Source organism: Amphibalanus amphitrite, unplaced genomic scaffold, assembly GCF_019059575.1.
Source record: "Amphibalanus amphitrite isolate SeventyFive unplaced genomic scaffold, NRLGWU_Aamphi_draft 000748F_arrow, whole genome shotgun sequence".
NCBI classification, from domain to species: domain Eukaryota; kingdom Metazoa; phylum Arthropoda; class Thecostraca; order Balanomorpha; family Balanidae; genus Amphibalanus; species Amphibalanus amphitrite.
In genome coordinates this window covers 233804-304853 of record NW_024882242.1, presented here as the reverse complement: position 1 = coordinate 304853, position 71050 = coordinate 233804, and the positions used below count along the sequence as shown (strand labels likewise).

General features: G+C 52.0%; 2 protein-coding genes across 11 annotated transcripts in view; one reads left to right on the top strand and one right to left on the bottom strand.

Moving 5' to 3' along the window:
• Window positions 1–8913, bottom strand: part of LOC122365561 (carboxypeptidase M-like) — a 38488-nt gene extending 29575 nt beyond the window's left edge. For 3 of the 5 annotated variants that reach the window (XM_043336873.1, XM_043336876.1, XM_043336875.1), the window contains exon 1: window positions 7300–8095. In XM_043336873.1, coding sequence (XP_043192808.1) covers window positions 7300–7322 — 23 coding nt within the window. In that variant the 5' untranslated portion in view covers window positions 7323–8095. Of the gene's footprint in view, window positions 1–94; window positions 249–7299 lie in introns of those variants that run through there. The other 2 variants (XM_043336877.1, XM_043336874.1) reach the window with 2 other exon arrangements.
• A 4880-nt stretch (window positions 8914–13793) lies between these two features.
• LOC122365560 (transcriptional activator protein Pur-beta-B-like) lies at window positions 13794–65768 on the top strand. Of its 6 annotated transcripts, XM_043336866.1 has the most exons (7): window positions 37532–37742; window positions 37988–38066; window positions 39555–39728; window positions 52858–52973; window positions 58008–58229; window positions 63604–63831; window positions 64455–65768. In XM_043336866.1, the coding sequence occupies exons 1-7, from the start codon at window positions 37722–37724 to the stop codon at window positions 64659–64661; spliced, it is 1047 nt and encodes a 348-aa protein (XP_043192801.1). In that variant the 5' UTR covers window positions 37532–37721; the 3' UTR covers window positions 64662–65768. The 6 variants fall into 6 exon arrangements, with proteins under 6 accessions (XP_043192803.1, XP_043192805.1, XP_043192804.1 ...); XM_043336868.1 differs by lacking the exons at window positions 37532–37742; window positions 37988–38066 and adding an exon at window positions 13794–14155; XM_043336870.1 differs by lacking the exons at window positions 37532–37742; window positions 37988–38066; window positions 39555–39728 and adding an exon at window positions 13794–14155.
• Window positions 65769–71050: the final 5282 nt, after the last annotated feature.

The following is a 71050-nucleotide window of genomic DNA, read 5'->3' as shown; positions in this document are numbered from 1 at the left end:
AGATTGAACAACCTCGTCTGACCGGCTCGCACGCACACAACCAGTTGAGTGGCACGCGTGGCCCGCATAGCACAACACCCAGCCACATACCTACCTGTATCGAAGTCGACACTAGCACGACACACCCTCCTCTCGCCGTCGGTGTGAGTCTCGTCGGTGCGTACCACTCGTGACGCCGGGACCGGTTCTGCGCGTGACGCTGTGTGACGCTGACTGGTGGCACCGTTGGAGACGGACGCAGGAGAAACCCTGGCCAGCCGCGGCTGCCCGGAGGCGGCCGAGCGGCGGCGCTAACGGTGCGGCCACTGGCCCGCGCGCCTCGGCGCCGCCACGCGCCGCGGCTGCGGTCCGCTGCCTCAGCCTCCCCAGATACAGCCGAAACTTGCCGCCGAATATGGCCGGATAAGTCAGGCGAATCGACCCTTTTCGGGGTTTTACCGGGGCATTATAGATGCCGTTCAGACCAGCCTTCTCGCGGGGATGTTAGAAGAATTAGGGGAGAGTGGGGTGGGTTGTATCAGTTTTTACTCCGAGACCCATAACCTCGTAACTATCCGTGATAAACTCATTATTTCCATACTATCTCCTTCCTTGATTCTTCTGCTTTTTTGTGCCAAGTAACTTTTCCGCTACCTCTACTAGTTTTTCTTCTACAGTCTGCCGAATAGAACAATGTTTTTGATACAACCTGCCCCATGGCTTGGGTGAGTTGTATCACATGGTGGGGTAATTTGTATCACTAGGTATTTCACGTTTCAGGGAGTGTGCTTGCTACTGGTTTTGAGCATAACAACAACATTAAATGGGGTTGATACAATGTATATGCTCAAAGGCTTCACTTTTATTCGACCAAACTTAGGTCAATGCAATCCGAACGAAACATCGAAACGAACGAAACATCAACAGACTTGACGCAAAAGTGGCCCGTTAAGAGCAAAGAAGCCAACACATTGTGCCAAAATGGAACGAGTATTGACTAGCTACCTACAAACGCGAGCCAGGGCTTAGCTTTCGCGATCAAAAGCAACATACCCATACATACATACATGTTACAACATACCCCACCCGGCTCTGATACAACATGTACCTCGCCGCCATCTTGGAAAAACATCCTCGTGCTCAAAAACAGCGGACAGCTGGAGAAATCCATTTTCACTCACGCAGCCTTAGAACCTACCCTCACCACCGCTACGGAGATCTTTCAAATTCGTGCACATCTAAATGTCCAAAACACACATTTTCTTGCAACTCATTTTTTTAGAATGACATTAAAAAAACATAAAATCGGCTCTCACCTCGAGACTCGTCCACCCAGCCACACGACAGAACAGGGAAAGATGGCGCCCGGAAAACCTCGTCGGCTGGTCGTGTCACGAGCGCCATCAATTGGATAAGTTTCGCACAATTCGCCCTGATACAACTTGGACATGATACAACTCTCCCCGCTCTCCCCTACACAATGCAAATCACTTGGAATTCCTGCCAAGCTCTCGTTGTCATATAGTTCTAGCTCCCCTTTCAGCTTCATGGCTCTTTCTCTTTTTTGTATTCTTTCTACGCCATCTTTCTACGGCCGTCATTATGTAGCGTGGCCAATAATGAACACCCACTAGGGTTTGAAGCCCCGTAGTGAGTGAAGAATCAGGCGAAAAGGTGCAACAAGTCCCATTCTTGTTATGCATACTAGCTCACAGCAGTTCGCTGGCAGTGAATTCAGTTCGCACAAAAAAGTTGAGCATGACACGCTCAGCGGACGCGTAATTCTGTGAAAGATCAGCATATATGACGCATACTTTAGGGTGCCGTATACAAGCGTGCGTGCATCTATGCAAGTTGTAAGCACAGATGGCACAATTTCGGCGATTTTCACGCCAAAGCTACTTTCTTCCGGAGGGAAATGGCTACTGTCACGTTCCAATTCCCCTTGGCCTTGTACGAGTATCTTAAGGAGATTTAAAAACTTTCCAAAGGCCACATTCTTCGTAACATACGGAGCAGCCAGTCTGACAACGGGAACAAAACATAGACCACGCGTTTTCGCTATCGCACAGTTCATCATCGCTGCCTATTACCGGTTAAGAAGCCGACCGTCTCGAGTAGCCTGTTATCTGCGCTCGTTACACGTTATCTCACAATCGACAACCTTGTTCAACAAACGTGCTAAAAGGTGGACGATTCATTGCGATCTGCACCGATCAGCCAGATTTGTCCAGCAGCATGGACAGATGGTGTGAAGTGATCAACAGCCGCACCACGATGATGAGACGAGATGATCTCACACCGGATACTGCAGGGTGTATCACACCAGGTGATCCACGGATTATTTCTCGGACGATGACCGGCTTATGTAGTTACGCAGGACGGAGCAATGCGGTCGCACGTTTCACATTGACGCCAGGGCGTGTTCAGGTGGTAACGATGGCCATGCACTGATGGCTAAACCCTGATAGAAGGAAGTTGACTTTGCTGTTGTTTCATTTAATTGTGTGCCTAAAGTGCTAAGACATTTGGCACGATTATTAAGGAAACAGAAGTCGAGTTCACGTAGACCAATTCATAAAAGCTATTTCGTCTACTTAGACGACTTTGATATAAAAGTGGAAAAGATGGTTCAATTTATTTCTTCCTTGCTACTTAATGCCTACGAATCGTGCAATACCTACGTAAGAAGTGAATCGTTCTGCAGAATGACTCAACGGTTGTCAGTTTAACAGGTCAACCGTCAAGGCAATAGACGGAAGCTTTTATTTTGAAAAAGAGCCAATTGCAGGGAATATAGCCGCACGAATTATAAAAATCAAACCACAGAATGGGTTTCCATAGATTCAGACGACGTTCTTGCAAGTTGCACAATACACACCCACGTCCATAAGGAAAATAGCCGGCTGTGCGTCCTCAATTGACGAAGACTGGACCGGCTGACCACTGACCAATCATGACAAAGCATGATCATCAGAAAATGATGTTGAAACGAAGACAATACGACCCGGATATACTTAAACGGATGACGCAACGCACAGTCCACAGACTACCCTCAGGTGAAAGGGAGAGACGATGCCCTGTTTAGGCGAATCACCGATGAGCTGCTGCGACCAGGCGATCGATGACGAAGCAGAGGTTCTAGATATTCCCGCCAGGTAGCACTAAGGACACAAACGATATTTGAGCGCAGACACTGCTCTTTAGGTCTTGAGACCATTTCAGGGACGGGTTGTTGAATGATGGAATAAGATACTGTAGACATTGAGCTGAGTCGACTACCAATGGTCAGGTAAGTAATTGAGTTGACTTGGAAGGTCAGCGGTTTACCGAGACCTTAAAATCGGGTAGGTACCAAAATCGGGTAAAATCGGGTGAGTGCAACACACCCGATTCTTTTCGAAGCTCTCGCTCAAGTACAAGGGCCAGCCCAAGAGAGGGGTGTACGAGCTGTCGAAAGAGAAAATGGATAATACCGGCGAGGGTCAAAACACCATATACGAGTACATGGCCGTTTTCTGGATCGTCATGTTCAACCATGGAACATCTGAAGTCAGGGGCGGATCCAGCCGATCCGTTTGGGGAGGGCAAAAGTTTAGCCGACCATCGGCGACCCCGACCCACCACCGCGCCAGTGACCAAGTTACATCACAACACCAGTTACACTATCTTACCGTAAGATGGTGTAAAATGTCTTATGTTAACCCGTGCCAGCCGCGCTGGGGCTCCTGGATTTTCACGCCCCTGGGGGATGTTTGAACACCCATATCCCTTCTAACTCGGCTCCTGGACCACGTACGTGTAGCAACACGCGGTAGGCGGCGTTTGAAAGAGTGTCAAACATAATGACCAAATTACCCCAGTCACTTTTAAGGTCAGGTCAGATGTCAGATCACCAGAGCCCATCAAAGGCCAAATCCCGATAATATTTAGGTCCAGTTTCGACAATTTTGAAGAACTGGCGCATAACTCGGAAACGAATAGAGCTAGAGCGCCCCAGAAAAGCTAATTTGATAGCACTGTTACTGCTCTTTCTGGATAATTCGCTCAGATTGGACCTAAGATCAACGGTTTAGCCTCCAGGGGAACCTGCCATAACATATACTATTTTTACGGGAACGGATTTTCTGCGATAACTTTGGAATCAAACCTTGTGCGATCTTACTTTTACCGGCATCGTGTTCCTCTCGCAAAGACGCGTCGAATGAGTTATAATTTGATCTTAGACATTTGGTCAAGTCATGACCATGGAAAAGGTCGTGTTGCATATCAGTCGATCCGTATCGTAAAGCTGAACACATCTAAGGTGTTTCTATTGCTCTAGAATGCCTCCAGCAGAAGTTATTAGCGAATTGCTGCAAACTATTGCATATCTTTCGTGACCTGAGATGAGCTCAGGGACATAAGGAGGGGTCACGGGTGCTATTTTCCGGTTCACTGTGTGCTGTTTAGGTTGTACCTCGGTATTGTTAAGAGTGACGTTTCTTATAAATTTAGCACGAATGTTTGAAAGGGCGGATTGACGGGAGCCGGAGCCTACGCTAAGCAGAGCTTGTTGCGTAGAGCCCGACTCCTACCGTCCGATCGCGTAATTCCGGGTGACAGGAGAATTTAGTTGAACGTTTAACAATGCCAATGTTTAACGTGCCCTTCAAAGCCGGACACGGCCTGTCCCACTCCTGACTTTGACTGGCTGCGGCTGCTCCCACCAACCTCAGACCATCCCCGTCGGGAGTCTCAAATATCGAGCGCCGGAGCGACTCAAACCCGGGCTCTCACTCCCGGGAGTCCATTGCTTTACCAACTGAGCTACCGGACAGGAGGTTTGCCCCAAAAAAGGTGCCTTTCAATTTTCTCTTATTGACTTATAGTGGACAGGTCGCAAAAATGACCTAGCCCTAGGTCATCGATATACAAATCATGTGACTAACATTTTGTACATAGGTACTGTTACCCTTATTAACTGCTGAAAGTTTCAAAGCGATCCGTCACTCGGTTTAGCTATGGCAAGCATTGGAAATGTTTTTAGGTTATGTCACTTGACGTGCAGCTATAGACTTCGTGACCTTGAGAGACCTTGGTCTGACATTTTCAGAACATATGCAAAAAATAGGTATAAAGTGGCGGCTAGGCACGTCGCCGTTTTTTTACGCGGAACGCTCCGCAGCAATGAGGCTCCCAACAAATGACAAAACTGTGGATTGCTTAGGTAATTTCGAATATAGGGTGGTGGGCGTCTTACCCGACTGGGCATCTTGCCCCGTGTTACCCCACACCATGGCCATTGGCCACACTGCATATGCTTATTGCTTATGCATGCATTCAGTTCAGGGGGTTAATCTAATATCAGCATATCGATTATCGACCCAAAATATCAGCAGCAAGTGGTCAGCTCCTTCCTTCGGAATGGCCGTCACGGCTTTTCGTCCATATAGGCATCGACGCCGTATTAGATTTGCTCATCGCTACATGCTTTGGGAGGGGCAAAAAGATAGTCTTGCCCACACGATTTGGCTTTGGGGAGGGCAAATGCCCATTTTGCCCTCCCCTGGATCCGCCACTGTCTGAAGTCGAATAAAGTACTAGCCAGCGAGACAAAAATAGGTTCGCGTGCAGCAGCTAAGCTCACATAATGCCAGCACGCAATGTTTCTAATAAAAATAAGAGACTCATCCACGTGGAAGTAGAACCAAAAGAACACGATGACGTAAGCACGTCAATTATTATTGTAGTATTTCCGTCACATCCATCAGCCGTTTTCGTGGAAGGTCTAACGAAGACAAATCCGTGGAATGTATGCAGTCAGCCGTAATGCAACCACTAATTATGAAAATCTTAGATATGTGAAGCCGGCGTTGTACTCAGGAAGTCAGGACTAGTACCAATCGAGACCAGAATAACTCCTGATATGCCGGATAGGTGTCGGACCTGCCCGTCATAGTACCGACAACCTTACACCGGAGGGAGCCAAGACCTTTTCTCTGGGAGGTTATTGGGAGACATTCGTCCCGTTTGCCGGGCTGGGTGCAAATCAGTGCCCTTGCGACACCTTCCCAGTCCCGTACGGTGGCTGTCCGTTTCTCAGACACTTACAGACTGGTGATTAGATCACACAACCGCGTCAACTGGGTGACGAAATGTTGGCTCATGCTATCATAGAGCCAAAACAATCACAACTACACCACGGAGACCCAGCAGCCAGCGGTGCTCGGTTGTGGATTGTGGAAGGCTGCCAAGCTCACACTTGAAGCTAGCTGACCGGCGCTCGAGGACATAGCGTGCTTTATCACAGGCTCGTGGGTAGGTGACAGCGTGCTAAGTGATGTCAAACAAAAACACCCCACGAGCCGCGACTATAACAATACAAATTACACAAAGGAGCCGTGCCATCAACACGATTTCAGACCATCAGCTAGCATAATATATAATGTTTCAGGCTTTTCCAGTTCAGCGTTACGATGTCGGAAATATTATGTAAAATAAAGCCCAGCGTTTATTCCCCGCATATTTTTAGAGACGCGTTAAGCGTTCAGTCCTTCAGTGTCCACTGACCACCGCTCAGTGGATTTTACATTTTGGCCGGTCCCAGTTTAGCAAAGTTCCACTTATATCGATTCACGTGGAGCAAGGTCAATTCAAAAGACGCTTAGGCGTTGCAAAGTTCCACCCACCCATCGATCACTCACCCTGGAAACTACTGCCGTTAACGACACAGTAGTTTCCATGCCGCTTTGTTTTATATGGACGAAATTCATATCCAGTTATTACACCAGACATCTACGAGTTGTCCGGTTTTTCTGAAGGCATACAATGAAATTTGTGAAATTCCGACGCGTAACGTAAAACGGCGGTAAACGTTAGGGAAGGGCGGAACGCCACAATATCTATTTTTCATTTCTATGTAGAGAACTGTGTTACTAGACAATAGACATATCGCATGCATGTTATCACGTCACTTATTGTTGAAAGCATGTAATTACGTTATTTTCCAGTGAAGATAGCACATAAGCACTGACCAAATTTAGGGCAAAATATCTTTGAGTCTGAAAATTTTCATACAAGCTCAATATTAAATTTACGACAAATCCAGTATGTATACCAATTTTCCAAACAGCAGTCTACGGAATAAAAGCCCGGCTTCATTTTCCACGGACCAACACCGTACCATCAAGCAGCGCTACCGCTTAGATCGACTGTGGGGAAATGGGGAACGAATGGATCACAAACCAAATGAGTCACAATCTCAACACATCTGAGAAAACACGACAGACTCAGACACATACCACCAAGCAGCCCATCCACCCTCAGCGGGTGACCCACCTTGGTTTTTGTTTGGAGTCCATCTTGGTCTCGGGGCTGGTCCTGTAGGTGCCGATCGCTCAGACGACGGCCGGACAGACGTGAACTGATTCACACGCCAGTCGATACGGCACGCTGACGCCGGTGGTCGTACGTGACGTGACGTCCCGTCACTATTGATGTGGTGTGACGATCCTCACGTCTTATTCCTCCTCACTAAGGATCGTCCACGAGTGGTGCCGGACCGCCTGTATCGAGTGGGCCCCGCCGCGCTGCACTGACTCGGGGCCTCTAGCCTAGTACAATCTTTCCTCCAGCTGCAGGCGGCGGGGGCCAATCTGAGCTGCGCAGAGCAGGGGCCAGCCGGATGGACGAGTTTCCGGCTTTCTGCCGCGCCGTTACTGCAGCCGCCGCGCCGGTTTGGGAAGTTCCACCGGTAACCGCAGGTCGAGTCCGGTGTGTTTGACCTATACACCGAGCGGACGCGTTATCTGCGACACGGTCAGACGGCGCGGTCACCGAGTGTCGTCCGAGAGCCGGTCTGTTGCTGCACTGCACTGTCTCACAGGTTACACTCGCTGTACCCCACTTATAGTCGTTACGCCGTGCGGTAAGATAACACTGTCACCGATGACAAACCGCCGCAAACCACAGTTGATTCAGACTAGAGCTGTCACAGTTCTCCCTCAGCTGCCACCCACAGAAGCTGAGTTCCGTTTCTGAAACACGGAGTCTGACAAAGCACTACTCACAATCAGTTCCGATCAGTTGTTATCGTCATCCCACGCGTGGACATCACCACACCGTCCTCTCCACTGCACTGACTCACACTGCGGTCCGTGTCCGTCTCCACCTCGGTCTCATCAGTGTCACATGTCCCTGCCGTCCGCCAGCGACTGTCACCGAGCTGGCACGGCGCGCGGAGCTCCGTCCGCCCCTCCCCCGTCGACGACGCATCGCAGGCTGCACGCCGCACCCTGGAGCCAATCTGGTTAGGTGCCAGGGGTTCAGCCAGCGGCGATACCAATCTCATCGAGCCGACAGCGGGCGGGCCGGCCAGCCCGCAGCGCTGTCAGCTTTCCAGAGGCTGCCGCGGCGACGGTCTGTCCATCGGTGACGACGGGGGAGGGGGGGGGGGTAACGTTGAATACGAGACGGACGGGACAGGACGCAAGTTCACTGCTGCTCCGATAACGCAACAATGGCGGCGGAGAAGCCGGATGGGGAGGGGACCGTAGGGGGAGGGTCACCGCAATGCGGTCTGACCGTGCGTTCGTGACCTTGGCTCGTCTGCAGTTTGCGTCAGCCGCAGCAGCCGCCAGAGGAAACGCACGAACGCCGGATGTCGGTCGCAGATGAAGAGCGAGGCTCGCTCCAGCTCCGCGCGGAGGCGGCGCACGGCCGGCGCCCACTGCGGCTGGCCGTCGCCGGCCGCCGACTGCAGCAGCGTCTCCAGCATGGTCAGAGTGTAGTGGGAGTTCTCCAGGACGGCGGCCGTGTCGGCGCCGGCCGGCGGCAGGCCCAGCAGCGCGCGCCGGTGCTCCTGCTGCAGGTGGGCGGCGGCCGCGGCCAGCCGGTCGGTCAGCAGGACCAGCAGCGGCGCGGCCAGCAGCGGCACGGCGCCCAGCGTCAGCAGCAGCCGGCTCTGCTGCAGCTGCGCCGTCTGCCGGCTCAGGTCGCGCGGGGACAGCACCGACTCCAGCAGGCGCTCCAGCAGGCCGAGCGCCGTCGGCTGGGCGGCCGTCAGCAGACGGGGCCGGGCAGCCAGCACGCGACAGGCCACCTGCAGGCCGTGGTGCAGCGACAGCCAGACGGCATCAGCACCGTCGGCGGCGGCAGCTACGTGACGCAGCACCGTGTCCAGCGCCGTGTCGAGCTCGGCGTCGGTCGGCGGCGGCTGCCGGCCGGACGCCGCCCGCTGCAGCCGCGTCACCGACTGCAGAAACTGGAGCGAGGCGCACCCACTCGGCGACACCGGGGGCTCCGGAGGGGCCGGTGCGGGCGCGTCACCGCTGAGTTTTGACGAGTCGTCGATTTCAGAGGTGTTCTCGTCAACTGCCTCTGATAGTGAGGTGTTTATGGAAGCATCGTCATTGAGCCTCTTTTGTGAAGCACCGTTGTCGTCTGTGCAGACGCGTCCTAGCTTCAGTTGTGAATTATCCGAAGTGACTAGCGTTCCACCTCTCTTTGAGAGAGAGTTAACACCTCTCTTTTCCGGAGAGTCACCATCGTCGACGTCTTCTCCGACCGGGAGGGGCGTGTGGATTGCGTCCAAACGAGGAGACTTTGAATTAGTGCAGCCGAACAGCTCCCGCTCGACTGAAAAAAACCGCCGCGACGTCCGCAAATGGATCGGCGTTGGCAGCTATCTTGCTCCGGAGAAGTTCGACATAATCTTGAGTCGAAACGCCGGCAGGGCGCAGTCTTATTATCGATATGGCGAGTGCAAATTTTGTGCATGCCATCACCTCTGCGAGTTTTATTTACAGCTTGAACTCCCTTTAGGCCTCGGAAGTGGCCGATTAAGTACCTATATTCTGTAGAGAATGGTTTCATTTCAATCTGAAACAAACGACATCACATCAAGCTAGACTGAGACAACCTTGTCTTGACCGTAAGAATTTTGGTCTTGACCATTGCGCAGCCAAAAGGACGAACACTCAATTACCTACCACTGTGCATTAACCTTGATATTTACGATATTTACAAGTCCTATTTATTTGTGCAGTTTTTAATAATTTCAGGAAATCTACAACACAATATCAATCAAATTTCAACGGTGAGTAGGCCCGCTTAGTTCAACGGAGTTCTAGAGCCTTGAGACGAGTTCAACTTGTGATTGTGTTGTTCTTTTTCCCCATACCTAAGATTCTTACAGATTGAGATACCTTTTCCCGTTTCCCGTTAATTTAGCGCCTTGCTTTTTCCGTTGTATATACCCTGCCAAGGCCCTAAATACCCTAAATTGCTCTACCTTCCCTGCTAAATACATACCAGGGGGGTTCGCTCCCGTGCCTTCAGCATTACGAAAAATGGCAACAGCCCGTGAGCAGCATCAGCGCTCACGCACATGTTCAAGGAAAATAACATGTAATTAGCTGCTGACGACGGCCCTCTCCACCAATCAGAGCTCGGTAACTCGAGCGCTGATTGGCTGGTAGCAAACGCGTCATATGTGGGTCTCATTTTTTGCTATCAGTGAACGCGTTATTTAATACACAGTGGCCTATGGAGAATGGCCCGCGGAATTGAAGGTCAGTGTTTTATTGCTTCGTACATGCGAATGGGAGTATTTGAGTGGCAGTTGACACCATTTTCGAAATCTACAGTGAATTTCTGATCGACTCATGTATATATTTTTATGAATTTGACAGTATTAGTGCTACATAGTCGGTGTTTTATGTTGGTGTTGTTTCTCTCGACCTTTGTCTTGGACTTTAATCATATCTTTTCTCGAAAGTGCTTGCCATAACCAGGTCTAAACTGTATCTGTATAAAGGGAATATGTGTTGAATATGAGGGGAAAGTAGTCATGACCATTCTGCCTATCAAACTGCCAGAAGGTGTGCTTGTAAGGTGATTGAAACTGCAGTACGGGTTGCAGATGTGGGTTTGACATTAGCATTGTTGTTGTAACCCCACTTGCTCTAATAAAATGGCAACATGGGGTTATGTACACACTATTGCACAGCCTGGTATCAAGCTGGTTGATATGTGGAGGATAATGAAAGCATAAAAGAATAGGAGCGTTGCGTCTTGTGACTTATGTCAAGTCATTTTAAATCAAATGATTGTGATTGTAACTTTTACTTCAATTATTATTGCAAGTTTTGACCTTTGTAATCATCAATTTTTATGTATACCAATTTCATATGCCTGTGTAATGTCTGTGCGGCTTTGTGCAGTGTGTGTGTCTTGAAACAAACCAATTTATTTTGTACCTTTTTGTACTTCAACAAATGTATGTCAAAGGACAAAAATGTCATGTCTATTATCATTGACACTACTACAGCTAACTTTGCCTGTATTCCTATCTTTCAGAGGCATTCAATTCAATCTGCTTTCCAGTGCAGTACCAAGGAGGCTGCAACTGAAACTCGCACAAAGGCAATCAAGTGTCACTTCATCAGCCTACAGTAACAGCCCATCTGTAATCAAGATATGGATGAAGGGGCATAGAAGAACAACCAGTTCAAACATGAAAAGATTGTATTTTGTTTTGGAAGCTATTTCTTAGCATAACAGAACAGTACACTTGCTGCTTTTTATGTTTGCCCTGTGTGCAGTTTTGAATAATTTTAACCATGAGATGCTTTTGTCAACTTTTCTCTTTACATAAGCTTCCTTTGTCATGCATGTGTAATTTTGAGTTAACATGCATGATGTATGGACATTTCCCTTGGCTCCATAGAAGTTAAAACTACTTGCAAGCTTTGGTTATGGACATTGGTGCTATATATGATGCTTCAAATGTGTCCAGTAGTTGATGAAGGGAGAAGAGGAGTAGCACAGCTGATAGCTATTACCAAAAGTATGTGCTTGTCTGCACTTCGGGCTGTTTTACTTCCTTGAGTTAAAAAACCCTCATCTTTTGTTTCTTTCCTGTGTGCCCATTGTTTCCATGGTGCTATACATAAACGACAAGTTTGAAGTTGGTACCCAAGTGAGCAAAATGTGTATTATTTCAGTCCGTCTTGAATCATTCGTCTTGAATTATATCCCTAACTGACATCCTGTTATTTGTCCTGCAATGTCTGTGCCTGTGTCCGCCCTTACCTCCGGCTCCAGCCTCCAACCAGCCCTGCTGAGCTCTGTCGCCGGCGCGGTGTGTCGCAACGTGCTGTTTCTCCACTCCAGCCGACAGCTGCTAGGAATCGTCCTGTGCCATGCGCCATGCGACACAGCAATTGTAAGCTGCAGGTCACATTCGGACTGATTGGCTCCGCGTATGTGCATCCGGCCGGGAGCTAGTCGATATCAGGGACGTGGGTCGGACTGTTGTGGCGGCGTGCACTGTGCTGGTTGAAGTTGTATTTCTGTTAGTGAAAAGCATTAATACATAACCGTGGCCGCAGCCCAATGTTATTGTGGATTTCAGAGGGAGTGGCCAGTCAGGAGGGCCCCATGTGGGTATGGATCCAGTGTCCAGTGGGATTGGGCATTGGCTAAGATTTCCGGCGATTGATAAACGCTTCTATGATAGTAAACCTATTGAGTTATGAGGGGAGGTCACGTGACGGACCTGACCTTACTAAACTCTTGTGAAAACACGACACATACGAACGGTAAGAAACCGACAACTCTTCTTTCTGCCAAGTGTCATCTTTATGTGAAGGATTTCTTGGCACTGAGTGTTCAGAAATTGCGTTGTTTTTGGACTGTGCAGAGGCTCACGAGCGACAACATAGGTCAACAACCTGACCTACCATAAATATGCGACTTGTACCATAAGATCCAGCTTGATCAAAAGATAGGACATGTCAAATTTCATCTCTTTATCTCAAAAGAATTTTGAGCTATCGTAAAAACCGCCAGTGTGGCACCATATCGCCTCCGCGCGCGGTCGGAAGGTAAAAGTTCGCCGGCTCTAACTAAACAAATAGTCGTCGTATCGCAAATTCATTGACGGCGCTCGAAGCGTCGTTCAATTTACTTTCGAAACATATCCTAACATTACCGTTTAACTGCCCCGCGCAATCACCAACAAGCAAAAGTTCCGCGCATCCCTCCTCATACAGTGTTAGCGGCGGCCGGCCGCCGGCCGCTGACCCACATTCGCGTCATCAGGGAATGCCGCAACTAATTTATTGTTTCCAACTTTTTTCCCGGAGCGTTCTACCTGGTTTATATAGCCTTGATACATACTCTGCCTTTTCCGCTGCGCTTATTTTGTCTCAACGCGCTGTTCATGTCAAGGCCACTAATTTAAAGGACGTACTATACTACTGGGACGCAGAGGCGGATCCAGCTCAGAGTTTTTTTTTGGGGGGGGGCAAACCATAACAATCTATCGATTTTTTCCACGCCTCGTCCATAGGCGCTATGTTAAAATCATGCCGTTTGGGAGGAGCAAATGCTCATTTTGCCCCCCCCCCTCTGGATCCGCCACTGCTGGGACGCACTGCTAATGCAAATTGCACGCAAATTGGTCGAGGTGGTGTCTGGCGTAACTGGCTCCATAAAAAGCAAAAGAAATAATGAGTTAAAAAGTTGAACCATTCTGCCTGGTAGAATATTCCAAAAAAAGTAGACAAAAACGTTAAAAATGAGCTAACAAGGAGAACCATGCCATGTTCCAGAGCTGACGTGGTTGCACTGTTGAGTGTTGCAAGGTTTTCTCAAAATGACATGTTTTTTTAAGCATGCTTGGTAGTTAGAAATATTGTCAAAATGGCTCATAGTTGAAGCCGAAATTCGCGCGCACCACATCAATAAGGCAGCAATACAATTTAGTAGCAACTTCTACTTCAGCTTGGTTTGCAGAAATAAGACAAAAGCGACGAAAGTAGCGCACCAAACAAGCAAGAGACCGCCCACTTTCAGGAAAGCATTGACGGGAATGGGAGCTGATTAATTGCGTCCAGAATTTGCATATTAATTTTTCCACTGCCATTTTAGCCTATATAAAACAAATAACCTTAAATCAAACGGGTTCGGAGAAGAAGAATCTCCTAAACTTTGTGATATTAGTAATGTGATAGGAAGACGAAGAGTTTCTGAGTGGTTACCTACATGTTGATGTGATTATCAGAACCTAAACTGAAACTGCTCCTGGTTAAACATTTTCAAAACTGCTTCTACCTGTGAAGAGGAGAACACAAAATCTACAAGATGATTTCTCCCTCTGACAATGGCAGCAGTGAGGACCACGAGAATGGTAAGTCCAATTACCAATACGAATGAGCTAGTCGTCTTGCGGGCTTTTGGTGTGTGCTGTTGAACCATAAGAATAATGATAACTTAAACTTTTGAGTTCTGACTGTGAAAGGCTCAGACATAATTGTATTGCTTTTTCAAATTGTTCAACTTTTTTAGTACCTAGAAGTTATCTTTGCGGAACTCAAACTGAGTGGCGAGTGCTCCTGTCACCTATGCCTGTAAGTTGTAATTGGATGGGAACTTCAACCAACTTCGATTGTGACCAGTGAGGTGAAGATCAAGATGAGGTAGGTACCTACCATTACAAGTAATCTTTGATGAAGGAACTTGCTTTTTTGTTACCTTTCCAAATGTCACAGCTGTACCACATTCAACATTGCTATGGCATGTTAGCTCATCCTTAACATAAATTAATCAAATACATAAGAGGGGTGAATTATGTTATTAACAGAGTGTAGGTTATACCTAAGTATTTGATTATTGAGATAAAATCCACATGGTCTGGTGAGAACACTCATTGCTGGCAATTCCTAGAATAATCCATTGAATGTGAACAAAACAGATTGGCAATGTAGGTGCAAAGGGGGCACAAAAATCATGAGAATCAGCATTAGACAATATAGAAATTTGATTTGCAGATGTCCAATCCTCAGTACTGATGCGCTTTTAGTTTTAAGATGTTAAAGTTGATGATCTAAGATCAAAGATGAGATAGTTCTGTTCTGGTTAGTCTCATAAAGTCATAGCTAAGATGTGCAGAGAAAAGATACTAGGATCAATGAAAATCATGACTGATATTACTGGGCTCATGTTTTATAGTATTGAAATATGTATTTATCTTACTCAAGCTTTCTAGACTCTTGGAAAGAGTTAAGAAAAATACAATGAACTTTTGGTCTAATTTTAAGCAAATAGTTCTCAGCCAGAACTGGTGCTGCCTAGCTTCCCCTAATAAGGTAGGTAGGTAACAGCATTACAATATCTTTTATGGTAATTTAACCTAAAGGGATTGAAACTTCATTTCTGACACACCACACACTTTAAAATATTATTTTGACACATGTGTAACCTTCAATACAACCCATTCATATGTTCAACTAAATTTGTTCTTTTAGGAATAATTAAATGATTTGTTGGGCAAAATTAACACCAATGAATCCTACAATTGATGTAGCCTAATTTAGCTTCAACAGCAAACTACCAGTCTCAAGATATTTGAGAGGATTAATTCACTATTTAATAGGTCAACTCAAACATGGTCAGCAATTTCACAGTCTGTGGGTAATGTGCTATTAATATTAAGCATTTCTATCTTAAGAACTTCCTGAGCTGGTGATGCCTAAATAAACCAAACTAATGCTTACCTGACACATATGCATACATGTTGACATTTTTTATAAGTAGTTGCTTTTACAAATTCACATATGCAATTTACATTGAACATGATTGATACATTTTTTTATTAACAAATTGTTTATTTTCAACCTTCCTTATTGGACCAAGCCAGATTAAATATTTTTTTCTGACATAATAAGTTATTTTTTTTTCTTAGTAACCAGTTTTTCACTAAAAATAGTGTCAACCCACGGTGCAGAAACACACAATTACATGCAAAATGTCATTTGCTCTTTCAATGAATCTATTTCAAATAATTTGATCGAACAAAGTGGTCGAGGCAAAGCTTATGATGACCAGAACTCGCAGCCAAAGAGTGTCTCCACGGTCCGATTAAGGAAGTCCGGGTTATTACGAGCGAGCGAGCGCAGCGAGCGAAGCGAGTCTTTTCAATATAACGGAAAAATCTCAGTATGAGCGGCCCGGCCCGGCCCGGCCTGTGCCTAACGCTTTTGAGAGGCTTATATCTCAGCAACCGCTGGACCGATTGGCCTGCGGTCTTTTTTTTGCTGGGTAGCCCCATCCCTTCTACCCCGTAATAGACTACTTTTTATACATCTCAGTGACCGTCGTGGCACGTGCCACGTGAAAAGTCAAGGGTGTTCAAGCTGTTTTGCGAAAGTAGTGATTTTGAGAGGCTCATATCTCAGCAGCCGCTTGGGCGATTGACTTGCGGTAATTTTTATAGGGTAGCAGCATCCCTTCTTCCAAAAATAGGATACTCTCGATGCATGTGGGTCACCCCCAGTGCACGTGCAAAATACAACAATAAGAGGTGTCAAATTTGTTCCCATTTTGATAACTCGATAATTACTGGGGCGATTTCGCTGAAACTTGGCATGCAGGTGGGCACCCACCAGGCAATGCATTCCTATGTGTTGCGGTTAAGGTGCTACTGCACGTGCGCACGTGCAGGGGGCGCTTCCAGATCTCGAGAACGGCTGGGCCGATTGCGCTCAAATTTGGTACACGGTTGGGGACTAGTTAGTAGGGTGCAGTGAAAAAGTCAGTTTGGACCCCGTTTGCACGTGCGCACGTGCAGAATGCCGCTTCCAGATCTCAGGAACGGCTGGGCCGATTGCGTTCAAATTTGGTACACCGCTAGCGACCGGTTAGAAGGGTGCTTTGCGCAAGCCCGTTGGAAGTACCCTCTCGCCCTTCCGCACGCGCAGCCTGCAGGGCTCACTATCTCGCTCGCTCGTTCTTCGCCCAAAAGGCGTTTTACTGGTCTGGAGAATTTGCCATTGGGGGACCAAAGTTGATCATTTTCATAAAACTTGACATGAACCGTTCGCCGGCTTTTCTTTGCCGCCCCACTCGCCGAGCATGATCCTTCAGCCGGCTGATGACCCGCGGCTGCCCAACTTGTCCTTCAGCCAGGCGCGAGCTGCCGCGGTGGTGGGGACGGTCACACCGTCCCTCTGAAAGCACAGAGGTCTGACACCTTGTATTTTTCGTCAAGGAGTCTCATATACGCCTGCCTGTCCACGTCCATTCTGGTTGATGGGAAACCAGTGGAGCATCAACTGTCCTTTCACGAGAGCCGCCCAGCACATGAATTTCTTGTTGTCCTGCTCTCGACAGGCGACTCTGGTGCCTGGGCCAACTGGTGATTAGTATCGCTCGTTTTGCTTGTTGGAGCTTTGCTTGAAAGGTAACCATCTTCATCAGTCCAGCTGGCATGTCTTCAAGGTAATTTGGCTGGTTCAGAAGCCACTGGCTGAAAGTAACTGTCAAAGCGGTGTGTGGCAGAAGGGAGCCATGATGGCTCCCTTCTGCCACACACCGCTTTGACAGTTACTTTCAGCCAGTGGCTTCTGAACCAGCCAAATTACCTTGAAGACATGCCAGCTGGACTGAGCCATGGTATGGCTCCCACGGCCAGCACATCTTTTGTGGGTGAGGTGCTGCCACCTCGCGGTGCTGCCGGGTACTAAAGCTTGGTCTTTTGGGATGGAGCCACTGTCTCACAGCTTTTATTTCAGCTTGCATTGGTCGAAGTTTCAGTGCAGTGCCAGTTATCCATCAGAAACTCTGAACTCGAAACATATCATACTGATAAAATAGGTAGACTCGGAAGGTCAGGATAAAATACACAAGGAGCTTTTGCATGGTCTTTCATATTCAAGTCAATATCCAAATCCATCAACTATCCGTTCTCACACACCCATCCATCGACCGTTAGATTGAGAACTGGGAATTTTACGTACATACAAGGAAGGGATGGTGTAATGGGTCTGTTTTGTCTTGATGATTATTGAAATATCAAACATCTAACCAATGTTGTCAAGCCTTTATGTAGGTCTTCTTTAAGGCGCTCAGCCCCGATTTGTCACCAGGGTGTCGGCGCGCCCTAAAGCCCCAATAAACAAACAAAGGTTACCCGACCAGACCAATACCTCCCCCTAATTCCTATCATCCTTCCGGCTCTGAGATGGTCTTACGAGTATTAGACCGAATGAGCCTAACCTAACAAAACAAACAAAATTCAAGTCACATCACAAAGAGTTGGGCACCTGTGCCTGATTGTTTGTCACACCTTGTTCCGCCTTCCCCTTACTGCTGAAGGGGCGTACTGGTGTCTCTTATGTCGTGTTTGATGCAAAAAAAAAAAAAAATCATTCATGCCCGTTAAGTAATTCCGAGTGTGAATACCTAGGTACTTCCAGGTGCCTGTTGAGGCGGCTCGGTGCGGTTTTTATCGGCAATTATTCCCAATTGCCGCCACTCAGATGGATCATGGAGAGGTCCTTTATATGTTTGGTGTGTATGTGCGTGCTAACGTGCTAACGAGAAGCCATTGACCTTTTGTCAATGGCGATTCATGAATGATGCTAAGCATTCACAAGCGCCAGCTTTACGTGCAACAATCATCAATCCTTTTGTCCCTTATTTCTGCTAAATTGTCTGAAAGCTCCTTCACTGTGTTTTCCATTCATCTGAAGAGATTTTTCACTGGGCTTACCTGGTAATCGCCATGTGAGTAATCGCTGCTTTTTCTGACACTCGCCACTCACAAAACATTCAAGTATTAATTGGGGAAAGTCTTATTTGATTACGTATACCAAGAATATGGTCTGATTGTTGTTATTTGAGTTCACCTCAACCTAAGCCTACATTATACGCAAGAAAACGCACCGGGATCCTATTTAAGGAGTCCCCAGCACAGATGGAGTGAACTCCTCATATGTATATCTAAATTAAACATGATCCACATCCACAAACATTAAGCATTTTATTTGTGTCATTGTTCAACATGCTAGACTCTTTATCCTCGAACTAATGAGCTCAGGTCAGTGTCTCGGCCGCCCTATTTTCATTCATTTTTGTTGAATGAAGCAATCACATACCAAAGCAGCAGTTGTCTTTCTTTGAAGCTGCACGAAATTTAGATATCTTTATTTGGAGATGGTTTGCCCAGTCTTTGTCAGCTTACTCGGACGGTAAGCTCAGTCGGCTGTGAGCTGTGTTTCATCACCGCCCGGTCGGTCGGAGCCGCTCATAATAGCTGTGCAGACTGGTTACCGGTGACGCGCCGCCGAGGTGGTTTTCTGGTTGGCTGCCTGTCTGGAGGGGCGCGTCGCCCACGCTCCGTACTGGTGAGGTCAGGGTGCTGATGGGCACTGACGGTCCACTGTCCTCCAGACAACCGGCGGCGGGCCGGCGACGGTAAATTTAGCGGGCGAGCAGACGGTCTAGTTCGGATCTCTCAGTTCACGGGAACTGGGGAGCTCCTGATGACTCGGAAGGCTCAGTCCTTGTATGGTGTTTCTTTGTGACGCTCCGGATAGCTGAGCCCTTAGGGGGCTCCTGACGGCTCGGATAGCTCATCCCACGCGGTGCTGTGGGTCTGACAATTCGGATAGCTCAATCCACAGATAGATCTTGACGCGTGGCCTGGTCTGAATGTCTTTGACCTGTGTCCACCTTGTGTTGCTGACCGAGGGCGAGTGGCACCCCGGCCCACGACGCCAGTATCGGTGTGTTTAGCAGCAACCTCAGCGCTCAGCAAGATGTCTGCAGGAAGATACTACGCTGAATCTCATTTCATCTACTGATGGAATTAAATATATTTTTACGCGGGTACTTGATAAACGGTGTGTTGCATTGCAACATCCCCGTATGTAGGTACAATGCAATGCATGAACTTATTAATGCACGCAAATAAGAAATGCCCGTTGCTGTCAGCTCAGGGAATCGTTGTGATTAGAGGGCCTCGTGTATCTTCGCTATCTGGTCACTGCAATTAAGCCACGTGTCTGGTCAGTGTGTCCAAAGTGTGTCTGCCCACGAACGGCGTCCGCTCCCCATACATACCACTAGCCGGGGGTGAAAGCTCTCCCTCACTCTCTCTCTCTCTCTCTCTCTCTCTCTCTCTCTCTCTCTCTCTCTCTCTCTCTCTCTCTCTCTCTCTCTCTCTCTCTCCCTCTCCCTCTCCCTCTCCCTCTCCCTCTCCCTCTCCCTCTCCCTCTTTCTCCCCCTCTCCCTCCTCCCCCAAGCGCACGCGTCCCTCACCTGTCCATAAAGCCGAGCGAGGGTCCAAGCAGCTCGCACCAGCCAGCCGAGCGGCTCGGCGACCCTCCCTGGTTCTCGTACTCACTCTCCTTGGACCCGACCCGCTCCGGCGGCTCGAGCAGCTCCACCGGGCGTCATGGCCGCCCCCTCCCCCCCAGCCAGGAGGGGGGGGGGACACTATCACCTGTGGGACGGCGTGTCCTTCGGCCGATAGCGTCGACCATCAGTCCGGCGCCGCCCTGCCCACCTCGCCCGCTAAATATAGACTGCACTCCATAAATCGTGGCGACTAGCAATGAAAACACTAATATAAATACGCTTCGGCCCCGTTACAGAGCGGGTTGTGCTGTTGCACTGTTGGAGCGCACAGTGGGCTGAAGTTTTGATGTTATCACTGTTAGGAGGTCGTTGGTGTGGGGTGGGAAGAAGACACGTGGCTTGAAGGAACTGGGCTTGACTCGTTCCTCATAGATATGTGATCCAGTTCGTGAACTGTAACGTTATTTATTCCTGTTATTTGTCCTGTCTGGGTTGTAGCATTGTTATTGAAAGCTGTCTAGATCCCTGAAGGTCACTTCTTGGTAAATTGCCACTACATTCCACAGCGAATGACATCAGACGTTTTTCGGTGAAATCTGTTTGATAGCTTAAAGTTATTTCTGTTGTATTGGTCACTGGGGCATTCCTGAACAATGAGTAGGTACGTGGAAGTCTATTAAATCCTACATGCAGCCCATCACTTTCTTTAATACTGCTACAATATCATTCTCAGAGGCCTGTTTCACTAACAAATGAAGTTTGCAATTACAAAGAAAACACTTGAGTTTTTAGTGAAACAGACATCTGATGAGATTTATATAGTTATCACGTGCATATTTTGCAGGGGTGCAGAGTCGATGGGTTTTCGGTGACTTCAACTCCGATTCCAACTTTGGCTTCCAAAAATCAACTCCGACTCCGGGCAGAACTGTCGACTCCGACGTACTCCGACTTCTACTCCGTAGTCCTGGCAGGCCTGCCAAGTCGATGTATAGAGTGCGGCAGAAGTTTTGATATTTTACGAATTGTTTCTTTCCTTCAGTAAAAATAATGCAACAGATTCATTCCCCATGAACCTGGACACAGCGTGAGACACGAACAGGTATGCTGGGCACACAGTTCTGCAGGGTATAAGGGCTGATGTCTGCCCACGCCCTCTTGAGCGCCTTTTGGAGTTGTCCGGTGTCGCTGGGAGATTCAGTCCTGTCAAGCTCTTGCTACACCATTACCCAGATCAATTTGATAGGATTTGGTCAGAACTATTCCCCAGCTATGTGTCCGCCCAGATATCGGACAGATGCTCCTGACGCCACCTCTGAGTTCTGGAAGACCGATGAGCAGGAGCACCGTCCTGCATGAAATGCTGTCTGAAGTTCGGGTCACCATGCGCCGCTTCAGAATGGAGGCGGTGGTGGCCGTCCTATTGATGGCAGGGAAGCAGGCTTTCTTCAGTTCTCCATATAGTAGTCGGCATCGACCACCATTTTCAGCGGGACCACGTCCAACTAGCCCAGGTCCTAATGGGACGTCGTGCGCCATACCATACCATCAGACGTGGCGAGGAATTAGCATGGGAATCTTACGGAACCTGAGCGGTGTTTCAGTCCATACTCGCTCTTTCTGGCGTGTTGGTTGGTAAAACAGGTGAAACGGCGACTCGTCGCTAAAGAGGACCCGTTTCTACTCCGGTTCCACTCTTCCGCACTCCGGGTTTTGCCTGTCTTACAAAGTGTAAGGCTCTGCACTAGCTGATTTTCCGTTGATTTTGACCCTTCGCCTGATGTGCGGGAATGGTTGGTCCAAGTGAGTCCTTTCAGTACCGACGGAACACCGTATCACTTTTGACTTAGCCCTCTAGCCAGCTTTTTTCGCAGAGTGTTCAGATATCCCAGGTGCTTTCTTCTTGACGATCTTGGGGACGGTTGAGATGCAGGAGGGTCGCCTTGCGTTCTGGTCTATCTTTGACGCTCCTCGCATCCTGAAACTTCTTCCACCAGCGCTTGGTGGTGAGAACTGCGACTCCGAAGTGTCAGGCAACGTACTTCTGTGTGTTGCCACTTGCCAGCCTAGTGCAAGCTAATAGCGCGACTACGAACCTGTAACTTGTGAAGTTAAACCTCCATCTCTAAGCCGTGGTTCATGCGCCAATCACTGGGTGAACAATGACCCAGGCTAGTCACCTTTTGGGTGAAGTTCAGCTGTTCAGCTAATTCCCGCCCCAGGGAAGGATGCAAGAACATAAGGACGTTCTCAGCAGCACGATATTTGGGATTATGTTGGAAATATTCCAAGTTATATCGGATAGACGGAAGATTTCAAAACCTTTGCCGCACGCTATATTTTTGACGACTCCGACTCCAACTCAGACTCTGAGTTCCAAAGTCGACTTTGAATCCGACTCCGCAGCCTTGATCATGTGTATCTAATATTCTATGTTTTGTTGTCCTGGGATTTATATTTGAGTCTTAACAATATTCCATGGAATTATCAACTATGTCAGGTATGTTCCATAGAATGCAGAAGGCTGTCTATTCGGTGGAATAGAAACTCCACGTAAGTCTGAAAAGCTTAGTTCGGTACCTTTCAATGGCCGAAAAAACTCCTACTGTAGAACTTTTGGACAGCTTGCATCGTTCATAACCTACCAGGGGCGATCTTAATCGTCAGCTAATATATTAGGGGATGCTTGGATTCAGGATGGTAGCAAAAGTAGTCATATACATACATAGGTATTACAGGGAACGTATGTACTTACCTAAACAATGAACAATAAGCATTTCTTTCGACTAATATTGTGAGTTCCCGAAAAAAAAAACAGACGAATTTATATCTCACTTTTTTGAAAACCATAAATTCCAGAAATATAAAAGTCACCAAGCGATAGTATATTCAATGTTATTTTGTGGTGTTGTGCTCACGTCGGTGTTGCATGCCGTCCGTCCAGCACATTTTCCACAAGGTTGCCAAAACGCTCCAGACACGGGGACGCATGTTGCCTCACTTATATATGCCACCGTCGTGCGCCCCGAATCGCATACTAGGCTTATTATCAAACTCATTGATCATTTTCCCATTTATCCGGTACACTTGAAGCTTGAGATATCCCCAAATTAAGAAATCTGGGCGTGACGTCTGGATACACCTTCAGCTGGGCGTTGCTTGTCTCGGTCTGAACCTCCTTTTTCTGAAACCAAACCAAATCTCGTGTCCTCCCAGTAGATGAAAAATAAAAACGGTTGTTTTTTTTCTTCGAGAACTCCCGGGTACCGAGGTAAAAATACTAAAAACCGAATATTTCAACGTCTTCAGTCTTTATCGCTGTGTCGAGTTAAGAGTTAAAGCCAACTCTTCTTACACTCATTGCAAGTGGTTATCACCTCTTTCCATATGAAAACTGCCGCGATTCCTAACTGGCATCAGAACGTTGCCCCTGCAAGACACGGGGCGTTACACCTACAGTGAGCATCAGCCACCACATGGTTTATATCTTCATATCTTTTTTAGGGTTTTACCTCCAGCTTACTCAGAGCTACTACAGCCTCTGTTGAACACAGCAATTACATCTATGATAGCATTGTATTTGCAACGGATTCAGTGAGGAAAGATACGTGCGCGCTGCGCAGTCAGAGACCACAGTTGCTCTGTCATATGGGGCTTTGAAGGACGCATCTCAATGGTGCATCTCAGGTCCCGAATTTCAGAGGACTGGACGAAACGCCTGAAGTGCGATTTTTATAGAATGCGTTTTATATATCTGCAGCAGTTGGCTTTGCCCGACTTTTGGAAGATGTTAATATAAAAATCACTTATTTTGCTTTATGCACAATCACAGAGGAAATGATCAAACGTCGTCGCTCATGACGGGCAACTGCCGCTTTTCCCTCTACTGTCCGTAGACCATTGCACTGAGTATCCAACATTCATACATGATGATATGAGAGCATCAGAGTGGGCCTTTCATCTGGGATAACTGCACAATGCAAAACATTTGCAGGGCCTCACTCCCCACCCCCAGGAGGGGATAGACCGTGGCGCGTGCTGTAAAGCCGTTAATTGTGTTCTTTTTATTATTTACCTATCAATGAATGATTCAGGACATAAAATTAAAAAGAGACATTAAACAGGTCAACCTGAGATGCTTGCAAACGCTTGTGCGTGCATCTTAGCAGTATGCAAAATTGGCCTTTGGCTAATTTGCCGCGTGCGTGTGCGCTGATGCCAAACATACATGCGCTTATATTCTCTCCCATGTTTTCGGCCTTCGTCTGATGCCTGAAGGTGTTAAGCGTTCAGCTGCCAGCCCAGCACGGTCTTTTCGGACGTCTCCTCACGGTCTGCGCCCCGACGGCCGTGCTGTTCGGTCGTCGGCGGGGGGCGGGGGGCGGTCGGTCGGCCAGCCGCTCATGGCCCAGCCCGTGGCGCCCCCTGTCGGCCGCCACCTCGGTCGCCGCCGCCGCTGCCGCCGGCTGGCCTGAGTGTGGAGCCATCGGCCGGGCCGCGTGGAGTGAGGGTGTTGGGGCATGAGAGGCGCGCGCGTGTGAGGCGGCGACATGTGTGGCGTGACACTGGCGCTCTGAGAGGACCCGGGAACGAGTGAGAACCAGCCAGCCAGGAGGAGAGACTCGGTGCAGCCATGTACCAGCCGCTGGGACCGCCGGACGCCCTATCGGGACCGTCCATGGGCGAACACTTCTATGAAGGTAGGCGACTGGGGGCGCTGTTGCCAGGTGATGCCATTTGCGACCCTCGGAGGGTGGGCGGCGGCGGCTGGCTTTCGCCGGCCTGTCTGAGGGTTTCCGTGTGTGTGGCGGCCTGACCTGACCGGCGCAGTGCTGGTGCTCTGGGCCGCCGGTCGGTCGGCCCACCGAGCCGCCCTCTGTCATGAACAGCCGGGCGGCCGGCGCGGCGTCGAGCTGTCGGGCCGGCCGCGCCGCCGCCGCCGCCGCCGCCGCCGCCAGCCGGCCGGCTGAAGGTCACCGGTCGCCGCGGCCGGCCGACCGCTCCGAGCGGCGGTAGCTCGGAGCGGTGGCCGGCTCACGCACAGACCGACCACGGCGGGTCCGCGGCCCGACCGACCCGACCCGACCGCCCGACCGCCGGGCGGGCCGCACTGCTGCCGCAGCCTCCGCCGCTACATGGCGCTTGGCGAGACATGCGCAGTCTCCTCCCGGCCTGCCAACGCCATTGATTTAGTGCTATTTTTGAGAGCCGAAACGGGCGGCGCCGGCCGCCGAGCCGCCGTGGCCTTGCGTACCCGTTCGGCTGATCACGTGGTGTGCGCATGACCGGCTATCGTCCTCCAGTTCGGCTCCCTGAGACCTGTTTATTTTCATTGCCTCCAGGCGTGTTGTGTTTGTGTTGTTCTTTTACAGGTGCATTCCATTCCAGTTGGCACGATTTGAGCTATTTATTTGCTTGCTGAAAGTGGAGCTGCTACAATTTTTGGTTACTCCGTACTCGTTTTCATGTCATCACAGGATTTCAACGTGTGCACTGCGCAGTGCTTCTTCTTCTTACAGTGCGTTTCATCTGACAACACTGCGCCCCTCGGCTGGGGATCGCAAATCTCAGTACGGGTTTTGACTTCGATTCCGCGGTATGGTAACGCTTGTTGTGCCTCATTTGTTTCAGTTTTAACTATTTGTCTCAAGTTTCTAGGCACCTGGAATGGATTCTACGCGTGGGCTACGTTGTTTCTGGCTGTCGGTCTTAGACTTTTGCTTCTGGTGCTTAGGCACGACTTTTCTCATCGCGTGGGCTATGTTGAACCTGTCTTTCTCGAACTTGTGGGCTGTGGCTAGGTATGACAACTAACTATTCCATGCAAAGTGTATGGAGGTTGGCGCATACCTTCACATGGTCGTGTTGTCACGTCGGACGCATTTAATTAGTAGAATCTGGTCTCAAGGTGAGCCTCTAAGCAAGTCGCCTCACACGTGCATCATGGCTGTCTAGTGTGTATTCGATCGATTCGAGGTATGCATGGCTGAAGTAACATGTGTTTGTCATGCATCAATATTAATGGCCTGTTGTGAGAAGTTACATCATTTTTCATTGGAACGAGTGACCTTGTCCATTTCATCAGCCTGTCGCTTAAGCTGCATCAGCCATTTTGGGAAGTGTCTATTGCTTTGATGCGGGTCCTGATGCGCATTGCGCACTCGAGGCGCAAATGCTCTTGGGCTTGGTGGCTACGCGCAGATCAAGATGGATAGCAAGTTAGGTGCTACTGAGCATGAGCACGAGGACAGCTGGCACAGCTGGCGTCCATTGACGAAGGGCTCCTTCCGATGGCCTATACCCTTGGGGATCCTCTTTGGATCAACCTTTCGCCTCATTGCTTAAACTCCAACGCGGTCGAATGATCCTCTGAATTTTGGGGTGGTTGTCTGCGTTTGTTCGTGTCTGATTCTTGTTCAGATAGGTGATGTCGCCATTCTGGGCTCATCGGTCAAGGTGTTGCTGATGAAGTTGTTCGAATGGCGTTGGACGATTCTATCGTCCTGACCTGAGAATAACCACCTGGGCAATCCTTCCGAGAGATCGCAGTCAGTCCTTCCCGGCCTTTGCAGCTGTCTGAACCACAGCGCTGAACAGCGGCTCTGCGGGTTACGACTAGCCACTTCCGCAACGACTGCCGTCTAGACTGTTAGAGTGGAATCTTTGCCGATTGACCTTTGGGTTATGCAACGGGCCATTGTACCGTTGTCTGAACGATGCGGACACAGGAAGTCGAAAATGAGTCACTAAAGTCGAGTTATGGGGATTGGGGAATGTTTGTGTTGTTTTAGGAGTTGAAGGTTGATGCGAGCTTTCTGTGATTGCTGTCCGCTGAGGCAGCTTATTGGAGGCGTTCTGAATGCTAACATCACCTTGGCAGTTGTGGTAGTTGCCTTTTGCATTCCATGCCTTTTACATTCGTCACTCATGCGTGATGGTGGGATGACGGCGAACTTTTGTCGCTCAGTTGAAATCAGAGCCTTCATAAATTACTACAGTCTTCGCATAAATTGGTTATCAACGGTTGAAGTTTGCTTCTAAGTTTAATTGGTGGATTCAATATGTTGATTCAAAGTGATGGCTGTAATTAATACCTATTTTACACGTATTGGAGGAGCCTTGGGGTTGAGTGATGAATAATTGCTACTGGGCTAAATATTGCTTGAATCCAATTTAAGTTGGTAGGACAAAATGGAAAGTTCGTGACACGGTGCGCGGGTCAATGCTGGGACTCTGACCCGACTGAATAGATCACGGCCGCGGGGACCGCCGCGCCGCTCGTTGAGGACAATCAGCACCGGACTGCTGCCGCCGCGCTGGTCAGTGGTCACCCGTGGACCCCCGACCCAGCTACGTGACCTGTCAGGGCGGTTATGGCGGCTGTGAGGGTCCTTGGGTGTGATGATATGATGGACGCGCTCCCGCATTTGTTCCCATATAGACCGCCTGGGCTGGACTAGTGGCTGTTGTGATGCGCCGCCGGTGCTGTAGCCTTCAGGGGCTGGCTAATCTGCAGCGGTAACCAGACATGAGACGCTCTGAATGCTGGGGCGTGCTTCTTCATAATCAGCGATTGTTTCCATTGGACCGGGACCGTTATCAGCGGCATCGCCATACCAGTCACTGATCAGTGATCGTGCAAGCCCAGTGGTTGTAAATGCGGGGTGATTTTCCTGAACTATCGCTAATGACAACCTAAACGACATAAGCGTTATGCATGGATCAAACTTCAAATATAGCTGTGGTAGTCCGTATGCCGCTGCTCTCTGTCAATAATTAGGATAGTGTTGTGACTTATGTTCGTATAAGATGGATTCTTTCATGGAAATATTTTCAGCTACCGAGTTACGTCGAAGTCATCATGGACAGAATTCACAGACGGTATTGTACAGCTTTCTTCTCGTGTAAGGCAAATACACAATACAAAGGCTGCAGCTGCACCGCGACATTCTGGCATGCCTATCTGAGCCGCCGGCACGCGGAGGTCGGAAACTGGGCGCACTGCGACCTTGGCCTCGGGGCGTTTGGCTGGCTGTGGTGGCGTTCGTATTGCCGACCTTTCCACCTCGGCCGGTTAGGTGAGATCGCTAACGGGATAGCTGACTGCGGAGAGCGGCGGCGCGGTATGAACTGAGACAATGCGAGTCACGGCTAACAGAGAGACAAGCCGTGGTGTTCTGGTGGATGCCGTGTGCTTATTTCAGACACTCCTTTCTGTGCGAAACATGATCCTAATGCAGCCGGGCTGTCTGTGTCCGGCTGTCTGTGTTCTCACTGCTGGTATCTCCCGTCGTGGCCGCCTGCTCAGGCGTAGGCCGTGGCTGGTGAGAATCCGCGGTGCGTGCTACTGAGAAGGTCTTACCGGTGTGAAACGGGCGAATGACTGCCGGCGGCTGTGCCCCATGCTCGGGTCAACTGACTGGTCAACTGCAACTGTCAGTCGTGCGATGAATCTGAATGGCTCAGTAGCTTGCAAGCTATAAACCATCGGCATGTATGGATTGGGGCTGGGGAATGCCAGTATCCTCTGTCCGATACTGAACTTACCGTCGCCGCCTGGTGCGCATTGCGCACTGTCATCGAGCGTCGCTGTCATTGACGCTGTCACAGTCACTATGATGGCTGTCAAAGGTGGCATACCACCAACCCCGACCATTCGAGTGCCGACTTTGCGTGGGCGCCGCGGATTCAATGATACAATTAGGGCGCCCTAAAATTCAATCATAATCGCCCCCTCGCCTACCTGATCGCCTCACCTCGCTTGTCTCGTAGTCATCCGGCCCCGCCTTTGGGCATACCCGGCTCAACAACAACAATGCCATACCCGGTGGCAGCCGCTTCGCCGGCTCCGTCCTAGCGGTCTGACCCCGGCGCTGCCCCGGAGTTTCATACGCGCGGCCTTGCGCGCTGTTTTGCCGGTCGGCAAAAACGACAGAATAGTTTTTGTGCAGCGCGCGAGTACGGTCCGATGGTGAATGGTGTCCGGGAGTGTGGCTGTTGGTGCCGGCGCGAGGGTCTCTCGTTCTGACCGCCCGCTGGGTGGGGGCGGAGCGGGGGCGGTTTTGGGTGTGATTAGTGTTTGTTGTTCTTACCGCACTGTAACTAACTACTGTACTTGCTGCGCCCGCTGGGTGTGTGCAGAAATTAGCCGGATGGTGGATTACTGATCAATCGACCCGGGTCTGACCTTGATTTGTCTGCCGTGTTGTGCCGCGCAGTCCATTGTCTTGGACGCGGAGTCTGGAGGTCTGGGCGAGCTGTCTGGCGGCCGGACAGGACAGATTCGCTGCCTGGTTAGGACAGGTGCGCTGTCTGGCGGCCGGTGGCCCGCTGGGCCGGGTATCGAGCCGCCGTTTGTCGGTCGATGGCTGGCGGGCGGGTCGGCGGCGCGGCCGGACGGTCGTCTGTCTGGCACCCCCGCCCCCGCCCCCGCCCCCGGCCCGGCGGCGCTCCGAGCCGGACGGGGGCCGCCTCCTGCGCCGCGCGCCGCGCTGGCCTGCCTCCGTGCCGCCGCCGCGGCAGCCCTGACCTAGAAATGGTGGGGCTGCCCGGCCGGCCGGCTGCGGCGGCTCCGTCCGCCACCGGCCGCCGCTTGTTGGTGCCGAGCAGGCAGGCAGGCCTAATACGAGCACAGATAGGCCTACCCAGGCCTACCGAAGGGCAGGCAGTGCTACCGGTGTGGGCAGAGAGGACGGATAGGAGAGCGGGCCAGGACGGACCCGACTGATGCAACTGCAGCGCGTGCATGACAGCCACCTCGTACAGAGCCAGCACAAAGTGCGCTATACTCTAAAGCCATGGAGAAACGGGACAGCGCAGCCTGAATGGAAAGGGCGACATAAGGCAGACAGTTTCAAAAGGGCTCTGGGACAGCACCGGCCACGCGGTGCTGTTCATTTGATTTTTTTTTATAGAAAGTTGTCAGAACTACCACAGTATCAGATAACGCATACGAACAAAACTGGTGGTTGTAAAAACAGTGACGTTTGAAGTAGGTAGCTACCTGAGTCGATGAAGTCTTTTTTAGGCTTTTTATTGCTTCAATTGGGTCAAAAGTGCAGCTTAGATCGTATGTTAGCGTATCGAACGTCAGCGGATGATCCAGACCATCAAAAGTAAGTAAGCTGATGAGCTTAGCAAAGCAAATTCCACAATATGAATTTGGAGCCATGTTTCCGCGTCCCTTCTTCCGACTGAGGTGACAAGTATAATGCTAGGGGTCAACTTCCCCAGTTAATGCTAGTCGCAAAGCATTTCAGTGGACAACTCCGGCTGCGCCCGCCCCTCTTATCCTTTCCACTCCGCCGGTGGCCGTTGCTCACCATATCGCTTCTCGTCCAGCCCCGCCCAGTGAAAATTCCTCTGTGCTTTGTATTTTCGGTCTTTCTTTCTTTCGGTCCTGTTGGATCTTTGTTGCATGGTACAAACGCGCAAATTGAAGGTGAAGATTCGCTGTTGTTTTGTCGAGTGTGAAGCGGGAGTGGGTCCATCGCCGTCCTTATCGGATCCATTGACAGACTTCCCGCGCCCACATTTTGCGGACTCCAGAAAGAGCCGCCAAGATTACGGCCATTGCAGCGAGAAGATAATCACGATGAGGTGACGGGATATGTTTGATGCCACGAAAAGGCGCTTAGCTGTCCATCGCACGTTTGTATCTACTATCCACGGATCATGAATTAAATGACAAAGCTCCGGCCAGGTGTGCCAAGCCGGCACCCCCCCCGGTTTTGGTGACACCTGTTGGTGTTTTTCGCCCGGTGTGCGGTGTGTTGGCGGGTGCTCTGACCGTGCTGGCTCAGCTCGCTCGGCGGGGTACGGTACTGTTTGTGCCGTCCGCCGCTGCGCTGCAGAGGCTCGTCCTTTGTGCCGCCACGGCCGCGCGCTGGGCCAGCCCGCCGCGCCGGCCGGAGCGAGCCGCCAGCCGGCGCGGCGCGCGCGACCTCGCCGTGTCATGGCGGCCGGCGCGGCGCAGCCGGCGGATAGCCTCGGAGCCGGCCGGTTGCTGGGCGGCCTGTCTGGCGGCCGGCGCGGCTGCCGCAGCGGACGGCGCACGTGCGGAGACACGCCACCTGCCCGCGAGCGCTCCGACCGACTGCATATAGCCGCGGCGCGCGCATCGGCACGGGCAACACCGACGGTCAACTGTCCGCGAAATTCTGCCCGGCCTCTGCGTTCTTTGGGCAGCGAAAAATGCCAAATCCGGCCTGTCAACTCGAGTACCGCTGCCAAACTCTTCAGACGCATGTTGTGGGCGCGAGCACATGAACAGCGTTTGTGGTGCTTGCGCCGGGCTGTCGGGTTTGGTGCGTCGGCAGATAGCACTGTGATAGCGTGGTTGCGGGAATCTGTATCGGCCCAGGACACTGGGAACGGAGTCAGGTGTGCCGCCGCACTGCCGCCGCCGGCGGCGCTGGGTCCGTGGCCGGCGGGCACGCATGGCGGAACGTCTCTTTGTCTGGGCCGGTACGGTCGGCCTGCTGACTGCCAGATGGACCTGACAGTCGGGGGTTAAAGTTCACCAAATGCATATACAAATGTCTGATGTAGCCCGTCAGTGCAGTAGTGAGCAGCCGCCCCCGCCATCGCCGCCGTCGCCGCGGCCCGCACGCACGACGGGAAAGTGTTGGCCTCGGTCGGCTGGCGGGCGGCGGCCGCCCTAGCAACAGACCCGCCGCCGGCCGACCTTGCAGTCCGCTCGGACGGCGCGGCGGCGGCGGCGGTGGCGGCGGCCCATGGCCCGGCCGGGTCGGCGACCGGCCCGTCTGACGGCCGCCGCCGCCGCCGCCGCCGCCGCCCGGCTCTGGTCGATATGCGCCGCCGCTGATCTGGGCCGCCGCCGCCGCCGCCGCCGCCGGCCGGTCATGCACGCCGCCGACCGGTAGTTGTCCGGTCGGCCGCCAGGTGGCAGTGAGAGCACGCAGGGCCAGCTGGCGGCTGTCGGACCATGGGCGGATGGCGGGGGGCGGGGACGGACCGCGGTGGGCGGGCAGCCAGCCAGCCTGCTCTTGACCGTGATTTAGAGTGCCAATGTTTTGTAGGCATCGGCTTTGGAGCACCTGCCTATGAACTGCCAATTTTGGCGGAACCACTCGGTAGTTTGGTTGGATGGCGATGCAAAAAAGGTGTCCAGGCCATTTGAGAGTGTCATTTTACCGTGTGCGTTGATGTCCTTTCCCCCTTGTCTATGGGATGTCCCGTTTGAGTACCTACTGTAGGTGTCATTTGCGAACGTCTTTATTCTTGGATTGTATTTGTGAAGGAAATGTTGTCGACTTTCTGAGATAACTTATCCGCTACCGCTACCAGTCACCACCTCCCTCGATTGCTTAAAATGGTGAAAGCTTGTTCATGAAATTGGAGTAAAACCAGACTTATTGGACACCTTCCAGGGGCTCCGTTACGAATTCAGGGTCGAGGGGGGGGGCGACCTAAAAATGCACATCGCTGTACAGTGTCTTAAAAGTACCGCGCAAAGTACCAGGTCAATTGGTTCGGTGACTTTCAAATTATAGCAGATTCTTCCTCGGTCAGGCTTGATGGATCCACCGTCACTTTACGCGGTACTATTAAGACAGACTGTACATTAGTTGGCGTCACGAAGGTCAAATTATTGGGGATCCGAACCCCCGCGACCCCCCGATGGCGGAGTCCCTGACACTTTCTATATTTAGCAATGCATTACTCCTTTCTATATTCAGAATTTGATGTTTCCTGAGCTTCGCTTGTCATGCATTGTTTTTCGGCAAGATGGTCGGTCTTGTAATTCGGTCAACTTGCATCAGATTGAGCCTACGCGATACGAAGGAAATATCTTCGTTTGGAAAATAGCCGCTTGTGCAGTTTTTGATTTACCGTTTCGTTTGTTGCTAGAATTGGCAGACGACAAGATCGCCTTGCTGCTATTGACTTAGACCTTAGTAGCGAGCTGGCGCACATTTTCCGCCTACAACCCTAAAAATAGGCACAGGTGTGCGGCTTTGACCATGTCCCTCAGAATCGGTGTATGGTTGTGAAAGAACCAACTCTTGAAGGACAGCCCTAATTCCAGACACTGCCGATTCGTGGCAAGACTGTCGCGGCACGGTCTGTTACTACTCTGAGTCTCTGACCGTCCGATCTGCTTGATATCTAGCATAGGGTGTCCCAGAAAAGAAAAATAAAAAGATAAAGGTAACTTCTCATGAGACCGACAGGGGTGAACACCTCAGGTAGTTGAGGTGGGCCTCGTTTGATGATCGCGATGTGGCGGACCCCGGGCGGACCGACTGACCCCTCGCCCCCCTCAGACAGTTCGGACACCGCCGGCAGACTCGGCGGCGCAGTAGCCCGCTGCTGATGTCGCCGGCCGCGCCGGCCGGTGACCTTGGCTTTCGGCACTCTGTTGCCAATGGCCGCGGACCCGGCCCGGGTCTGGTCGTATACCCCAGCCAAACAACAGACAGAGAGGCTGTTTCCGGGGCATGATCCTGTGCATGTTTTGAATGCGTGTTTTACCGTACCTTTCGTTTTATGTATGCGGTTGACACTGGATAATTTAACCTCGCTTGCCGTGGATGCTCCAGGAATATGTAGTACAATACAATACAATTAAGTCATATGCAGCTGGCCAGGGGCCCCGATCTAGACCTTGCCGTACCTGACCTGATCTGGATCGAGCTGGCTGACGGACCTGGACTGGTCTGGGCCAAACTGTCACGGACCGACCGGCAGGCCCGTCTTGGTCCTGTCGGGTCTGGTCCGAATCTTGCTGCCTGTCTACTAACAGACGTGTGCTCTGGGCGGCCGTCGCTCCTGGTTTGGTCTGGTCCGGGCGGGCCGGCCGGCGGACCTGGTCTGGTCGGGACCGGACTGTCTGGCCGGCCGGTGGACCGGCACAGCTCCAGACGGCGTGGCCTTGGGCGGCTGCCGCAGCTCAGCGGCGCTGCCGCGGCTCTGTCCCGCTAGCAGGGCTAGGCGGCTCTGTGCTGGTGGCAGGCCTAGGCGGCTCTGTGCTGGTGGCAGGGGGCTGGGCCAGCCCTCTGTGCCTGTGGCAATGGGTGGCCAGCCTTCTGTGTAGTTTGTGCCGGTGGCTGGCGCCGCCGCGGCTAGCTATGCCTCTTCCACGGCTCGGATGGTGAGGCTGTGGCTCCTTACGGGTGGTAGAGGGCGGCCAGCCCTGTGTGCTAGTAACTTAGCTGGGAGTGGACAAGTCTCTGTTCAGTTGACTGGCGCTGCCGCGGCTCTGAGCCGGTAGCATAATGTGGCCGTTCCTCTATGCCGGTGGCAGGGCTCTGTGCTGGTAACATGGCTTGACCAGCCTCTCAGCTTTGTACTGGCGGCAGCGGGCGGCCAACCCTTGCTCCGGTGTCAAGCCCTGGTCACTGGTCAGCCCTCTGCGCGGCGATGGCAGCGGAAGGCCGAGCGTATGTTTTCGTGACAGGTACGGCCAGCTTTATGCACTGGTAACATGTCTCAACTAGCCCCTCTGTACCGGCGCCATGGTTCCTCCAGTCCCTCGACCCTCCATAATGGTAGACTGGCTCGGCCAGCCCCTCTGTGTCTGTGGAAGGACTCGCCTAGCCCTCTCCTCTCTACCACTGAGAGCAGGCGACCAGCCCCTCTGTATCAGTGGAAGGGCTCGCCCACTGCCCAGCGCTTTGTGATAGGCAGCGAGCGGCCAGCTCTCAACGCAGTGCCGATGGCAGCGCGTGATGCTGCGTACCGAAGGCAATACGCACTTTTGTGAATGTATGCAGCCGTACTCGCAGCAATAGTGACATGGAAGTAATGAATTGCGCTTCAGTAATTACTCATTTCAGTCATAATTATGTGTTAGTTATCATCATTTTCGGTGGTGGATCATACGCTCCACTTGATCGGCCGATGGCGGGTATTTTGGACAGATGGAGTGAATACTAATGCTGCTCCTAAACCCTGATGAGGATTCATTTTTAGTTGATACATGTTTCATAGCGCTTCCCATTTTGGCTGAACTGGGATGACACGATTGGATGCTATACCCGGATTTGATTATATTTAGAACATCTGTACGAGCTTGGCTGAAGCTGGATTGTTCCGCTGAATTGGATCAGGTAAAACTGCGGCTTCCGGCTGTTGCAATATGGATGAATGTTTACACAATGCAAGCATGCCTTGAACCGCGGCACTGTACTTTGTACTGTTCTGTGAAGTTTAGAAATATTTAACCTGTCTCATGCGCTAACTTGGGGTTGGGGGAATTCATCAGTAGGTATAGTTTTTGACCGTTGGGTTTTTACTTTGGTAGGTATTTGGTCTTCCTTAAGTTATTTTCCGATGGTTTCGAAATTGTGTTGAAGCGATCGGTTTTTGTTTTACCGTTGAGCCGTACAGTGTGCTGTTTTATTTAAAGTTAAACCTAGAACGCCTGGGGGGGGGGGGTTGTATCAACCCCCCCCCCCTGAGGTTTTTTCGAAGTGCACGCTAAACGGCTTGTCGTAGCGGGCTGAAATTTTCAATACCCTCTGGGGCAACCTTTGCGCATCTTTTGCCGAAAAAAAATTGATCGGGTCATGTCAGGTCACGGAGTTATGACGTCATAAGAGGTACAGCCTCCGGCCGGATTTTCACAAACTGAGTGCCAACGCCCGAGGTTTCCTGCCGGTGGTACGGACATCGGCTGATGGATCGTGATGAAACTTCCCATGCATGTTGGGGCAAGTATTGGCTATCATATGGTATAAGAAATTTGACCGGGTCAGGTCAGGTCACGGAGCTATGACGTCACAAGAGGAACAGCGTCCGGTACTATTTTTGAAAAGCGCCCGAACCACTATTTTGCTAATTCTTGTCACCTCAATGGGAATATGCAGCAACATTAGCTTCTATAGGGAGCAAATGGACCTCCCAAATCAAAAACTACAATCAGATTTCAAAAATTTAAATTTTGATTTTTCGAATTTCTGCCGCCGACTGTGACCTTGCCGACTTCCGGCGCTCCCAACGCGCCATTTTTAGAGCTAGGGAAACGAAATACATACCAAACGATAGAGAATTGATCAAGGAACACGATAGTGAAGGTTTCAAGTCGATATCTCCCACCGTTTTGCCGCAATCGCCGCCGAAAGTTGAAAAAAGTCTATTTTCCGAAAATTTGACCTTTGACCGGTCAAAAGTAGGTCAAATGTTGACCTAGGACCAAAAATATACCACCAATCGCGAGATCTCGTTGAGAGCAATCCGTTGGTTTTTTCCGCTAAGCTCTACGACCTTCCGTTTCGAAACGCCAGGGGGGGGGGGGGTCGTAACAACCCCCCCCCCTGGTCGTTCGTGTTATGAGAAATGGCCTGGTCGTGCGAGGGTTAAACTTTTTATCGTAAATATCGCTCCTTTATTCGTCAATATCGTCTGGCAGGTGGCATTGTTGGGAAGTTCGTTTCGTCCCTCGGTCGCTAGATGACGGGATTGTTGTCCCCATAGGCGCGGGAACCGGGGGGGGGGGGGCAGCGGGGGCAGCTTGCCCCCCAACTCGGGGCCGTGGGGGCGGTGCCTCCACAACTTTGAGACGGAATACCGTTTTTTTTTGCAAATGTTTTTTTTTGTTAAAAAAAAAAACCAAGGGATGAAAAATAAGTGGTCTAAAACTGGTGAGAAAACTAGATTTGGGGGTACCCAAGGCTGATCTCTATTATGGTGTGCCCCCCCCCCCCCGCCCCCTCCCCAATCTGAAGGTAGTTCCCGCGCTCCTGGTTGTCCCTCGCTGCTGCTGGCAGTACCAAGTAGCATACCCCGGTTGGCACACTACATAAATGTGCCTGCGTCTAGGGGTGCATCTTTGTCCATCGTCTCAAGGCTTAATTAAAGGAAGGGTGCCACCTTTTGGACACAACGCAGTTTTTACAAGATTAGCCTCACATGAACCTAAAAACCGGCTTCACTTACCTATGCTCGAGACGGTCAGCATTGAATCCGCACGTGAAGTTATCATTTGCGAGTTTTGCTGCCAGCATTCGGGCAGGCAAAAATCTTCAGCACTATTTCCTCGTCGTGTTAAGGGTATTTTATAAAACATGAAATCAGCAAAGGTATGTATAAAAGTTATACTTTTGAAGCATGTTTAATCATTTTGAAAGGGTATATTTTTTCTTTATGGTATACACTTAAGTTTTAAAATTTTAATTGGGAAGTTTTTCTAGTAAGTTGCATGAAGGGTGAAGGGTTCCATAGATCTCTTAAGCATTGTAAAGGAAAAACCTTTACTCGACTTATTTGATGTTCTTTAACTGTTGGCAAATATGGCCAACAGTTACCTACTTGGTTACCTACAACTTAGTTCAAATCATGTTATCTTCTTCCTTTTTATTTGTTCATCATTTTGTCTCAGTTGCGCTATCAATGCAAATGGCAGAATGATATGTTGCCATGACAACAGGATATGCCAGCCGTCCTAGCTGCCACATCAAACGACCTTGAGTTGTAGTGGTGATATAAACAACGATCTTTTTTTTGGCCAATGTATTAAATGCAATGTTTCGGTTTTTTGTATATTGTGGACGCGCTAACCACGTCTAAAAATTCAAATAAGTAAAATACATTCATAGAACAAAAATTTCGGAAGGTGGCACCCTTCCTTTAACAGATGCGAATGATAAGTCATGTGTGATATTGTTGCCAAGGTAATTCAACCAAGATTTAAAGTTGAGCAATTGGATCTAGCGTAGCTTCCAATTTTGTGGTGCTATTCTTACCGTGAGATATGCCAGCTCTGAACTCAATTTGATAAAGTTTCTGTCTGAATATTCGGAGAGTTCTCATGCTGCCTTGGGCTATTGAATTGAGTTTTACTCGTTGCAACACTTCAGGCAGTTTGCCGTTTGCAAGATGTGCGTATTTTAAGATAGTTTTTCACTTCCTGTCTTAGATTTCGCCAACAACTTTTCCTGAGAACCGAAGTTCATTAGCCCAAGAACTTTACAGAAGTCTTCCTTTCACTCTAGCATGTAAGCCACGTGCTGACTTACTCCCGTGATCTGTACGCCGATAAATCTTTTTCACTTTTTCGCAGATGTTAAATCCATTTTACGAACAACATACAAGGTTCGCAGTATCTAATGAATTCTGGATCCATAAGCATCTAATGTCTACGAGATCTGATGTGGGGCTGAATTATCAGAAATCGGGCTTTGAAAGCTCTTTTCAAAAGCTTGAGTTACGCTCCTTGATATCGTTTCTTGCAATTCTATGATCCGTGATTGTTTTGAAATATATGGAACCGACGGAGCAGTCTTAGTCGGGTCCTGTGTTCGCTGATTCCGTCCCAATCTGGCCGTCTATCTAACCGTAATGTCTTCCCCTGCTCCGTCTCTCGTCTGATTATGATCATTGACGGTCACTGTTGCTCACCCGTGCCCATCGAACTGTCGTGTCTTCCTCCACCTCGTTACCTGTTCGATTGTCCTGTTCGATTTTTTGGTCACTCCGACTCAGACATTTGTACGAATCTCAGACAACCAATCACGAAAATCGAGCTGGCCATTAGATTGGCGGTCTTCAAGCATGCAATTATGGTATAAAACATGGCTAATAGAAGCCTCTCAACAAACAAACTATTTTGCATTCGTTCAGAGTTTACAGTTCTGTGACCTCCCCCCCCCGCAAGATCCATCTCGGATCCATCAGCCAGAATTATGGATCCGAGATGGATCTTGGGGGTTTTCTCAGAACTGTTAACTCTGAAGGCATACAAAATAGTTTGTTGAAAGGCTTCTACAAGCCATGTTTTCAAACCATAATTGCATGCCTGAAGACCGCCAATCTAATGGCCAGCTCGATCTCCGTGATTGGTTGGCTCAGATCCGTGCACATGTCTGCTCCGACTCCGATTCCGGCTTAAAAATCAACTCTGACTCCAGCTCCGAGTTCCGACTCCGTTCGTCACCCTTTAAGTCCATATGATGATGGTTAAATTCATGGCAGATTCCGTGACAGCCGCGGTCTTCTGTTTTTTTTTTTTTTGTCTTGTTTTCTCAAAACGCTCATCCAAAACAGGAGCATGGCCTCAGCTTCGTCAAAATGTGTTGCGGAAAGGTCAACGAGCGTGATGTCAAGCAAACAGGTGTAGGGCATGTCTTAGAGCCATGCATTGCTAACCCCGACGGTAAGATTTTGGCGACTCCGACTCCGACTACGGGCAGAACTGTCGACTCCGACCGACTCCGACTCCGACTCCACAGCCCTGGCCCTGACCGTCTTATCTCGCATCCCATACTTTGTCTGACCGTTCTGCTTCTCATCCTGCTCCCCGTATAGTCGTCATATATCCATTTATCCCGTGCCCTGTCTGTCTTGTTTCTCTGTTCCCCGTTTCCCGTCTCACAGTCTGGCTGTCCTGTTTCCTCTCCCGTACCCTGTTCCTCTGACTGTCCTGCCTCTCATCCCATCCCCGTCTGACCTTCCTCCCCCTGTCCTTGCTCCTGCGTGTCCGGCAGACCGTGAGATCGGCAGTGAGATCTCGGTGTCGCCGGTGCCGCCGCTGCCGTCATCGGACGGAGGCGGCGGCGGTGACCTGCGCCCGGCCCGCCGCCGACCTCTGGCCTCCTCCGCCTCACCGCCCTCCTCCGGACTGGTGGCCAGCACCTCGGCCTCGCTCTCCGTGCCACTCGGTAAATGAGGGGACTGTGGGCTGGGAGTAACCAACAGTGCCTCCTCCGCCTCACCGCCCTCCTCCGGACTGGTGGCCAGCACCTCGGCCTCGCTCTCCGTCCCACTCGGTAACTCGGGAGGGGAGTTGTGGGCACCCGACTGTGCCTCCGGCTATGGTGTTTTTGATAATTTCACTTGTTATAATTTTGAGAATATGTAGGCATGTGCTTTCTCTCCTTTGAAGAACTCGTATGACACTGAGCCCTTTGTTATATTATGGATTTGAACAGTTTTCTGTCATACCCTTCTCTTCTATTCCGTGCTCACTGTTCATTTGGCCTATGTGTTGCATCATGCAGATACAAAATGGCAGGTGACATAGGGAGATTAATCAGGGCATCTCCTGAATACTACGGTCGGCCATCACAGCATGTGCTTTTAGCAAGCGCGTCTCTTTTTTAGGTATGTCCTAACGAATTCAAACTCGATCCCTTGCCTTCTCTCTCGTTGATGACTCGTTTTGATTATGAGACAACCATGGCATCACGCTGGAATCAGGGATGTCTGCACATTGCACTGTAGGCCGGCAGCCCGAAAAAGCGCTAGAAATTCCCCCAAACTGACTGTCCGCAATATGAACAAAATAGGTATCATTTAATCCCAAATTGATCGAAGAATATGATTCCGATGCCATTTTTGCCCTAAGGTCGAAATTGAGGTGGTCAGTTGTCACCAAACACAAGACTATTTAGACTCGCTAGTGGCCACCACATTTGCCGATTTTAATGTTAATCTTTAGTTGATATTTATTAGTTGACCAGTTGTCGTTTTGAACGCAGTTTTCTGTCAGACTAGGTCAGGGCACTGTTGTTCACTGTACCAACAACATTCTTACATATTGCATCGCTTTTCTGCAAGATAAGCTAGCTTTTTGCAAGCAGCTGCAAGACCTAAATAAAAATCATGTCTAAATTTTTAAATAGACTTTTATAAAAACGTTATTTCGAGCAGCTAAAAATAAACATCTTATACTAGCCGCTGAGTACTCATCTTTCGTTCCATATAGGTGCTTTGCTGCTTTTCCCTGCTACTTTTCGAGATATGCGCCAGTAAACCACATGATGTAGGGGCAATTGTCACCTCGCCGCTCTACTGAATGCCCGGCATTCTTTATAGCGCTGGAAGTTGTGAAAAACTAACGCTTATAATCTGAATAAAATATATGTCCCTGAGCTCAGAATTGATCAACGCACACAATGCTGTCAAATTTTTTGGGCCAAACTAAAAAATTCAGTCATTATTAACCCCCAAACACAAGTAAGTGATAATCAACAACAACTTGCTCTTAAGTTAGACTTTTTGAGAAATGTTATTTCGAGCCGCTAAAAATGACCGTGCCATACAAACCACTAATCATCTTTCTGTCATGCCCTACTCGCAATTTTTGCTAATGCCTGCTACTCTTCGAGGTCACGTGACATCACCATTAAAAGTAAATGGGGAGATAAGGAAACTGTTGTTTTTGCGCATGGAATGATCTCAAACTATCTCAAGCACACGGAATCGTGATTTCATGCACTCCTTGCAAGATCCGATGCTTTACTTTTGCATTTTTGACCTTCCGTGACGTCATTTATGACGTCACTACGGTCATAGGAGTTTCTTGTCAATAACTCATGATCAAATTGAGCCAGCGACTCGGGAAAGCCACCAATGGACTCGGGAAGACCTCCTGAATCGAATGATATGCAATACGACCTCATTCGATTAAGTTCGTGGCCTGATGGGCTCTGACCTGACCTTGACTCGAGGTCAACACCTTAAGTTGACCTCACCCGAACAAAAAGTATACCATTCGACGCGCCTGAGCCAGGCAAACACGATGGTGCCAAAATCGCTGCTCTGCGGCCATTTTATGCGAAATTATTTACCAAAAACCAAACCCTACCTTGGGCTTTTTGACTTCACCTCAGAGGTTACCGGTTGACATGGGACCTTAAAATCGGGTATCAATCGTTCCGTCTTGAAACGGCGCACACGCTTGTTTTTTCCGCGAGGCTCTAGCTCCATTAGGGGCGAAACGGCGAAAAGGGGTCGTACCAACCCTCCCCCCTCGGCCGGCCGAGGGGGTGGGGGGTCCGACAATAGGTCCGGCGAGGGTTAAGCAGCCCCACTTCGTTTTTAGCATGTTTGCTTGTCGCTGAAATCAACAACTCAATCACAAATAATTTCTAGCACTTTTCCGGGCCCCCGGCCCAGTGTGCATTGGTGGCACGGTGACGCGTCCAAATATCACCAGTAGTGGCGCAGCATTACCTACCTATCCACAGATACACTTTCACGGCTGGTGGATGGATCCACACTCCACTGGTCACCAGCTTGTCGGCATGAATGAACTCACTCACTGTACTGTTGTCCCTAGCGGCTGTGTTTTTGCCGCCCGGTAAAAAGTGGCCCGTTTTTACGCCTGCCCACGGCGCAAATGGGTGCGTGCGCCGCCGCGGTGCCGGCGCTCCTCTATCTGATGGCATGGCACGCCGAGTCCGGACCGAGAAGCGAGCCGCGTCATTGATCGCTGCGTTACCATGCGGATACCGGTCCCGGTGTCGATGGAACCGAGCGGCGGGTCGAGGCGCCGTGCCGAGGCAGAAGCCGTTGGCGGTGGGCATGGTGGTTTTGATGGAAGCTGGAGGCGCCGTGGTTTGATGGCAGCATCTGGCTTCAGGCATATTAGACTTGGTGGCGTGGTTCATTGAATGTTGTTTGCTGTCTCAAACCGACTGGACGCACATTGATACTTTTTGATGATGAGAAGGAAAGATTAGCTTCACTGGACCAGTCATGCTTGGCGAGTCGGTCTCCGTCGACAGCCACTGGCTCACCATCAGCCGTCTCTCGGTCCTTGGTTATCAGTGGAGTAGGTGCGCGCCACTCATTACATTCACGCCCTGGTGATTGCTTCGATAGACGCCAACTGTGCACCCTATCCGGCGCAGACACCTCCCGTGGTCTGGACGGACACATGGCGGGTGTGACAGACATCTGGGATTGGAAGTGATTCCAGAAGATTAAAAAATAAGCAAGTAATATAGGGTTTTTCTGGTAATCAGTGCTTAATGTTCACTGTTCAGTAGCTCGGTTTCAACTTTTTGAAAGATTCGTAGTGGTTCGTTTCTCGTCTTGGCGTTCTGTGTATGAACTCCGGTAACTTAACTACCGTAGCTGTTGATTAGCATTCTTGTTTTACTTTTTCATGCTGTTTTGTACGTTCTTTGAAAGTTGCGGCGAGAGTCAATATTTTCTTCTCCAGAATGGTTCAGCCCTTTTTTGTTATCATGCACGGGCACATATGCATTTGCTTATTACTGGCCGTTCATGCTAATTTATCAAGCTTATTTGATTTTTTCAGCCATTGTTCAGCTCAATGGCCGAAAAAATAAACAATATTTTTGGTAATCCGGAGCTGGCAATGACCGACTACCACTTGATTTCTTATCGCTCAGCTTGTAAGGCTGCGACACCCTAAGCTCATATCATTAATCCCAAGCCTCACGCGACTGTCGAGGAAACGCGCTGACCCAAAGCCCGCTCATATCAGTCACATTAAGGCCGTTTCACATCACAGCTGATTAAAAGCCCGGCCTCACCGGTTAGGTGCATGCCTGCTGCGCCAGACCGGTGCGTGCCGAGCTGTGTGACGTGCCAGGCGCGACCATGGAACGCAGAGGTCTGGCCGCGTGACACAATATGTGGCGGGCCGCGGCGTCCGCCTAATCGATGGTGATGTGTCGGCACTCGGCCGTGGTGTTGCCGCATGCCTGATGCGGCCGGCTGTTGTGACGCCTTTCGGTGAAGCGGGGATGGTCGGGCCACGAATGGGCGGATTGAGGACGGCATGAGGCTGCCATGATGTGTGTCCTGCCACCTGTGTCGTGCTGTGCTGCCAAAGTATGTGTGTGTTCTGTGTCGCGCTGTGATGTGGTATGGTGTGTCCTGTGTCGTTCCTTACTATGGTATGATGTGTATGGTGCTGCGATATGCTATGGTATTTACGAGTGTACTGCCGTGGTATGGCATCGTTGTGTCCATCATCGTCGTTACTGTCGTGTCCTTGGTATGTTGGTAGGTTGTCGGCCGTGCTGTGCCGTGGTATGTCGTGTCATGTGTCGCCCCGTGCCGAGTCTTGGTATGTCCTGTGTTGGCTATACCGTGGTATGCTCTCCTTTCTGTGCCGTTGTGTCTGGTATCGCGCCGCGAGGTGTCACGGGGGCGTGTCGCGCGCGGCCGTGTGCCGCAGCCTACCGCGGTGGGCGGCGGCCTCGCGCACCGTGCGCCGGCCTCCGGAGAGCGCCGCGCGCCCGCCGCCTTTGTGTGGCTCTCATGGCGTCGGCGATCGATAGCGACGGCAACAGGGCCGCGCATGCCGCCGCTGCCGCCGCGCCCCGCCTCCGTCCGCGGACTCGGGGACCTCGCGCCCGGTCACCGGGTCACCGGGGATCTGAGGAACAGTGACACAGGGTCAGAAAGGGATAGGGATGGGACGGGGACCTCGCGCTGGGTCACCAGGGAACGGGGGTCTGATGGTCAGGGTCAGGGAGATGGCCAGGAGATGGGACAGCTCTGAAGTACAGTGACACAGGGTTAGGGAGATAACGGGGATGGGACGGTTTAAAGGGACAGTGGCTCAGGGTCGGGGAGATGGCCAGGGCTGGGACAATATTAGGACAGTGGAAGCTAAGGGACGAGATGTTTCCGAGAGACAGCGGCCCAAGACCAGGAAAGTAGCGGTTATCAAACTGCTCCAGCTATTTTTCAATAGAAAAACACAATTCTAGCGAATAGTGTTTGTCTATTTTAAACAACCTGCGGTTATGGAGATGGCCGAGAGATTTGATATTCCTGAAGGACAATCCTACCGGGTCAGGTAAATGGCGTGGGGATAGCTGCTCCTGATCACGCAACGTCCATTGTCCATATAGAAACGGATTCCTTCGTTGCGGCGTTACACTGCGTTGATGACATTGCCCCTGGAATAGTGGCACTGGTCACCATGACGGCTGGAAGACGCGATGGTTTCCTAGGGCGTTTTGCTCAGAAAACCTCACCGGTCAGCACGGTTCGTCGGAAGGTCATCTCAGGCTCAAAAGAAACGGTATATACCATTCGAAAGCTGACGGAGAGCTGAATCCAAAAATGTAATTTTTATCAAAATCGATCGATGGCCTTTTTTGAAAATTGCGTTTTTGTAAAAACTTAATAACCTTTTATTCAACGGGCTGTCCCGGACATTCTTGAAAACATAAACATGTATTATTGAGTTCCAGTGAAAGCTGAACGCCAAAAGAACAATATTTAGCGAAGCAATATTTCCAAACATTAATATGCGTCTCCCACAGCCGAAAATAAGGCGCAATCACACATCTCAGTGTCACGATGGACTTAAGTCAGCCACACAGAAGCGTGAAATGACCCTTATCGACTCGCAGACCCGGCGCTCTCGGCCCGCCTGACCGGCCACGGAAAGAACGTTCGGCTCTCGTTCTACTAAACAAATGTCAAATTTGTCAGTTTAACTGTCCACATCGCTGTTAAAGTTATTCAGGATACCTGGGAAGAAAATTCATTGTTCTGCTTGATTTACAACATGCTTTAATTTACATTTTTCTTATACATGTTTTGTTCCATCCAGCTGCGATCAGTGCCCGCGCGGGGGAAGTGAGCGGGGTTTCACTGTCAGAGGCTGTACTGGTGACAGCTGCTCGGCCGTGCGACCGGTCAAAGGTTACCCTGCCCCGCCGGGCGCTACCCCCACTCCACCCGAACTGAGGCCGGTGCAACCTCTGACATTTCAGCGCGGCCAATTTTCCTCTCGTATATGGGCATGATACCAAGCTCAATTGAGCAAAGTAGACATGAACAAATGCAAATTAATGCATGATGTGAAGATGACAGAACAATGAATTTTCTTCACAGGTATCCTGAATAACTTTAACAGCGATGTGGACAGTTAAACTGACAAATTTGACATTTGTTTAGTAGAACGAGAGCCGAACGTTCTTTCCGTGGCCGGTCAGGCGGGCCGAGAGCGCCGGGTCTGCGAGTCGATAAGGGTCATTTCACGCTTCTGTGTGGCTGACTTTGGTCCATCGTGACACTGAGCTGTGTGATTGCGCCTTATTGTCGGCTGTGGGAGACGCATATTAATGTTTGGAAATATTGCTTCGCTAAATATTGTTCTTTTGGCGTTCAGCTTTCACTGGAACTCAAAAATACATGTTTATGTTTTCAAGAATGTCCGGGACAGCCCGTTGAATAAAAGATTATTAAGTTTTTACAAAAACGCAATTTTCAAAAAAGGCCATCGATCGATTTTGATAAAAATTACATTTTTGGATTCAGCTCACCGTCAGCTTTCGAATGGTATATATCGTTTCTTTTGAGCCTGAGATGACCTTCCGACGAACCGTGTCAGTCTGTTGGCGGCTCGGTCATAATTTGCCGACCTTTCTTGGGTGCGCTTTGCGCTGGTTACTGCGCGACTTTATGTTACTTTCCGGCCTAGCTTCGGAAAGAGTCGAGAGCGCCGGAAGGATAATTGCGGCTTTATGAAAGGGCACAGGATACGGCCGGCCCTTTGTACTCTGAAGGGCTCCCGGTGAATGGAGGACTGATCGGTATTTGTTGGACGAGAGCGGCTGAGCCGTGTGAGCGCCATTCATGTGTCGATAGGCACCTGTCGACCGGCGGCGCCCGGCGCGAGCGGTGCGCGTGCCACGACAGGTGCCCCCCGACAGGTCCCCGGAGCCCAGAGCGGCTCGGAAGGACTCTCCCGGACCCCGGGAGGGCCGCCGGAGATGTGAGCCGTGCTCACAGCGGTGTGCATGCAAACGAGTCACGGGAAACCACCTGCACTACTCGCGTGAGATCGGCGGCATAGATGCCGGGCGGAACTCGGCTTAATTTTGATCGGGTAATACCGGTGCTGTGTGCCGCTGATCATGCGCCGTTTATCCGACTCGGTTGCGTTGCACTTGCGTTTTTTATTGCTGCATTGCTTTCTGTATATTATTTGAAATCTGAAAAGTTACTTGTCACCTGCATTAAAATTGTATGCTTGAGGTGTGCATAAGATTCCAGAAGTACGTGCATGATTTATTGATCTTCTTCAGCCTTATTCGGTCTTACAAGCTTTTAAATCGAACTTTGATTTTTTCGAGGTCATTCGTTTTAACAATGTGGGCATAAACAACTTCATGACAAGTAGGTATGTATGGAACACAGGTCAAAAGAGCATGGGAAAAAACGTGTTGTTTTGTTAACATGTTTGATGTTGCAGCTAAAGCCAGTATGGATGCCGTCTTGAGTTGTTCGGACTTCGGCTCCGAAATTTGTTTGAACAAAAACTTATCATATCCGCGCGCGAGCGATCGACAAACAAGGAAAGGCTGCCCTGTTATCAACTCGATAGTGGAAGGGTAATTTGGCTAAAATAGTTGCACAACACTGGTTCAAAATCACTCTGCCAGCATCTTGTGAGAATAGATGTGAGCGTAAAGGGACCCTCCCACCTTAACATTAGATTTGAGTTGAGATAGCCAAATTGGTGGCCATGGCCTGAAAATACCGGTTTGGGCACTCACAACATCGAAAAATGCTTTAATTCGGAGATATCGAATTTAAAACTTGCAGTTTTCGGATTCTAAGGGGCTAATGCATTGGTATGCCCCCTTAGAATTTGTGACGTCAGCGGAGATCCAACGATTTTAAATCTTTTACTAAAACGTTTGGTAGCAAGCGGTGGTATATGCTGCTTTGCGCGCAACAAATGCCGCACTTTCAAATAAAGTCGCTAGGAACAGCGGAGGTCCCAAAAAGTAAACAAAAGTAAAAGTCTAATATCTTGAAAACCGGTGAATATTTTTCGATGAAATTTGGTAGATATTCGTTTTTGCTCTTTCTGAACCGAGCGACATCACTTTCATGCCAATTCATTAACTTTTTTGAAGGTGGGAGGGTCCCTTTAACCGCGGAACAGCATGAGAGGGTTTATACATTGTACCCGGTCAACTCAACTCACAACAGGAAACCGTATAGAATATTCAAACGGCTAGGGGGGAGGGGGATCCTGCAATCGACATCAACTGACATCCAATGGAATATGTTGGTGACCAACCCGGCGAGCCGGGCGTCGAAGCGCTGCACGTTGCGTTGTGAACACAACGATATTCGAATATTGGAGCGTCAGCGATTATAGTGTTTTTATTAGCACCTGAAAAGCGTAAACAAATTATTGGAAAGCCATGCTTATCTGCAGTGGAAGGTTATTTTCTTAGTTATCGCATTCGGCCCATCCAGCCCAGCACAGCATGCAACATAGCCTAGCTGTTAACCCACGAGCCGCTGGGGGGGGGGGCATAAAGTTGCCCCCCCTTTACGTTTTGTGATATATCTCCGAAACCTGATGAGCTACGAGCGTGAAACTTGGCATAGCTTCAAATGAATACTTAGGCAATGTTTGAGGAAAATTTGGTGGTTGTAGCACCTAAGATGACGTCACAGTGACGTCATAAAGTTTTGTCGTTTTCCGATATGGACCGTTTCTGATGACGCTGAGCATGAAACTCAACTGTAAATGAACTAGACAGCACCTGCTGTCATCCTAAAATATCTAACTACACTTCCATCTAGTTTCTGACCAATAATCGGCCCTTTATATGCGGTCCCATATATCCGATGTATCGTGAGGAATATGAGAGTCGCAAATCTATAATTTCCAGGGATGCGGAGCCGTGGAAATTTCAGACGGCTCCGACTCCGGCTCCGGCTCCGGAGAAAAAATCGGCTCCAGCTCCGGCTCCAGCTCCGGGTGAAATGTCATGGCGGCTCCGGCTCCGGCTCCGGCTCCGAGTAAAATGATCCGGCTCCGGCGGCTCCGACTCCGGCTTCTACTCAGTACATCCCCTAATACGGGTGGAAGAAAAAAGACGATGGCCGATTGGTACACGTTGCTTCTGTATTTGTATAACAAGGCTGTTTTGAATACCACATTGTTTTACGCCTTGTACTGTCAAACCGAACTAGGTAAATAATTATTTCCTCTTAACCCGCGCCCTGCTGGGGGGGGGGGTTTGAACACCCCCCTTGTGGTTTTTTGCGAATATCTCAAAAACGGCGGCGCTCCTCAAAAACGGCGGCGCGGAGCGCCGCCGTTTTTGTGTTACACCTTATAATACATCAATTCTACACAAGTTGTGAAAATTTCAGACCAAGGTCATTCAAGGGCAGGTCACCAGGTCACTTGAAGTGACCTCACCTCATAAAGAGTTTCAATGTCTGTCATAGCTACACCGAGTGACCGATCGCTTTGAAACTTTCAGCGATTGATAAGGGCAACAGTATCTATCAAATGTATATCTCAGAATTTTTATATCGGTGACCTAAGGTCAGGTCAATTTTGCGACCTCCCCATTATAAGTCAATGGGAGAAAATTGAAATGCGCCTCTTTTGGACGAAAGACATTATAAACACTCCCAAACACTGAATTACAAGCGGTTTAGACACACTGAACATGAAAATGGTGTCCGTGACCCCTATTTATGCCCCTGAGGTCATCTCAGGTCACGAATGGTGCCTAACAGTTTTTCGCAAATAACTTTTGATAGAGGCATGCTAGAGCGGTGAAAACGCCTTAGATGTGCTCAGCTCGACGATACGGATCGACTGATATGCAACATGACCCTTTCCGGTCAAGTCATGACCTTGACCTGAGGTCAAATTTTCAAGTTGACCTTTCAAGGTCAAGTTATAGTGCATTCGATGCGTCTTGACGAGAGGAACACGATGCCGGTAAAAGTAAGCTCGTACAAGGCTTGGGTCAAAAGTTATTGCAGAAAAACTGTTTCCGAAAAAATCGGCTATTTTTGCAGTTTTTGCCCCCTGCAGGCAAAACCGTTGACGTTAGGTCAAATCTGAGAGAATTACTCAGAAAGGGCGTTAATAGGGCTATCGAATGCGCTTTTCCGCGGCGCTGTAGCTTTATTGGTTCCCGAGTTATGCGTTGGCTTCCTGGAAATTGTCGACATTCGACCTGAAAATCGGCGAAATTTTGCCTTCAATGACCTCTGGTGACCTGACCTTTGACCTGACCAAAAAAGTGACCGAAGTGATTTCGTCATTATTTTTGGCGCTCTTTCGAACGCCGCCTTCCGCGTATCGCTACGTGGCCCAGGAGCCGAGTTAGAAGGGGGGGGTGTTCAAACACCCCCCAGCAGGGCGTGGAAATCCAGGACCCCCAGCCGGGCGCAGGTTAAGAAAAGGAGCCGGAGTCGCCCCCTTTTTTGACGGCTCCGGCTCCGGCTCCGGGCTATATTGTTTCACGGCTCCGGCTCCGGCTCCGGCTCCGGGCAAAATATGCCGGCTCCGGCGGCTCCGGCTCCGGCTCCGGCTCCGGCTCCGCATCCCTGATAATTTCACTTATGACGTCACTATGACGTCATTTCAAATGGGAGCGACACCAAATTTGGACACAACCTCGGCTAGGTATTCAGGAAGATGTGTGCAAAGTTTCGCTTCTCTATCTCTTCGCGTTGCGACGATATCGTCGCAGAAGTAAAGGGGGGGCAACTATATGCCCCCCCCCCCCAGCGGCCGGCGGGTGGCGCGGAGGCCCAGCGGCCGCCGGGTTAAGTTTGCCGGGCATCTATTTTACCCTTTTTATTTTAATTTCTTTCGGCCTGCTACTCAATGCCCTTTCAGAAGACAACGTTGCGGTGGTTGTAATCGATCCGGCATAGATATGGTTTATTTACAATCAGTACATTAAAATTAGCCAGTTTTAGTTATACTGCTTTTACAAATCTTGCAATAGATATGTGTTACAAATGTCATGCAAACCATCTTTTCCCCTTACCAAGATTCACAAAGATTGCTATATAGGTTATCTTAGTGTTATCCGGCTGATATGAGATGTATCCGGTCTGTTTAATGTCGCTGTCTGGTTACGCACGCACTTCATTCATAGTGAACTCATTCATCCACTCGGCCTGGCATATCGCGTGGGAACTCAGCCTTTGACCCGGCCGAATCCGATCAGACTGTCTTTGATGTCTGGTTCTTGGAGCTGCCAGGAGTCCTATGAGATCCTTCGCTCATTTCTCCTCGACTTTAGAACTCGATCGTGCTGTCCTGACTTTGTTCCACACTTATTTGTCACAACAAATCCTAAATCTCCGTAGATTTGCCGATGATGACACAGTGGCGGCACATACCTTTTTGCCGCTACAGGCAATGGTTTGACTTTGAATCACAGAATGAAAACAATTCGAGGCAAATTTTAGGTCTTCAAACGCTCTTTTGCTGATGTGTCGTCAAAGTTTACCTCAATGGTATCGTCCCTTTAGATTACCCAAACGGCAAACATTAACAAAGTCATTATAGGTACTCTTCGGTTATCTTAATTTACCTACTGTTTTTATTTATTCATAACACTTGCATAGCTCTCTCCTATCATTGCTATCAGTGTGCATCAAATTATACATTTTAGGCATGACCTCCTCTGTCTTCTTTGGATCCTCTAAAAAGTTGATTAGATATGATGCGGGGTGCCTTGATGGGATCATGTCCTGCAGATACTTCAATTCGTGTCGACAAAAATAAACGCTTTTGTTTAATTAGACTTGTGTCTGCATTTTGTGGGCAAGGCTTTCGGCAACAAGTGCATTGTTATTTTCAGAAATTGGGCATGAACTCGGGCTCCCGCTCGAAAATTGAACGGAATGCCTACTCAAAGACGAACTAACTAGTGGTTCGTTCATATTGCAAGAGAAAAGCTTTTATGCCGCTTTTTGCGAATGAAATTTATCGGATTGCCTCCTTCATTGGCTTTCGTTGGCTCTCATTCAAAATATTAATTAAATTTCCCTAGCTATTCGTCTTGAATCAGCAATTGATTTCTCAGTGTCCGGGCCTAAACTTTATAGAAACTTAGGCTCCCGAATGCACGGTTTCGAAAATTGTTGAGAGTTTGTTCGCCAGGCTGAGCTATGTAGCACTGTGGGTCAAGACTGACGCCATATTTGTTTTCATTTTCCTTACATTCCCATGCAATTTCCGTCCTGCCTTGCTACTTTTTAGGATCCAATAACATTTTAGGGATGATTCTGACAATAAGCTCAATAGAACATCGACGCTGCACCCCCTGGGCGGGAGAGGCGGTCCTTTCCAGCCGCGCGCCGGCGCCGCCAGACGGCCCGAGCGCCGGAACCCGTCTGCACCCCTCTGTCGGCCATTTTGGCACCCCCAGCGTGCCCGCAAAATGCACGCGCGTCCAGCCGCCCGCCATGTTCGGCAGTGTTGCAGAGAGCAACATGGCGGCGTCGGCGGGCGGGCCGGCCGGCCGCGCGCCATGGGCCGGTCGGCCGACAGCTGAGCTGAGCGCTGCCCGCCACCCGGCCTTGAACGTGAACGTGGTGCGCGCGGCGCGACCAGTGGCGGCGGCGGGCGCGCGGCGGCGGGGTGGCTCCGTGCGCGCCGGCCATGGACACCATCACCTCGATCGGAGTGTTCGGTACGCGCTGTGGCCTCTCTGGTGGTGGTAGCTGTGGATCTCAGCTCCGTTGGTGCTTGGTGTTGTGACGTGTGCCCTGTGCCGTGTCGTGTGCTCCGTTGTGCTCTGTGCGTGTGCGTATGACCTCTGTCGTGGTCGGTAAGCGTGTCTGTCGCCGCGGTGTCTGAGTGTGTACTGACCCTGGGTCACACAGCTCGTGTTGGATCCACTGACCCTATCTTGCGCCACGTTTGATGGGAGGGCTGCGCCGGCTGCCGCCGCTCCACGTGGACAGAGTGACTCACGGCTCAGGAACTCGTGCCCCCGCCCCCGCCGGTGTCGACGGACAGTGGCCGACTGTGACTGACTCACGGCCGACTGTGACTTGACTCACGACAGACTGCGACTGTGTGTTGGGACTGTGGGTGGTGGTAGACTATGGGCCTTCCCCTCCGCTGCGCGGCGCTCTGTGGCCCGGTGTGTTCAGTGACCTCCAGACGGTACGCTGTTGCCTGTTCCCTGTGGTATTTGGTGAACCACCTCCACTTCGCCCGGCTGACGTAACGCCGCGGATGCCCTAACAACCCCGTTCGTCTGTTCCCAGGTCAAGCGCCGCACAATGAAACCGAACTCGGCTCAAAAATGCTACAGATCCAGTCGAAACGGTTCTACATTGACGTCAAGCAAAACCGCCGGGGCCGGTTCGTCAAAATTGCCGAGGTGAGGCTGCCATGTGCTCGCCGGTCGGATTGGGCTGGCTGAGGGGCGGGCTGGTGGGCGTGGTGGCCGGCTATTGACCCGCGTGCCGCCGCCTGCCACCGGTCACCGGTCGACCGAGCACCCTCGGAGAGGCGCGGTCACCGCCGAGCCGGTCACCGGCGGGTCTGTCTGTCCTTTCCGTGTTGTCGCCATCACGGGTCGTTATGGCACACAGAGAGGCGCGGTGACCGCGGCACTGCGCCTGTCACCGGCTGACCTGTCTCTCCTTCCCGTCCCCTGCCGCTGCCAGTCACCACTCGTCAGTACACCTTCGGAGAGGCGCGGCCACCACCGCCGCAGACCTGTCGGTGTCCCTCCCGTGCCTCTGCCACCAGTCCGAGCTGACTGGGCGCAGCGGCCGCCACCGGCCGGCCGTGCCACAGCCGATATTTATTGAGCTAATTGGTCTCTGCAGTGAATGGTCCATGTCCGTCTAAGCGCCGTCCCGGGCCGGGGACGTGCACTGTGCAGTGTGCACTCCCTGTCCGTTATACAGCCAGTTCTGGCGGCTGTCCCGGCGCTGTCGTCTGCCCCGTGAGGGTCCGGTGGTGGTGCCACAGCCACGTGGCCGCCGGCCGTTCAGAGTTCCCGCCTGGCCCCGCCGCGGTGGGGCTCAGTAAGGGTTAGAGCCGTGAGAGTGAGGCTTGCTCTCTGCTGGTCGGGCGGTTGGCTAGGAGTCGCATCTGTCTGACCCCTATCCTTTTCTGCCTGGCTCTGCTGTGTTCTGGTTTCACTCTCATCTCTTAGGTCATGTTGGTCCCGTGTGCTGTCTGTTCTATCCTATCATTTGTCCTTTGTCTACTCTTTTTCTGCCTTGTCTCGTCTGTAGACTATTTTCTCTTTCTCATTGCATGCTGTACATGGACAAAATGTTCATGCGACGAATGTTGCATTTGTTTGCTTTTTGTGCGCATTTGGAGTTTGTTTCCATGAGATCACCTCGATCTGAGCGACCGACCTCACCGGCCGACCTTCGAACAAACAAACTCTTGGTCTCTGACGGGCCGTAATATCTTTCCTCTCCTCTCTTCTCTCTTCTCTCTCCTTCTCCCTCTCCCTCCTCTCTCTCTCTCTCTCTCTCTCTCTCTCTCTCTCTCTCTCTCTCTCTCTCTCTCTCTCTCTCTCTCTCCTCTCTCTCTCTCTCTCTCTCTCTCTCTCTCTCTCTCTCTCTCTCTCTCTCCCCCTCTATCTCTATGTCTATCTCTATCTCTATCTCCCTCTTCCTCTCCTTTCTCCTCTCTCCTCTCCCTCTCCCTCTCCCTCTCCCTCTCCCTCTCCCTCTCCCTCTCCCTCTCCCTCCCCCTCTCCCTTCCCCCTCCTTGGACTTGGAGACTCGAGTCTTTGTCAGTCACGGCTAGGAGAGCTTGTGGGGCTGCCCCGGCCGGCCGGCCGCAGGGGCTTCACTCTACCACATGACACAGTGACACGAACCGACTGTCCGGCGGTGTAGGCTGGTTCTGGTCTGGCATGAACTGGCCCGTTTCAGTCTGAATAGTGAACAGTCAGCCCCGGCGGAGGCCCCACGCGCAGCCGCCGGGCACCGCCGCACCCGGCCTGCCTGTTCCATAAGTGTTCCTCCCCGTGCTGGCCTCTCGGCACATGACGTGTCCCGCGGCGTGGATGGCCGTCCCACCTCAGAGCCGCGTCCCGGGATCCTGGCTAATTCTGTGTGCTCTAGTAAGTGTGGCTGGCTAGTCAGTCGCTGGTGGCTACCTGAGGCTGTTTTTGCACCTCTTCAATCTCCAGTCGCTATTTCTACCCGACGGTCTCTGACCGGCTCGCTGCCCGACATTGACCCTTACCCTGACCCCGTCATCGCTTCTGAATCTGACTCCATTGTTCACCCCGGTATCAATTTTGTAGGTACTTATCTTGTGTTGCCGTCTCCGCCCCTGGCTTGACCATGACTTGCTTTCCCTGATGCCTTTGCTATGAGTATTCGAGCCCTAGGGCTTGGATTGTGCAAAAGTGTCACAAAGCATGTGACGCTATTGCATGTCCATTGTCCATTGTCCATTTCTATGTCGTTTTCGTCTTCCAGTACATGGTCCCAGCTCCGTCGACTGCTCGTTCCATGCTTTTCCCCTGCTCATTGTCATCTCCTATGGCCTATCGTCCGTCTATCCCTGTCCCTGAGCTCTGTCGTCTGTCTATGCCTTTCCCCGAGCCCTGTCGTCTGTCTATTCCTGTCTCTGAGTTCTGTCGTCCGTCTATCTCTTTCCCTGAGCCCTTTTGTTTGCCTTTCCCTGTCCCTGAGCCCTGTCGTCCGTCTGTTCCTTTCCCTGAGCCCCGTCGTTTGCCTATCCTTTTCCCTGAGCCCCGTCGTCTGTCTATCCCTTTCCCTGAGCCCTTTTGTTTGCCTATCCTTGTCCCCAGCCATGCCCTTTGTCTTTCCCCTGTCCCTGAGCCCTGTCGTCTGTCTATCCCTGTCCCCGGGCCCTGTCGTCTGTCTATCCCTTTCCCTGAGCCCTGTCGTCTGTCTATCCCTGTCTCTGAGTGTCTGTCCCCTTCCCTGAGCCGTGCCGTCTGTCTATCCCTATCCCTGAGTCCTGTCGTCTGACTGTCTCTTTCCCAAAGCCCTGTCGTTTGCCTTTCCCTGTACCTGAGCTCTGTTGTCTTCATGTCCCTGAGCCCTGTCGTCTGTCTATCACTGTCCCTGAGCCCTGTAGTCTGTCTATCACTGTCCCTGAGCCATGTAGTCTGTCTTTCCCTGTCCCCGAGCCCTGTTATCCGCCTCTGAGCCCTGTCGTCCGCTGCCTTTCCCTGTCGCCTGTCGCCTATTTCGGTCCCTGGGTGCTGCCGTCTGCCTGTCCTCCGTCCCTGCTCCCTGCCTGCTGCTGACTGTCGGCTATCTGTCCTTCTGTCCCTATCATTCTGTCGTCTCCGTGTCGTCTGCTGCTCTCTGTCGATTGTCCGTCGGTCCTATCACCTGTCGTGTCCGTCCATGTCCCCATCAGCTGGCTACGTGCCCCGTTCCCTGTCCTGGCCGGAGGGGAGGGGACAGGGGGTCACGGGGCTGGTGTACCTGCTGACCCCAGCTGCAGACTGTGTGTATATTCATAACCGGCGCAGACTGATGTCATTCACCCGTCTGAGGGGAAAGGGGCTAATTGAGGTGCGTTATTGATAGGATGCGCCAGTGGATCGACATGACAGGAGGGACATGCATAGTTCATTTCGGTCATTATTGCTTTGTGGTGAGACAGTGGGGTGGTATGTGAGGAATGTTGTCTGGTACGCGAGGCATACCGCCGCCTACGGGCCACGCAGTCGGCGAAATGGAGTGGAAAGAGTCAGCAAAATGTGGTCTGTTTCGTGGTGTAACCAGTACTGTGCAGCAGATTTCCATGCAAGTAGCTACGTATCACAGCACTCGCTGATGACGTTAGTCGTGTCACGTGCTGCCCTCACAGCCCCCAACTGGGTACGTGCCAGTACGTACCCACGTGGAGCGTAACATCCCAGATTGACAGTTAAACGCTGACCTCGTCCATAGAACTAGGAGTGGCTCGGGTGCGGTGGATCTGGAGTCGTTTATTTAACTCGTAAGGTCGCGATACTGGGAGGGCCGTGACCAGTGTGTGTGGTGGGGGGGGGGGGTCAGGGGGGGGTCTTCGTTTGAGTGACGTGTGGAGTCCGTCCAGCAGTCAGGAGTCCACTACCGACGTGGCGCCTTCTTGGAACACTAATGTCTTTTAGTGGATGTTGCTGTTCTCCTGGTGTCTCATGAATTTTCTTCCCGTTCTCCGAAAATGCTGTAGGGCATAGGCGTCTGCGCTCAGGCACAGCACCAGAAAGAATCGGGTGGTCTTCAGCGGAAGAGTTATGTAGGCCTAAAGCCGCACCCTTACCACCGCACCGGTCCGATGTATTGCTAGGTGAACATATGCTCATGCTCTGGCTTCCAATGATTCAGCTTGAGCTTTAGCCTGGCTGTGACCCGCGCTAGCCTGTAGCCGCGCAGACGGGTGTCAGGCGGCCACTGGCGGCGGCCTGCCCGGGCCCCCGGCACTCAGCTCCTGCTGGTCGACTGTCGGTCTGGCGGCATGTGACGTTAGCTGGCAGACTGCCAACACAGCCGGGTTGGCTGGCGCTGAACGACCACCCCATGCCGCTCTGACCTGGAGACACTGCACGTCCTCTCATGGGCTGAAATTGCCCCCTGCAGCTTTGGACCCGGCTGATTGCCTTCAGATACACCGCACCATAGCTGTACTGCATGTCTTTTGACCATCACTAGACATGTTTGAATAAACCATTGTTATGAAATAATTACGCGAACGCCTTCATGTTAGCTGCTAATATAAGCTGCTGTGGGAAGAATCCGTGTTGGTGCGGCTTCGCTCTCCGACTCTTTGGGAACCCGAGTGTGATACCGTGGAATGCTGGTTTGGCTAAACGCGTAAATGTTCTGTATTATGGGTCCTTGAGGTGTCTGCTTCACATGATGGCGCGCCGTAGGCGGAGCACCGAGCCGCTTCATGTCAGCCGACTGTAGCTAGGGCCGCCGATTCTCCGGACATACTCACTAGGCCCAGGGGTCCTTATACGAGTAGGGGCGCTGGATAAGCTGGTTTTACGGGTTACCGTCTGCGCTCCGTTGTTACGATGATATGCCGATGCTCGTTGATGTTCTGTGCGGTTAGAGGTCCATGCCCTGACCTTCCCTTACTCATAACTGTGTGCTGACCCGCCGCTCTTCGATATATGTATTCTTATATGTGTTTTGACCAGCGCCACCGGTGCCACCAGCTGTTGACCAGCTGTTTGCTTTGCTTTTATTATGTGCAGCTCTGATCTATCTCTAGTATCTTACCGGTATTCTGACCCCTGCTCTTACGGTGTTTAAAGTGCTTTGACCGATGCGCCGAGTGCTCTGACCCGTGCCGTGACCCGTGTACCAAGTGCTCCGAATGCTGTGACCCGTGTTTCAATGCTCTGACGACCTTTTTAAATCGTTAATCGTCTGACGACCTGTTTCTCTCCCGTGGTCAGATCGCGGCGGACGGCCGGCGGAGTCAGGTGTTCCTGGCGCTGTCGACAGCGGCAGAGTTCCGAGACCACCTGACGTCATTCAGCGAGTACTACTCGAGTCTGGGACCGCCCAGCCCGGACAACTTCCCCGAGGACGGCAAGCTCAAGTCGGAGATGATGGTCAAAGACAACCGGCGCTACTACCTGGACCTCAAGGAAAACTCGCGGGGCAGGTTTCTGCGGGTACGTAGCGCGTCCCAGGGGCAGGGCGGGCGGAGCCGTCTTCAGGTTGCCTAAAATCACAGATCATCATCACGCACTGAGGATGGCGTGGTCACTGGCTGATGATAAGGCATAGATGAGAGGGCTTTTGTTTAGCATTCCCCCGTGTGCTGGCTTTTATTGAAGCCCATCCATGACTGTATTGGCAGCTCGAGTATCATTCCCCTTGTTGGATGATTTGACGGCTAAAAAGAATCGCTGCTATCCTACCCGTGACGCAAGTACCCAGACTTTCCGCGTTTCTTCAATCGGGACCGCGCCGGTTCCAGCTAGAATTCGTGGCCGCCTTCTGCGGTAGTCTGCTCGCTGAGCGCAGCTCATTCATTTTCTGCACTGCTCCTGAAGCCTGAAATGCACGGTTTCCTGTCGCATTCCTGTTCTGCACTGAGTGGATATGGTAGTCTGGCCACGCCACGTTGCCAGACGGGACGTTGTTTCTGCCTGCTAGTCTCTCGTTGGATTGTGACGGAAGTGTAGAGGTACTCGGGGTCTAGATACGGTGAATCCCCTCCTGTGAGCTGTCGCATGAAAGCGGAGCTGGAGTCTGTGCTGTCGGCTGGATTTCCCCGTCCGCGGTCAGATGCTACGTAGGCTACCCTGATCAGATGCAAGGATGCAGTGAGGGTCCCGGTACACATTTGACGTTAGCTGTCAACGCTCACTGCTTGTCCGCTACGTTTGCGTCATATTAGTGCTTTGCTTGGGCGGTCTCATGATAAGGAATGGCAACACGTTTTGCAGAGTCTGTAGGTGGGGGAGGGGGTAGACGCTAGAGAGAGAGCAGTCCATTGTGGAATTTCCGGGTGGATGTCAGATCGTAAGGCCGTTGGAGGCGACATTCCTTCACATGGGAAATGGCATCTCTCGTGGCTGCAATGCTAGGATGCTCGTTGCATGGTTGCTGATTATAAAGAAACGATATTGAGATTCGCCCTTACCGATTAGCGTTGACCATTTCTCCATTTCGGTGCAAAATCTGCAACGGCTTTCATTCAGTGAAGTTCAAAAATGATTTTTCATGTTCTCACAACCATGCTGGTTATCTTCTAGGAAGTGAGCGAAGGCTTCGCCATAAATTTTGTATCATGCCATATGCTTCGACATTGTCTCGCTCTGGACATGATGAGCATAGTCTGAATCTGATCCTCTTCCGCAAACATGGGGCATGCAAAACTGCGCATCACACTGTTTCGTAAGTTTGTGATGATTGGTTTGGAGTTTGGATATATTCGTTTGGTTTTTGAGGCACTGGATGTGCCAGTAAATGTTTTCTGACGCGATTGCAATTAGAATTATAGCGTGCTGTAGCGTTGGCGACGGCGGTTGCTAACGTGGATTCAGTGTTCCCTTAGAAACTCAACGGAACTGCTATCTTTATCTCATGTGGGCGTTGGTAAATGCAGTTCTAATCTTAGCTGGGAAATTTCATTCAGGAACAAAATTCATCTGCATTTGTCTCTCAAAAGACCGCAAAGTTGGCCGGTGGCTATTCCCCGCATCCGTCAGGCCCCGCTGAGATGTTTTGTTGGGCACCGCTGAATGAGCTGACTGCTACCAACTGACGCTCGCTCCATTCATGGCTGTCGTACGTTTGTTGCTCGGCCGCTATGAGACTGGCCGTGGTCGGGAAATTCCCAGACAGATTGCGCAACGGTGGCGCGATGTGGCGTCTGGGGCGCTGCATGGTCGACCGCCGCCCCCGCGGCCCGTGCGACACCCCGGCCGGCCGGCGGTGATTCGGATGGCCGCTGTCTGTTCCCACGGGGAGCCAGCTACTGATCCCGAGTAGACTCCACGCCAGATCTCCTACTGTCTGTGCTGAGAACGTCCCGCCAGTTATCTTTGTTATGTTGTTTGCAGCAAGGCGCCTCCTGTTTAGATTCGGCTCGTATCGTCTGGCAAGTCGGATCGATGTGTTTCATCGGAGCGCCAGACAACACGGGCGGCGCGTCCAATGACAAAGTTGGCGGCGGAAGACTGTGGGCGGCGGTGGCGGCGGCGGCCGGCACACCATGAACAGCGGTGGTGCGGTCGAGCTGCCGGTGTGGTGCGGTCGAGCTGCCGGTGTGGTGAGGTCGGTTCGTGGTTCTGCCGTGTTCGTTCGTACCGTCTGACCCCGGCTGCCGCCGCCGCCGCCGCCGCCGCTGTGGTACTAAAACAGCGTGTGGTTCTGCCAGGCCCGGCTGGGCTAGGTGTGCTGCCGTGACTACGCCGGCCGGCTGGGATTTCGTTCATCTGTGTGATTATGTGCATGGAGACACTCAAATGGCCCGGAATGCTGCTGGATTGATGGGATTGTCGGCCTCACTCGGACGCCAGATGCTCCGGAGGGGACTCTTTGTCGCCCTGTGTTATACAGTCGCTGCCGGGGGAGGTTTGAATGCCCTCCAGCTGCTGAACCCGGTAACCTTCCGAGAAGGCGGTGCTTCGCGGTAAATGAGCTCGTGTTGCTCGAATATCTCGCAAAACATGCTCACTCCAGCCCCTTGACGAACTCTATTCAGACACCAAGTATTTCAAAGACAGCAAAGGAACACCCCTGTCGCGCCGTTTCTTCCGTTTTCATTGCCAAGTTGCAAGGGTCGGCGCACATTTTCGTCGCCCCCCCCCCCCTCGGCATTGTGCCCAGGGTACCTGGCGACCCCTACCTGAACCGTGACCTAGCCCAAGACCAAACAACAGTGGCCAGCAGCGCTGCCCGGTCTTACCTCAGCGTTTGCTTACAATCTCCCGTGGACTGCCTTGGTCAACGTTTTCCGGCTTGGAACGTTAGAGCCCCTGGCTCTGCGCTGTCCAGATTCCAGACTAAACTTACTTGTGGATACGACTGCATCCTTTAAGGCCTGGCTACACTATGCGTTTTCTGCGTGCGTTTTTTGCGGGTTTGCGTGTTTTGCGTGATATCGTTCTAGAAAAAATAACGATATTACGGTTTTGTGATGTTTTTTATATGAAATTTTAGTTAATATCAGAATTATATTAACTTTTGTATCCAACTAATGGAAAAGTTATATCATTTATGACTTTTTTCTAGAACGATATTACGCAAAAAACGCAAACCTGCAAAAAAACGCACGCAGAAAACGCATAATGTAGCCAGGCCTTTACTCGAGTACGAGCTCCGCTTATGACCTACGAGGAAAAGTATTAGCTTGATGGCCGCCGCAACTATCAGAGGTGGCGTTATCATTGCCAGATTTCTTACTTTTGTGTGCTCTGGGGTACCCTGGTGCAGTGCTGTCAGTGTACTTGCAGGGTCGTTGTTCGTTGGTTGTATGCTGTACCCTGGAATGCCGTAAACGGCTGCGTCTGCGGCGGCCCATGGCTCCGGCACAGGGTCGGCCGGCCCGGCCCGCCCCGCCCAGTCTGGCCGGCCGGCGGACCGTTGGCCCGGCCGCCCGCTCCTGCCGCCACACCGGTCCGACGGCATTGCAGACTGGCGAGCGGCCGGCCGGCCCCCGGCGCGGCGGCCCGTCTGGAGCGGGACAGGTAGCGCCGCGGGCGGCGGCCGGCCGTTGGCGGCGCCCTTCTCACGGCTCTCCCTCCCTCCCTCCCTCCTCCGCCCTCTCGCTGCCGCCCCTTCCACCGGTCCGCCGGCCGGCCGGCGTCGTCTGGCCCAACCGTCGGGCGCGGCCGGCCCATGCGAGCCATTTCCGGCGCTGGTGGCGTGTGTTGCAGCTCGGCGCAGCTGCCGCCAGCCAGGCTGGTCGGCCGGACGGCCGGCCAGACGGCGGAAAGGCCGGCGACTGTGGCGCCGCCTGTGTACAGCGATCCGCTGCCCGCGGCGGCGCTGCCTGGCCCTGTTTGAATCGTGCCCCGCCGGCTGTCCGCCGCCAGCCACGTGGATGCCAGACGCGCCGCCTCCGTGGCGTGCGGTTAACCGGGTGATGGGGTTCGCGAGGAAAGTTCCGAGCGCTGTGCACCATGTTGCATTCTGCCCTGCCCCTAGCGTCTTCCACGAAGCTCTCGTTGAGCCGGCTGCACCCCGCTTTTCGTAGTTATCACATCTTCGGTGACTAGTGATGTTAGCTGATACGTTTGATTGGTTATCCGGTAGTTCGACTTTGGCCGTGGCTTCGTGGGGTCATTCGTGTGTTGTTTACTACCTACCACCCGCGGTGGTCCCGCTCGATAGTGAGTCTGCGATACGGTGATACGTGCATCCGGCGCTAGTGTTTGCTCTGGGCCGGCTGGCGGGCCGTCCACGTGTAGCGTCAGGGGGCGGGGCTTGAGTGTCTGCCCCCTCCCTGCCCCACCGAGCCGCCCCCAGCTGCGGACTGGTGTGACCGGCGCCGGCGGCGGGGCTGCCCCCTCCCCCTCCCACCGCACCGAGCTACCCTCCCAGCTGCCCGGGAGCACACCTGGCGCCGACCAGCCAGCCCACCGGCGTCCTCCCACGTGCTGGAGGAATTTCCGGCAACGGCCGCCGCAGGAAAGTCCACGGCGGGTGGCGCTCAGCGTGCATGGCGCGGGCTGCCGGTCGGCCTCGGGCCAAACGAGCCAACGGACCGGCGGGCCGGCCGACTTTCACGGCCGGCGGTCGGCGGTGCGAGGTCCACAGGAATGCCCCGGTCGTGGGTTCTCGGACGGCGCCGCCGGCTGAGGTGACGCGGCCCCGCGTGTGTCACGGCCGGTCGGGCGCGTGGTGACGGGGAGGAATGCCGTGAGAGAAAACTGGGAGTAATTCGCGAACTCGGACTAGTTGTTTATGGGTGCAATAACTATGCATTCAATTCGTATAGTTATTTACCTGAAACCTGTTTTGTTGGTCACGGACCTTAACGATCTTTTCAGTGCCTTCGTTATACATTTTCACGTAGCCCACCGTTGCAAGGTACAATGCCGTTCGTTAACCCATCCTAATTTAACATATTGTGCAGTTGACTGGTTTGAGCCTCGCGTGTCTCTCATGGCCCGGTGAGGATTGCGGTGCGCCGTAGCTCGTGTAGTTGTTCATTATTGGTGGTATGCTGGCTGCATATGACACTCCGTTGCTTTGTATGGTCTGCTGCTGGAGCGATGTCGCTCTTCATGCTAAGCGAATATTTGTGCAAGTTAATTTGTGACATTGTTAAGCTTTTGTCACTGGTAAATTCGTCTGTGCGGGTTGTTGTCGATCATATATTTCCATTAGGTGCAGCCTTTTGTCAGCCAATTTGCCCATGTGACATGTGGGATATTCGCACAATAATGTCTCACCACATCTCGCTGCGATACCACCTCAGTTCCTACCCACCCCACCCTATCCACGCTCATCCCCAGCCCGACCCGAAGCCCCCCCCCCCCTGAAGTTCGTCCCCAGACCCACCTAACCCCCCCCCCCCTCTATCGACAGGTGTCCCAGACGATCCCGCGCGGCGGCCCGCGCTCGCAGATCGCCATCCCCGCCCAGGGCATGATCGAGTTTCGGGACGCGCTCACCGATCTGCTCGACGAGTTCGGAACGGACGACGGCGGCTTCAAGGGAGAGCTGCCAGAGGGAAAGCACATGCGTGTTGAAAATAAAAACTTCTACTTTGATATCGGCCAGAATGATCGGGGTATCTACATGCGCATATCTGAGGTTGGTAGAAAGTCTGAAAATGGACGTTGTCGAGACGTGGTTGCTCGTGCTATGCGTTCGGGTCATGCTAGTGTTATTTGATCGCGCTGTTTTTGTTTATCTGCCTTTCACACAAGTGAGCGATGTGACGCTGCAATGCATTATCTCCCATACGGTCCTACATAATGCATCCCTTACCAGCATCCAAGCATTTGACCACACCTCCGTTCAATGAACCTGCTTTCCTTTGCTGATGAAGCTTACTTTCAGATAACTTTTGACTGACTGACATCTCGTGTTTAGTGTATATTCGGTCCCCCCAACACTTCATCCTTCGGTGTCCTGCTTCCCGATGCTCTGTGTCTTTCGTGCATTGAGACTTTGTTCTTCTGACGAACCACCCATCTTTGTGTGATATCGGACATGCGTTTTCGGTCATGGGGTGTGCTGAGACATTGTTCCAGTGAGTTCACGCGGTGGATATGTGTTTCCGTGCCGATGTGCTCTCGCGGATTAGTGTTTTGACGGGAATGTCTCGCCCCCAGTGACTAAGTTTGATGTAATTCGTCAATGCTGTTTGCTCTCTGCTTGTCCATCATGTCTCAAACAGATGTATCGACTAACAAACGTATGCTCTGTTTCAGGTGAAAACCAACTTCAGAAATTCCATCACCATTCCAGAGAAGTCCTGGTCACGGTTCCGTGATATATTCGGCGAGTACGTAGAGAAAATGCAGGAGGCAGAGCGGGCGGCACAGGAGCCGAGTGGAGCGCCCGGCCCGCCCGGCCCGCCGGGTCCCCCGGGCCCGCCGGGTCCGCCCGGCCCGCCCGGCTCCGTCGCCGGCAAGTGAGCGGTGCGCAGAGCCGAACGGCCGATCGACTCGCTGCAACACGGCCGCCGTTCAATTCGTGTCTTTCAAAATTTCTGACGCGCCGACCGGAGACAGTGGGTAGACGGCCGGCGCAGAGACGGCGGCGCGGAGACCGGGAACACCGAGACGGAGAGACAGACGCAGCGCACCGAGACGGGCACAGAGAGACGCCGGACAGGGACGGAGGCGGCGCGGTGCGGCGGCGAGGAAGGGCGCGGCGGACGCCCGCCGCCGCCGCCCCAGTGCAATGGGAGCGCAGCGCGGCGCGGCGCAGTGAAGGACGTGGCACAGTCACGGTGGCTGCAGCTTTAACGAGCGCCGGCCGGCCGCACCGCGACCGAGCCACAGGCACGGACGGACACGAGCGGGCGGCGCGTGGACCGGGGTGGCAGGGCGCCGCGCCCGCCACGGGCACGGCTACAAATTATCACTTTGATCGTTGCGTTGTTGGTTAGCCGGCCGTTGGGTGGCGAGTGAGCGATCTGTGGAGCTGGCACAAGGTGGCGCGCGCGCTGGCGACGCTCCGCAGGGATGCCATAATACTGCCATTGTGTGGTGTTGGCGGCTGGTCCTCGGGCCGCGGCCGGCGCCCGCCTGTCGGGCCGCCGCTTTGTCGCTGTTTAAAGAGGAGTTTATTTATTCGTTGTTTGCCATTTGGTTTTCTTTGACTGTGTGTGCGCTCGCGCGCGCGCGCGTGCAGTGCGGTGCGCGGCCGCCTCGCCCCGGTGGAGCTGGAGCTGGATTGGACTGCCGCGCCGTCGGCCGGTGGTGAGTGGTGCTGCGCTCGCCAGCGTGCGTGCGTGAGTTGTTTCCGTGGTGTGCGTGTAATGTCCTCGGTGCTAGTCACAAGAACTAGACGCTCGCTGTGATATGGCAAGCGGTCGCACACAGCCCTTTGGTTCGCTAGTTTGTACTGCGCGCGGCCTGGTCTGGAGCGGGCGCCTGGCCGGCGGCGGCGGCGCCGTCGTGCACAGCGTGTGAGGCCGAGTGCGAGCGAGCGAGCGAGCGAGAGAGCGCGAGAGACTGCCGCGTGGTTGGGCGCGCCATCGCTCCGGGCCTGATCAGAAATACACGAGTCATCTCGGAGCGTGTGGCCTGGACTCCGGGTGGGCGGTACCAGAGGTCATGGAGGGACGTAGATCCGGTGGCTATTGTGCACGGGAGTTATCAGTAGGCATCTAATGACTGGAGCTCACTTGCGTTGAGCGAGTAGGACTGAGCACCGGTGCTCCAGTCAGCCGCTAAGAAGGCAGGAATTGAGCGCGCTGTAGTAGCGTGGACCCTTGGAAAGTCGCCCACGCTTACTTTTGAAGTTTGATGCACTTGGGAGCGCCTACTATAACTTGCTCGGCACATGTCCAATCATTTCCTTGTCCTGCATACGTTAGCAGCGTGGGTGGCCACACTACGCACAAGGTCTTCGCGGAGACCGGATGCGACTCGATGAGCAGAAGTTGGTACATTTGTTCGAACCCCGCGGGGATCATGGCTACTAACTACATTTGCGCAGGTCAGACCACGAGGGGTTTCATGCAATGAATGAAACATCGATGGGAATACGCCTTGGGGATCCGTCGGCGGATGGAAGAGCACGTGGCTGGAGCGCTGCCCGCTGCACGGGAAGATAGTGGACGGCCGTTGAACGCCCACAGGCGCGGGGTGCTAACTTGAGGTCAGCCCTGGTTCCGCGCTAGAAACTTCTTACGATTCATCGTGAACGAACTGCCTGATTTGTTCTCATATGCGTATTCATTCAATGAAAGAGATGTATTTCACCAATGGTGATAAGACGCCCAATTGAAACTCTGATAAATCTGTTTCAGAGAAATTGGTTGTTCTTCAACAGGGAAGCGTCAATCTAACCTTATCCTCTCGTGTAGTGGTCAGTGAGCTGTCGATACTAGAGAACGCATGGGAGTTCAGTTCATCACCCATCGTCCTGCTCTCATCACCAATCCACCATCACCCTGTAACAGTGATCACACATACCCGTTCTAGTCTGATGAGCTCCCTTCCCAGCCGATTGAGGACGGATCCGTCATCCGTGCCGAGTGTGTCTCCGGGTTGACTTTGAGGGACTGAGTGGCCTGTCACACCGAGACACTCCCTTCTAAATAGGGTGCAATCAGCGCAGCCTTTTTGTTGTCGGCTCAACCCAGTTTATCGAATTTAATCAGTGTCGAATGAGTGTAGAATGTTTGGACTTCGGAGTAGAGCAGTACGAAACGAACACACACTTTCCGGGAGGGAGACGCCTAACAACGTCACATCTTCGTCTGGCATCGCATCAAATGAGTGCACAAACACTGTCAGCCCGGCATAATCTGCATATGCAGCCGGAGAGACGACGTCGAGCACTGCGCTTGCTTAGGCGTATCACTAGTTGTATTCTCGCCGCTAGATGGCACCAGAAGTAAACGCCTGAAGGTATGCTGTACCGCAATACTTGAATCTAAAATCTCGCCTACCGGGCGGTGGCGTTGTTAGCGCGTTTCGGAAATAACTGGGAGTGACATGTAGACACCCTCAGTGTTTCGGCTTAGAATGTTCATCGTTTTACACTGTATTCAAACGGTAACTCAGTTCTAGCTAGCCTTGGTTTAAGCGTTAAAATATACCGAATACATGTTTGGGGCATATCGCGTGTCGATCCCATGTGCGTGCGTGCGGCTGCGGGTAGATGTATCTTCTAAGACAAGTTCTATATAAGGTCAGGTTTTTTTTTGGGGAGCACTTTATTTTATTTGTTCTTTTGATCTTCTGAAAAGCGGACATTCGTGGTTGGCTAGCACGAATGCACAAAGCTTTTTTTCTGAGAAAATACCTCATGCGGCGGCTCAAATACGGCTGTTCGGGAGCTGGTTCGGGAGCTGTTTTAGCAAGGGCCGTGTTTCGGAAAGAGAAAGACTGCACTTACCAAAAAGTTGATACAATGTTTTACGAATTTAATGTAATTTTAGTTATTGTGTCATTGGGGCGTGTTAAATGTGATGCGCAATGTGTCAAGGGATCCAACGTTCTGCGTGAATCACCATTAGTGCAGGTTTCGCCATGTCACACCAACTTCGACATTTCAAGGAATACCACAGAGCTGCCTCCAAGAGGGAACAGCTCGGTGTTCGCTGTTTCCACGACACAGCTGCCTCACATCGTCATGACATCGCACGGCTTTCCGGCCATTTTTGCCGGCTCCCATGTGTATGTGAGCGTCAACCGCTTCCTGGACCACGCCGACTGTCTGTCTGAGAACCTGCTGCCGGCTGGTCTGGTGTCCAAAACACTGACGGGCGCCAGCTTCTCCCGAAAATTCCTCTACCTACTGTTCGGTCAGCAGGTGTTGCGCGTTCGCGTCAGTCAGCTGATCAGCTGGCTGGCCGGCGACCTGTCTGAGCGGGTGCTCGACGTGAAGAGTTTCCCGGACGGTGTGCCGCCAGTGTCCCGTCTGGTCACCACGCCGTGTTGTGACGACACCAAGTGGTGTGAAAACACCAACCGGCACCTGGTGGGCTACTCGCTGAAGGTGCGCAACTCGACCGTAATGCTGCTGACCTCGTTGGACCACGGCGACAGCTACCACCGACAGCCGGTGTCGGTGCCGGCCGACAGCGAGCCGCTGCTGTTCGCCCAGTACCCGTCCGAGGCGTACGGCACGCTCTTCTTCAACCACGAGGGCCGCGGGATGGTGGCGCGCATCATGCACAGGTGCCACTCGCTGCCGCGGGGCACGGCCGAGGGTCAGCGCAACGGACCCGGCTGCCAGCGGGCCGCTCTGCAGGTCACCGACAAACCGGTGAGAGTCATCACCGTCCAGCCCACCATGCGCATGCTGACCATCCTGGTGACAGAGGATTTCCGACTGTTCGTCTCCGGCCGAGCCGACACGCACTTTGAGCAGGCGTCGGTGCTGGACGCTGCCTCACTGGCGGTAGTGGAGGGCACATCGCAGGCGCACCTCCCGCTGAGGGCCTTCACCACCGACGGCGAGCGCTGGATGCTGATCGACGCCGATGGACACATGCTGCTCGGGAGCGCTCTCAACGTCTGGACGGCACGAGTGATTCGGCTACAATCGAAGAACATACTCTCTGCTCCACTTCCTGCCTCACCTCCGGCGCCGGCTGAGTCGTCTACCGAAAATTCGGCGTCGTCGCTTGATGATCGGTTCGGCTCGATAATATCGGTCGCCGCCACGGGACCATACCCGGTGTTCCTGCTCCGTGGCCGTACGGTGGAGGTTCTGACTCTGACGGTGCCTCCGGACGGGCGCGGGATGCTGGCCTGCTCCCTGCGGCGTGTGTCGCTGTGGCGTCACCTGGCGCCGCTGGACGCGCAGTGCGGCGTGCTGCGGCTGACAGCCGTCTCCCGCAGCCACCTGGAGCCGATGGTGGATAAGAGCGACACGCTGCGGCTGGACGTGCGTCTGACTGCCTCCGGCCGCCTCTCCGTGCGGCCGCTGGTGCTGTTCAGCTCCAGCGCGCTGGTCTCCAACACCCGCCTGGTGGCCAGCCGCGCGCAGCCGGACGGCACCGTCACCTCGCAGTGGCTGGTGACGGTGCGCAGTCACCCGCAGCTGCGGCAGCGGCCGTTCCTGCGGCAGCTGCAGCTGGCGCAGCTGCATGTCACCAGCACCGAGCAGCAGCCCGAGTGTCCGGCCCGGCTGCCGCACCCGTTCCCGGTACTGGTCGGCTGCAACCCCTGGCTGAAACTGGTGGCCAGGAACAAACGGGTGGACGAGGAGACGTGCCGTCACCTGCAGGCCGCTGGTCTGACTGTGGAGAGCTCCCCGGAGCGCGACCCGCTGCTGCGCTACCAGCAGCAGGTGCGCGGTGAACACGCCGTGCGGCTGGTGGACGGTCAGTGGCGAGTGAGCTGGGACCCGGCCTGGGGCTGCCCGCTGCTCAGCAGCGATAAAGCTCAGTTCACTCCGGTACTCGCCGTGAAGAGTGGCGACCAGCTGCGACCGCTGCGGCAGATCACGTCGCTGTACGAGATCCACGGCCTGCAGGACTTTGGGTTCGACCTGACGGCTTCGGCGGCCAGCTGTCGTCATCACGAGTACGGCGAGAGTCTCTCTTGGCGGCGATCTTACGCTGAACTGTGGAAACAACGGGGCAACCTCAGCGGCGACTTCGACCCGACAGCCGTGCTCAACACCGCCAGCTACGTCAGCTGCAACGACTCGCACCGGCTATCCCGGCACTTCTCCCCGGACCCTGACCTCGCCGCGCAGAGTGCTGAGAACGTCAGCTTCGAGCTGTTCGGTCTACCCGGCCGCGATAACTCGATCATATGGGCCGACTCGGCCAAGATTCATGTGTTCAATTTCCGAGTGATCGATCCGCTATTCACCTTCTGTGACCTGAACCTGACAGTGCCCGTGTTCTTCATGCACTCGTCGGACGTGAAGCAGAAGACCAAGCTGACCATCCTGCTGGTGGGCGTGGGGATGAGCCTGTTGGCCGTGCTGCTGGCGCACGCCTCGCAGCAGGTGATGCGCCGGCTGCGGCTGGAGAAACAGCAGCAGCTGGACGTGCTGCTCACGGCGGCGGACGCGTTTGTGGAGGCCACAGGGCCGCGGCAGCCGCCGCACATCCAGGGCCTGCCGCCGATCGACCTGGCGCGCCTCAGTAAACACAAGTGACCGCTCGGCGGGGAAGTTGAGTGAACGTGTGTCTTCCGGTGCGACACGCACGTGTGAGAAATGCCGTCCAGGGGAATGGCTGTCATATATGAGAAGTGTCCTCAAGTACCTATGTATAATAGGTGCAAATTGAAAAATGTCTTCCGTCTTTACAGGTGTGCGTGTGTGAGGAATATCGTAGGGTGAGATGTGTACGTTATGTTCATGCACCAGCACGACTATGAAAATATGTTCGTGCTCATAATGGCTACTGAACAGTGATGCATAAGTGGCTCTTGTGATGCGTATATCCACTTATCCACACGATAATACATAATTATGTAGCAATATAATGTGTAGTTGGAACGGCTTTGCTCCGTATCGTTTAATCTCGCCTCAATTCATTTCGACTTTACTTAGTCTTCGAGTGTCGTCCTTAGGTACTTCGACATGTTGTTTACTTGTCACTTTGGCACAGTTTATTAATATTCAATGCAATAATTAATGCAAAATACCTAAGGAACGATTATGAAAGTGGTCGCCGATCGATTTATACGTTGAAGTACCTATGTAGAAGGCAAAAGTGACATCCAGCAGGTGTGCGTATGTAGTATGTACGCCTTGGGTTTTGACTATTTTACGCTGCATGACGAATGTGGACGGACAAAGCAGCTGAGCTACTGCGGCAAAAATGACTAATTTGTTAATTTGATGACGAGCAACTGGCGACGCCTCCCCAGGGCATGAG

Bases quoted from the DNA above. Each gene is read 5' to 3' on its own strand.
- LOC122365560 (XM_043336866.1), top strand. From the start codon at position 37,722: ATGTGTGATATTGTTGCCAAG. The intron at 52,974-58,007 runs GTGAGGCTGCCA...TCCCGTGGTCAG, and splicing joins GGTTCGTCAAAATTGCCGAG to ATCGCGGCGGACGGCCGGCG. The intron at 58,230-63,603 runs GTACGTAGCGCG...CTCTATCGACAG, and splicing joins CGCGGGGCAGGTTTCTGCGG to GTGTCCCAGACGATCCCGCG.